Below are 71,001 nucleotides of genomic sequence, written 5' to 3' on the forward strand. Positions count from 1 at the left end.
TCCTCCCTGGTCATTTGTCCAATCTTCCTCTTCTTGTAAGTTTTTTGCGTTTAAGATCAGCAAGGATTTCATTGTTAAGCTAAGCTGGTCACCTGCCATATTTACTATTCTTTCTACACATTGGGATGTTTTTTTCCTGCAACCTCAATAAGGATTCTTTAAAATACAGCCAGCTCTCCTGGACTCCTTTCCCCCCCCATGTTATTCTCCCAGGGGATCCAGCCCATCAGTTCCCTGAAGGAGTCAAAGTCTGCTTTTCTGAAGTCCAGAGTCCGTATTCTGCTGCTCTCCTTTCTTCCTTGTGTCAGGATCCTGAACTTGACCATCTCATGGTCACAGCCTCCCAGGTTCCCATCTACTTTTGCTTACCCACTCTCTGAATGATTATCTCTTCATTCTTTCTGCAAAGCTTCACATTGGATTCTGTAGAGCAGTGTTTCCCAAATTTGGGCCACTGCTTGTGCAGGGAAAGCCCCTGGTGGGCCGGGCCGGTTTGTTTACCAGCCGCGTCCACAGGTTTGGCCGATCGCGGCTCCCACTGGCTGTGGTTCACTGCTCCAGGCCAATGGGAGCTGCTGGAAGCGGCGCGGGCTGAGGGACGTACTGGCCGCCGCTTCCAGCAGCTCCCATTGGCCTGGAGCAGCAAACCATGGCCAGTGGGAGCCACGATCGGCCAAACCTGCGGATGCGGCAGGTAAACAAACCGTCTCGGCCCGCCAGGGGCTTTCCCTACACAAGCAATGGCCCAAATTTGGGAAACGCTGCTCTAGAGCCCAACAGACCAAGAAAAGACAGTGAGATAAATAACCTGCATTTAAATTGCTACATTGCTTTTGTATATCACATCTATGTTTCTGCCATGATAGGTTTACGTCATGTATAAATAAAGTGGATGGGAGCTCCAGGGAGGTTTCCCATCAGCCTGTGCTTGGACATTTGCTCCCACTGCCCACCCAGCCTCTGTTGTGGCAGATATCGCCCCAAGGAGCAAGTCCTGCAGGAAGTGAGAAGCTGTTCCCTTTCAGAGGGGAATAAAGAATACGAACCCCATATTCTCCAGCACGAGACAGGATAGTTACACAATCACAGAAGTCTGGAAAGCTGGTCAAAAAGGCTGGGATGAGATGAAGATTTCTGCCAGCTTAAAATAACACTACCTAACTCACTTCCTGGAACGCAATAGGACAACACTGCCTAAATTACTTACTCATGCCTGAGACTAGATAGGCATAGCTTGTCTGAAGGAAAGTAAACATTGGTCCTTTACTGAAGAGAGTCTGAATAAAAGCATTACCCTCATACCAGCTATTAAATATGCAGCCGCATACACAAGGTTAGAAAATTCCATGGAATTCCCTGAACCACCTTACAGTAATGGGGCTGCTTGTATATGGAGGTGACTGTTTTTAGTGTTTTCTCTTTCTGTGCTTCTGCCTGTGCTTGCTATGGATTTTGGATCAAATCTGTTTTCTTATTCACATTTGTTTCAAGGGGTAGAAGAATGGAAAGTAGAAGAAGTCATTGACTGACTGGCATGAATCACATGGGTTTGGAGTATGTGAGATTGGCTATGGAACCTGAAAGACAGACAGAGGTGGGAACCACATCTGTGCTGATTCCTCCCATTGTTTCTATGGCTGGGTCTACACTACCCGCCTGAATCGGCGAGTAGAAATCGACCTCTCGGGGATCGATTTATCGTGTCCCGTCGGGACGCGACAATTGATCCCCGAATTGACGCTCTTACTCCACCAGCGGAGGTGGGAGTAAGCGCCGTCGACGGGAAGCCGCAGAGGTCGATTTTGCCGCCGTCCTCACAGCGGGGTAAGTCGGCTGCGATACGTCGAATTCAGCTACGCTATTCACGTAGCTGAATTTGCGTATCTTAAATCGACCCCCCCCTGTAGTGTAGATGTAGCCTATGTCACAGTCCCCATTTTATCATGAAATGTCCATGCTACACTTTCTGTCCTAACAGACCCTGGGATTCTTGAATGCATCAAGAAGTAACTCCAGCTACAGATATGGCAGGCCATGCTTCTAGTGGTTAAACACCTCTGACATCTCTCACAAGGTCCATGTGGGAAACAGTGGAGCTTGAACGCACTGGGTATCATGGCATCACCTCCTCTTTCTGCACCTTCTTTCCACTGGAGGGGATTGATCAAGAACCAGCAAATGGGCTGAATGTGCTGTTCTGGGAGTCTCTATATTCCCTCCTTTTTTTTTTTTTTTTCAAGGGGGTATAATGGCAACAGGAGCGTTCATGCTGGTGAGTCAGCTACTCACCAGTGCAAATTCTGCAAACCTACAATGCGGATTGGTGTCTTGGGGAGGAAGGGAACTTTCATTGGGCAGTAGTATCTGTAAAGCACAGTAAAGTTTCCTCTGAGCAGTATTTATATCAGCTTGTGCTAAGGGAAGAATTCTGTTTCTAGGCTGTGTGCTTGTGCCAGCAGCGTTTGAACACAGTGGGGTCTATTGATATTTGTTATTGTTAATTAAGGCTAGAGCTGATAGATTTAGAAATGGAGTCCCAGGTGCGTCAGAACTTCCATGATGAGTGTGAGGCTGCTATTAATCACCTGACGAACCTGGAGCTGTATGCTAGCTATGTCTACCTGTCCATGGTAAATGTTTTTCTTCTTCTTTTTTTTTTTAAACACAAATTCTTGTCTCTTTATGTTCTAAGAGAGATGGGCTTCATTTTCTAAAAGGGTTGTGTGGGGTGTGGGGTTTTTTTTTTTAAGCTTGCTTTCTAAGTCCCTAATTTCTAATTAATTCCAGTTGAGGATAGCATATAGTTTGTGGGGCTACAGAAATCCATTTGTATAAATCTGAGTTGACTATGGAAAGACTAATGTGTTGTCTGCAGAATGATGTCATTTAGAGAGTTTATTCTTACAGGATTGAATGCTGGGAACTTAATATAGCTATCTGAGGGAGACTTGGGAAGTCTGGCTTTGATTCCTAGCTCTAGCCCAAGCTCCCCTGTCATCTCTGGCCTGCCACCTCGTTTCACTCTGTTTCCATTCCCTGTTCACCAAAAGGGATGAATGCTCCTTGGCTGCACAGCCTGAAGCACAGGGAGTGTTTCTTGCCAAGTACAGAGTCTACCAACACAATAGGCTGAAAACCTAGGTTAAGGTCTCTAGGTTGCTATTCTAGTCCAGATAAAATGCCAGAATTTTCTATCTCTCTAGCCCAGGTCAGTAAACATTCATTTGCTATTCTTCAGTCCTACTACTTTGACTGCGATGATGAAGCGCTGAGGCATATGGCTGAGTTCTTGAAAGAGCAGTCCCGTGAGAAGAGGGAGCATGCTGAGAAACTCCTGAAATATCAGAGCAAGCGAGGGGGGGGGGGCTCATTGTCCTGCAGGACATCAAGGTAAGCAACAAAGTAACACTGTCCCCTTAGGAGGGCTCTCACAAACTGGACTTCAGAGAATGGGGTTCGTAGCTGTGCTTGCGGTGTAGTTCTAATTCTCTTCTCTAGGAGTAAGTGATGGGCCTTGTTCAGGCATAGCACTTCTAAGAGTGATCTCTGTAGCAAATTAGGGAGAGCTGCATGGTTCAGGAGCATCTGACTTTGGCCATCTTATGGTAAAGGGTGAGTATGGACATGTGATGATACATGAGCCGGTGTTGGCTAAAAGCACAGAACAGGCTTGCTTACCTGTGACCTGACCATCTACTCCCTCACTTCACAAGCAACTACTTTGTTTTGTATTTATAGAATATGAAAATATAGGGATGCCCAGTGCTGTTAGTGGTGGGGTGGAAAGCTGCCTTGGTTGTGAAATTACACTCTACAGTGAGCATCCTGAGGTGTTTTATTCTCCAACAGAAGCCAGAGTGGGATGAGTGGGGGAACAGCCTGGAGGTCCTGCAGTGTATCCTGCAGCTGGAGAAGACTATAAACCAGGTCCTCCTGGACCTGCACAAGCTGGCTATGGAGAAGAATGACCCTCATGTGAGTATGGTAGTGGAGAGAGTGAAGGCAGTAACTACATGCATTGCTGCTTTGACAGTCTGGGGGGATTTACTTCTCCATCTGAAGCAGCCCTGAAACGGGGGATGTTTGTGGGCAGTAACAATGCATAGATCTAACATCAGACAGTCACAGTATGTTTAATTTCCTACCCTGGGCACAAGGTAGCCAGGCTTTGAACCTATACAAGCTGCCCAGTGCAGAAATGACCCTCACCTGAGTATGGTCAGGAAAACCATGCACACATACCCTCTCCCCCCTCCGTGTTTAAGAAGTCTTCCCTTTATACACAGGACTAACAAGAACAAATCCCTTTTATGCTGCAATATTCAACATGCCACTCACTGTCTTTTACACATTGAGTGGTGAGGGCAGGAGCATATGTTGTATTCCAAGCCAGAGGGTAAGGTGCCTACCTGCCCTTTGTGTGTCTTGAAAACCACTCCTCAAAGGGCCTCTCTCTAGAGCTTCCAAAGCTCAGGGAAAAATGCCAGGTTGATGAGAAGCTGCGCTAGCTTCTGAATTTCTGCCACTACAGGGTTTTCATACCCTGGTCACTGGTGAATGTCCCCACTCTCAAGTGACATGAGCCATTTACTGCACATGAAATTTGAGATAATCTTAATCTCATTGCCAACAGCCCTGTTTCCTAGCTACTTCTATCTGTACAGTGGATTCCACACCATTTACAGTACTAGAGACTCTGAACTGTCCTGTAGTTCATTGTTTCAACACCATTTCTTGGCACAATGCCCAAAATGGGGGTTACTAAATGCCATACTACATACTAGAGAGCAAGAGTGAGTCCATAGACCTAACCATCCTCTGTCTCCTCTTACAGCTGTGTGACTTCCTGGAGTCTGACTACCTGGAGGAGCAGGTGAAAGCCATCAAGCAGCTGGGAGACCACCTCACCAACCTGAAGTGCCTGGGAGTGCCCCAGAGTGGCATGGGAGAGTACCTGTTTGACAAGCTCACCCTGGGGGAGAGCAGCTGAATGGCACAGCAGAGACTCAGAATGCCTTATGCTTCCCTGGAACCTTGTATCCAGGGCAAAGAATAGTTTGACAAATCCTTAAATGCTGAGAATAAAGTTCTCTAATCCCCAGACCTGGACTTGTCTTTGAATAACATAAACCACTTTGTTTCTTATGGGGGAAAAGCTCCCACTATATATGGTGGAGGATCTATTTAATGACTTGTGAAGTGTGATTATACCAAGGGAGTAATTAGGGCTTGATTACATCACCTACTGGCAATCCTGAAACTCTCTGCAATAGAGAAATGGACCAACACAATCTGGCTGTACTACAGTGGTTTTAAAGAGGTGATAGACTTGGTAATGTTGCCATGTGGTGAGAACTGAGCTGCCAGTACCTCCAGGTTGGTGCCAATAACCCAGCAGACCAATTCCATGTGTAGTGTAGGGATTTTTTTTTTCCCCTTTGGAATTACTACCATTCCCCATTACTCTGAATGCTTCACTTAAAACCAGACTGAAGTCTTAAATTCTCTAAGTGGCTTGATTTACCCCATAACAGTGCACTTAAATCTTAGTCTGAATGCTCCTGCATGTGATTACAGAATCAGAAAAGGAAGCTAGGGCTTAAAGGCAACAGAACCTTGACCTTGCACCTGTCTGCTTCCCTTGCTTGTTCTGATATTTCAGGAACTCGCTGCTGGCTCCCTGTCCTTATGAAGGAAACTGCTCCTTCAAGAACTGGGTCCTGTGCCATGTCATCACGATCAAAGTACTAGGACTCTGGGAAAGGACAGGAGATGTGTGAAAACAATGTTCGTTAGCTTGGGCTGCAGAGACAGATTCTTATGTATTAGTTAATTAAAAGAACAAGAGAGGCCTGAACTTAGGTTAGGAGCCCATTATCTTTGACCGTATTTAGCTGTTGCTAGATGATCTCATAATAAGATAAATGTAAGGGAGACGTATCTCTCTACCATCCAAAAATAAATCTTGCTTCTCAGATATGAAGTAGCTTCCATTGTTAACATAATGAGTCAGTCTAGCTTCAGCATGAGAAGGATGCAAGGGGGACTTGTTGGGAATATATCGGAGTAATGCTGAGCACTGGAGACTAATAATGGTAGGGCCTGGCCTGGGGCAAGGCTTAAGTAAACATTGTGGGAAGCAGAGTGGCTGTAAGTATCCTGAACTTTCCAAACAGAGGATGGGGTAGACCTGACTACAGCTGAGACAATGGAATGACTGTTTAAACAATAGAGGCTTACCTAATGATGCTTCAACCTCTTAGCTCATAATGAGCTATCAGCATTAGGTTGTGCCGCAGGCTAATACAGAGGGTGTAGTGGGTCATATCCCACTGTAACAGGAGAAGATTATTGGCTTGAACAGAATGTGTGACCTCAGAGTCGAATGACCAGTACCGCTTCTGGCTAGGCCCTTTGACCTTTTTAACAGATAATCAATATAAGCAGTTTCTCCCTATGCTGTAATCAGTGACCCTACTTAGCTCTTCAGGAATGAAACCAGAATGACTCAACTAATCTGCTCCTGTTCCACAACAAAAATTGGGCAGATGTGTGCTCTTTAAGCAGTTATGTCTGGAGTCTCAAAGCTGCAATGTGGCAGAGGGACTAACGCTGAAGGAAACATCCACAGGTATCTCATACTTTCGATTTGCACAAAGTGACACATCAGACAACCTGATCTAATACTTTCTTGTCCCTATCTTGACAACAAGGTTTACTTACCTGTATAAAGCTGAGATAAGGGTTAGCCCTGGAAATGTTTCATGGCATAATGAGTTTCAGAAGTAAGCCTGCTACCCAAACATCCTCTGGGCAGAGTGATAGAGGGGAGCTAAAAAAAGCTGCAAGAACAACTTTGGCTATCTGGTTCTGCCTGCTCAGGAGTGGGGTAATAAGGAAAATGTGTCCCAGCTCTGGCTGTTGTGGTTCTACTTAAATGAGCATGAGAACTTGTGTAAAGTGCACAGCAGTGTGCAGGATGTGGTGTGTGAATTTCAGAACACTCCAACGTGTTGCGTGCTAACTGCCCTGTGTGGATGCTGCCAGTGTGACCTAAAAGGTACCTACCTGATGTGAATATAGTCCTGTTCGAAAGAGGATGGTTAATGTGAACTAAATACCTTTTATTCACTCCAGTACTGTCCACGTGGGGGCAGTTAGCATGTAACAGTTGGGTGTGCTCTATAATTCACCTTACTCCCCCATAATATGCACTGCTGTGCACTTTAGACAGTGGCACATATTTTCCTTGCTTGTGAACAGACTGTCTGTTCCGACATTAAACCCTAGTGTGAGTGCTGCTGAGGGTAAGATGAAGACATGTCACAGTCTGCACATCTAAATAGTAGTATCCATCTAAACATCAAGAATTAGGAACAAGTCTTCTTGCTGACTGATGGGAGCTTGCTGTGTTAGTTGTGGTGCTTGGAGAGAATAGTGGATTTCAGCTACAGCTCTAGAGTGTAGTTGTTGCATAAGACACTTTGCAAACACAACAAAGGACATTCTCTTTGGCCTGACAAAGGAGTAACGTTGACCTTATAGAACATAGAATTACTCAATTTTTCCACAAATAGGCAGTGGCTACCTTCTCTCTCCTCCTTGTGATAAAGAAAGAAGGCAAGTGGCTTCAGTGGGAGAGCTACATTGGGACCAAGAGGCTGGCTCTCACTGCTGAGTAACACAATGTGGTGCAAAATGTCATTAATCTTATTGCCCACTCTAAATTTTCACGAATCTTTCTTCTACACCACCTGCCCTTCATTTTGTCTGGCTGCTGGGAATTGCGGCACTTGAGTAAGCTGTCCTTCTCCTATGTTTTAGGCAACAGAGGAAGGATGGTTTATGTGTGTCTGGCGTTTGAATAGAACTCAAAAGTTCTGGGTTAATTCCCAGATTTGCCACAGATTTCCATGTGTGAGGGTGTTTAAGATTAAGCACCCAAGTAGTTCTACTGACATCATTGTGTTTGCAGAATGAGGGCCTTAGCACATAAATTCTGAAGACATGGGGCTGGTCTTTCATTTTTCTGTAAGGCAACATGCATTCCTACGGCTGTGGATAAATAAATGCTGCTGTTTCTTGGCCTTGTCACTCAGGCACATAACCATCCATTCTCTCTTTGTTGCTGGACACAGACTTCATCTGCTGTAAGATGCATCACAAAAGCATAAATTACTGGTATTTGGTAGTGAATTCAGGGACTAGTAAGAACCGTACCGGCTCTGCAATAGACATAAGCCATTATTTATTAATAAAACCTAAATGGTATTATGTATCCACTGGTTTCATGACTAAATCCTTGTTTTATCTCCTCTAACAATGAACTGAGTGACCCTAAAGATAGATGTTAGGAAATCACAATGGATTTATTACAGCCAGAGTTTGTCTACACCCCTCAATACAGAACAGAGAGGCTAATACCCTTATCTTTAATTTTCTATGCAAGAAGGCTCCAGAGGGTCTGCTCTCACTTTAATTTCCTATTCTCTTCTATGCAGGAGTGTTCTGGTTCCAGTAACACTCAGGTCCTGAAATGGGAACATAGAGATTATTTCAGTGCCCCAAAAGACCCAGCTCTATCTGTATGTTTTTTCTCTCACCCACACACTTGATTGTAAACTCCATATTTCAGTGTTTCAACGGTCCCCATTTTATTACTTGCAGCAGTGGCATGGGGGGTAAGGCACATCTATTTCCTCATCCCCAGTTAGTTTTCCTGCTTCCCAGTCATTCAACCACTGAGAGATATTTCCTCCTGCTTCCTAGAGATGAAATGAGTAGGGCATGAGAAGTCACAGTGCTGCTTCTGAAAACAAGACCTTGACCAGACAAGTAACAGGATGTCCCTGTGCTGGAACAGACCACATCCAGTACTGGAAAACTGGAAGAGAAAATAGATCTCTGAACTGTGGTTCTGGAAAGTCAGTAAGGTCTAGATAACTGCTGTTCTGCTCGTCAGGCAGGAGTGAGATAGCTGAGGAAGAGATTTCAGATCTTCTTTTATATCTGTACACTTCATTTCATTTGTATCAATATCAATATCTGCTTAAGACAGGGAACAAGAAGGATGAGGTGCAGCCATTTCTTGAACCAATAAATACACTTTAAATAGGCCTTTTTAGTTTGTCAGAGGAATCAGAGAGACTTGAATTTCTTTCTTGCAGAAGATCAATCACAGGCATTTCCACCTCTAATCCTGCTATAGAGCTGATTCAATATAATTTGAGTTGTCAGCCCTACATACCACATATCCACCAGGGAAACCACCAGTAAAAACTTATATTGGGCAGGCTAGGCTGCTCTACTTCTGTCCCTGTCCTGCTGTCTGCTAAACAGTGTGGACCATGTCCTGCCATTACCCTGGTGTTCCTGTCTTTCTCAGTGTTGTGTCTCCTCTACCCACTCCACTGTGATCAAATAGATCTACATGTCCATGCTCCAGTGTCTACAATGATATGCTTTGGGATACAGAAGAATGCTGAGAGATGGGACTCCAAGGCAGCATAACAATCACAGGTATCATGCAAAGCTTCTGGCATTCAAAACTGACAATCAAAAGCAGAATTCATAGAAATCATTAAGCCATGTGCACTGTAGGCACATAGCCGCAGATTCCCCATTCCAGCTGCTTCTCTTCAGAGCAGGGGCTTGTGGGGAAATCACACTTGTTTGCTGCTTTCTCCACAGTAGCTCAAATCTCTTGGTCAATACAAACAAAAACACCAGGGAGGGTGGCATCTGACCATGCTAGTGGAGGAAAACATCCACAAAGCTCAGCAACTCTAACTTGTTTCAGAGCAGCAGATGCCCAGTTGCTGAGTCATGCTGTGGCACTACATTGCTGATTGGTTCCTTGAGGTGGAAGGGATTTCCATTGGATGGCAGAAGCTACCCATCACACCCACACCATGCTCCAGACAGTATTAAAACCAGCTGTGAGGAAAACACTTTCCAGGTCTTCTCTGGGGTGGGTTGTTTCAGCAGTGTGTGTGGATAGAGCTTGGTGAGTGCTCACTATCCTTTCTTCTGTGAAGTGCTGTAATGGAGTCTCAGGTGCGCCAGAACTTCCACCGGGAGTGTGAGGCTGCTATCAACTGTGTTGTGAATTTGGAGCTGCGTGCTAGCTATGTCTTCATGTCTATGGTGAGTCAGAGGTGTTCTTAGGATCTTATTTTCTGTTTTCTACTTCAGCTATTACTCTAAATATTACAACAAACTCCTGTAAAACTTTTTTTGAGGTAGCTAAGGCTTCTTTGTAATAGGAAGAATTATAAATGCTTACTCAAAGATTGTAGTAGCTCATCTGGGTAAATGCTTTTGCAGAGATGGAGTTGTACAAGAGCATTAAGGAACTGTGAGACTGCTTCAGAGGTGGGATTAAAACTCTGTTAACCCTGTAGTACTGCTATTGGATTACACCTATATGTGGCATTTAAGGCCTGTATGGACTGAGTTCTGCACTAGCAAAGATCTTTGACACACCCAGCCAGGCATTGAGATATTAATCTTGTACTTCTTCCCAGTCTTGCTACTTTGAGCGTGATGATGTGGCCCTGAGGCACATGGCCCAGTTCCTGATGGAGCAGTCCCATGAGCACAAGGAGCATGCAGAGAAGTTTCTGCAATACCAGAACAAGCGAGGGGGACGCAGTGTCCTGCAGGACATAGAGGTGAGGGGATGGGGAACACAGTCATTTCAGTGTAGCATCTGATCCATAAGATGCTCTGGGGAGGGACTACTGGAATCAAAGCTGATGTATTGTAAGGAAAGGGTTCAAATTCTGCTTGGCATCATACATTTCTACTTTCTGTAACAACTTCCCATAGATGGACACACACTATCAAGTCAGCTAGGTGATGGGCTCTACCTGCTTACTATGAACAGCGGACTAGGATGCATGTGAACCCTTTTCTATCTAAACATAGGCATGAGCGGCATAGTGAGGGAATAAGCTTGGAGAGCTGTTGCTTAGTACTAACCTGTCCTGGTGGGCTAGATCAATTAGCTGTAATGTCTTGAAATCCCATAAAATGTGTCTCTTCCAGAATTGCAGTATTGGTGTTGGTAGAGACTTCTAGTAGTAAAGGGAATAATGACCTACATTGCAAAGGGGCTGCTGACCAATTGGCCATAACCATATTGGAGAATAGAGGTGAAGAGCAGCAGGACAAATTCCCCACTGGGGCCTAGACATTAACAGAGCTAGAGCAGGTATGGGTTGTGACTAACCTTCTTGGTGGCTATTTCACAGAAGCCAGAGCGGGATGAGTGGGGAAACAGCCTGGAGGTCTTGCAGCATGCTCTGCAGCTGGAGAAGACCTTGAACCAGGCCCTGCTGGACCTGCATAAAGTGGCTACAGAGCAGAATGATCCTCATGTGAGTATAAGTTGGCAGGAAGAATGGAGGTTGTAGTCAGCAAAGTTCAGAATGGGAGTTAATGGAAACTCAGACTTAAAATTCCTGTTTTGGAAAAAACAGGGTGTTGGTAAAGGGACACTCCCCCCGCCCCCTTATCTTTTCAGCTTCTGAACCACTTTATTTCAAACATTTTGTCTTCTCTTCCTTTCTGGCCACACAGTGTGACAAATGAAGTGTTTAAGTTCCTCAGTTTTCTTCCTTCACTTTCCACGCCAACTTCTAAAATGGCTTCCGTCTTTACAGAAGCCATTTTTCCTCTCTCCTTGGAGACCATAGAGGGGCACTAATTGGGGTGGGAATTAATATGGGGTTATACCTGTAGCAGATGGGGGCAGGGGAGGGCTAAAGCCACCCTTTCAAAGTGAGGGCCTAGTTCATGCACCTCTATTTAGCAGTGTTTTCCTCCCTGCTTTACATCAGAGTTCTGAAAGAAGCCCCTTCTGAATTCAGCAGCCAAATATCAATGGCCATAATTCTCATGGATAGGCTCTAGCTACTGTAAATGTTCTCTCACGGTCCCAGTTGTGCCTCATTAGAGTGAAAGGGGCCCAAGGAATTCCTGGACCTAGCAGAACAGGTATAACTGAAGGGGAACCCTCCTGAAAACAAATGGCTAGCTAAATGGAGAGCCCTAAACTGAGGGGGCAACATGTAAAATTAAATGCAGTAGAAAACCAGCAGAAAGGTGAATGTAGAGAACTAAAATGAGAGGTAGCAAAACATCTATTTAGAAATAGAGTAATGTCTGTCCCCATGTCCTTTACAGTGATCTTAACCTACTGCTGTGCAATAAATGAGTGGCATCCACTCTGGGATATCTCTTGCCTACACTGTACAGAATGTTCCTGGTTGAATTCAAAGACTATCACCAGGATGAAATCCTCTCTAATACTTCTCCATTGTATGCATTGTTTAATGATGACTTGGGGTGGATGTAGGGGATCTGATTCCATGTAAACTGCCATTGAGGTTATACTCTTTTATCCTTTAAAATTTAAGGAAGAGCAACCTGTCTTCCTAGTTCCAGGATCTTCCAGTTCACTCATTCTACCTGCTTCTATGTAACATGTACAGTTAGTCTCCCATCTTAACTTACTAACTGTCAAGTAGTCAGCCCTCTCTACTAAGCACATAGGAGCTAGAATAAGTCTTCCTGATTTCTTCTTTCTGCAGCTTTGTGACTTCCTGGAGTCTGACTACTTGGAGGAGCAGGTGAAGGCCATCAAGCAGCTGGGAGACCACCTCACTAACCTGAAGCGCCTAGGAGTACCCCAGAATGGCATGGGAGAGTACCTGTTTGACAAGCTCACCCTGGGGGAGAGCAGCTGAAGTCTGCACTGACAGCTGCAATGTCCAATTGAATATATGAGCCTTTCCATTCCCAAATCAAAAGATGTATAGAGTAATTAAGTGCTGACAATAAAACTTCCTCATCTAGAATCTGTGTGGTATGACTTCAGTGTATGCAATGGGATTTTGGACCACTTGGTGATCACTTGTCCTGGAACAAACCAGAAGAAAAGATAGGATTCATCTAGTAGACTGAACTGGCTATTTTGGATGCTAAGACAAGGAATTAGGTAGAGGCAACATACAGTGATTCCCATGGTCTGTGCACCAGGGAGGGGAAGCCTTTCCTCTGCTAGCAACACATTTCAAACCTTCTACCTGAAACTCTACTTCAGAGGGCCCAAATCTAGACTTCTAAAGGCAATAGTGGTCTGCACCTTTGTGTCTAAGGCTCTATCCTTATTCCTGCCTCTTTCTCTCTTCTCCCTTTTCCCCCCCCTCCCCCAGCTCATGTGACAACCTCTCTTCCAAATAACTTCTTAATTATGTTGAGGGAGGGGCTGACAAATTAGTTATCCTCTAACCACTTAGCTCTCCACCCAGAATTAACTACAGGGGACTCTCCTGTCTGTATCTCCGGTTGCTGAGCTATTTCAACTCTCCTTCTCTTCCTGCAACTAGGGCTGGAGTATGTGGAGGCATTTGAACAAAATCAGTAGTGGGTGACCTCAATATGTATTTCCTGCTCTTAAGCATCTTCAAATCCACAAGAAGGAAAAAGGGGATAGTGATTGTTTCTGCACAGGGATAATGGAAAAGGTGACCCAGTGTCTTCTATTATAGTAGAGAAGAAAATTGTGGGGTCCATAAGTGACTTGCATGGTTATCTGACAGGAGAGGGCTACAATACTAGCTTAAGCTACTGCGGCAGGCAAATCATCACCTGATGATGACCGTGGCTAATATGTAGAAACATCACCCATTTGTTCCTGAAAATATCTTAATTCCTCCTCATAAGCTGTCATATGTCTCTCTCCAGCAATTGGCAGATTCTACAATAGGAAAGAGGTGGAGGGGAAATACACATGCCTAGAGGAACATCAGTGGGGTTGTGGTACTGCAGATCAGTCAATGGGATCTGTGCACAACTGCTATCACTCTGGAGCTATGTTAGTTTATAGTGGCTGAGGTTCTGACCCCAAGTAGCTCCTGCAACTTCTTCACACTTGGTAGTGGAAATTTAACCAATTCTTGGCAGAGATTAAACTTCTCTTGTAAAAGCAATCACTGGAGCTGCCCAGGAAAGGGCATTTCAAAAACCCAAAATTCCACACAGGATGGAAAAGTTCTTTGCTGAATCAGAAGCACAAGCCCCCCTCCCCAACAACAAACAGCACCATTTCTAGCAAAAGGAATGGGTCCTTTGTCCTTGGACACCAGGGCCTGGGGAAGGAGGAGTATGGGGGTGAGGAGCAGGCTGTGGATCACTGTATCTTCAGTGAATGGTGGAGTTGATGCAGACTAAATGTTTGGTGTCTTGATCAACAGTGACTAGACACTAAAGTGGGATGAGTGGGGGGAACAACCTGGAGGCCCTGTAGTGAACCAAAAGCTGGAGAAGATTCTGAACCAGGCCCAGCTGTACCTGCACAAGCTGGCTATAGAGAAGAATGGCCCCCGTGTGAGTATGGTGATAGGGAAATGCAGGGCAGCTTTGAAGAGAATGGTGGGAGTTAGAGTGCACTCTTATGCTCTGTCTCAGGAAAACTCTCCTGTACAGAAACACGGGCAGGAGAAAGGTCTGGAGATATAGCTCTGCTAAAAAGAACTCCTTCCTCTAGGGATGAGTGAAGGATTTTCTTGTGTAGGAGAGAATGTAAAACAACTTAGGATGTGTTTTCTTGTCTTCTACAGTCCACTGGGGGCTTTCCTGCCCTCTTCTTCTGTAGCTGAGAATCAGTTTGGTCTTGCCTTATGCTATTTTGGCTAAACATCTTCCCTCCAGTTGCTTTGCTGCAGCAGAATCATCTCTGGTGTCTGGAGGGGGAATGGGAGATGAGGAACTAAGATGGTGACATGCTTAGGAATAAGCCCCTTCTACTGCACCTGTGTCAGACTTCTTTGGGTATGCAGACAAGTGGCTTACTATCTCCTTGCCTTGGTGAACAACCTTCAAACTAGAGAATGTTGTTCTCAGCTGTGGTTGTGAGAAGGGATGTTCGCTAACAATACTAGTTAGATCAAACATACAAGTGCCAACATGCAACAGTCTGAGGGTTTTCCTTGGAGGACAGAGGGGCAAAGATCCCATAACTCAACATGACACCATAACCTTACAGTGGTGAGCTATGTGTACTGAAATGCAAAGGTGCTATCCTAGATGGAACAAACCCATCTTCTAATCTTTCTTCCCTTTTCTAGCTGCAGCTGTGTGACTACCTGGAGAAGCAGGTGAAGGCCATCAAGCAGCTGGGAGCCCACCTCACCAACCTGAAATGCCTGGGAGTGCCCCAGAATGGCATGGGAGAGTACCTGTTTGACAAGCACACCCTAGGGGGAGAGCAGCTGAACAATGCACATGGGAGGCTCTCCTCCAGTATAGTAAAGCTGGATCAATGGCCATCCAAGTGCTGAGAATAAAATGTATTAACCTGTTGAAATCTCTAAGGTGTCTTTCTTTCTGGGGGTGGGGGATGGGAATCACAGGAAGCATGATAGAGAGTGAGGAGGGCTGCTATTGGAAAGGCTTAGGCTAGATATACATCCCATGTGTGCTCTCCTGGGGGAGGGCCTGGCAGTTGTATTGCCCCTAATGTAATTTCTTTCTGGGTATTGTAGGAAATGGACCAACTACACTTACTCACACTAAGTGTGATATCCTTTATGCCAGGTCTAGGGCTGAAGGCTCTACAATGTCACTTTGTGGGTTGAAGGACAGAACTTCTATCCAGTCCCAGATTCAGTTGTGTAGAAGCTGGGGTAAGAGGAGTGTACAAATAAGTAGTATTGCTATCTGACACAGGGAGGAAGTGTGTGTGTGGGGTAAACAAAGAGCTGGCTTAGAAAAGTGACTGGAGATAGTGAACCCCCTGAAGATGGACCTTGGTTTGCAATTCTTATTGCTCAGCTTCCACTTGGAAGGGAAAATCTGGTGATGTAACTAGAGGGAGTCACAGAACAATGAAGGGATATCTATTAATGCCCTGATTTCAGAACCATTGTGAAGCCACTTTCTGCTCAATTCTGTACCCTCAACACCAGTGCCTTCTAGGACATCAGATGGTGCTAACCAATCGCACCACTTTGGCTTTTTCTGGAACTAGCATGATCCTCCCTAGCAATATAGCCACTAGCACAGAGGTTGCTGATTTTTGTGATGCTGTGTGAAAAAAAAAACAAGTGACTAAGTACGGCTTCTGGAAAAATGTTCAATACACTCAGGCACTGAACCGGGCTGGAGGGGGGAAATGAGGGTCAAAAGATAAGCACTCTGTCCTCATCAAACTATTTTATGCAACTTTTTTTTAGTTTACATTCAAACTAAAGCTTACTAGAGAAGTGAAAAGGATAAAACTGAAACAATGTGTTTTGAACCTTCAGAATGGATTGTTTCAATAATGTCCCATTCAAATATTAAGGAAATTGATATCTTCCCAATAGCTATCTCTTGCTTTTGTCCAATCAGGATTTTCTAACTGAAAAATTGAGTTACAAGAGGTGGGACCTTCTCTAGTTCTAAAGCTAGATTGCTGGGGAAGGAGTAATAGTGCTTTCTGTCTACGTGTGTGTGTAGGCATCCGCAGGGCTGCCGAGAGCGGGTTTGGGCCCCGGTGAAAAAATTTTTTGGGGTCCCCCAGCAAGGGCGGACTGGCTAAACAGGGCCAACGAGGGGAGGGGGGAAGCCGGGGAAGCCAGGCCCTGGGCCCCCTTCTGGACCACCGGGCCCCGGTAATTTGTACCGGCTTTCCCCCCTCTCGTTGGCCTTGGGCATCATGACCATATCAGCCTTGGTTTCTTAGCATTCAGAAGTGGAGGGGAGCTGACCACTGCGGGAGAGGCATCTCTTGCTGCATCCCTACCTCCTATGTCTGACATGTCGGATGTGGCAACAGTCCTGCGCTGCCAAACCATGCCTCCAGCAGCTAAAATGAATGCTCCGAAGGAAAAATTAATCATATTTTCTGTCAGTCTTGTTGCCTCTGCTCTTAAGGTTCCTTGCTGAATTTGCTTTGGGACACTTCCTAGCAGACCCCATAGAGATTTCAGTCCTCTGTGTTGTGACTGTAGGGGCAAAGAAACTCTGGCAGCCCCGTTGGTGATAACTTGGGCACCAGTTTGCACTGGCCAGCAGGCCTGTGTTTTTGTAGAGAAAGAGGTTTTCTGTTGGCGGGGCTCCATAGTTCAGTCTGAAACTGTTCCCTCTCCCAGGGAGATAGAGAGGATGAATTGCACCTTTTTTAGTACCAGGTAAAAATAGCTGTGTTTTTGCAAAAGTCTGGGGAGCTGGGCAAGATGGCTGTGAGGGGGATATTTGTGTTGCCAAAACACCGGAACGTAAGTCACTAATGCATGTTTCGGCAGAATAAGATATTCAAAAGCACTTAAGTGCCATTTTGGAAAGTGATTTAGGAGCTCATGTCCCAGTGCTTTTCAGTGAAACTCACTTTTGAGTGCCTCAGTCACTCTTGGAGGTGGGACTTGGGTGCTTTTGAAAACTGATCCCATAGTGTCTAAGTAAACAGCATGACAGTAAAACGATTAGTTTCCTACATGGTTCTAAACATACAGCTAGTTACCCAAGGTTAGGACATGCTAAGGAAGTGAGCAAATAAAGCTATCAGCTAAGTGACTTGTTCAAGGAGAGTCCATAGCCCCCACCCGCCTCCTACTGTGGCTCTAATGACAACAGGGGATGTCATCTTGATGAGCCAGCCTCTCAGCTGTGAACATTCTCTACAGTCCCACCCACAATGCTGACTGGTGCCTTGCTGAGGAAGGGAATTTCCATTGGTCAGCATCAGCTGCCCATCACAAGCATTCCCTACTCTGAACAGTATTAATGCCACCTGTCTTCAAGTGCAAGTTCTGCTTGCCTTTGAGGGTGTGTTTCTGTGGTGACAGAGCTTAGAAGCTTTCTCATTTTTTCCTGTGCTGTTATCACTATATTTTCTAGGTCTTGAGATGGAGTCTCAGGTGCGTCAGAACTTCCATGCTGAATGTGAGGCTGCTGTGAACCGCCTGGTGAACCTAGACCTCTATGCTAGCTATGTCTATCTGTCTATGGTGAGTCTGTTGGTGCTGTGTGGTGTGGTGGTTCCCCCCCCCCCCTGTTTATTTCTAGCTACTGAGAGTGAAAATATGGAACAAATATGGTGTGTGACCTTGCAGGTTAAATCTGGGTGCTAGTGAGGAAATGGGCAGACTATGAAGTATTTTGGTGGTGTGCTGTGACAAACAGTTGCAGTTGTAATGGGCAGGTGTTGTTGTTGTAGTGAGGGGAAGTTCTTGAAGGGGAATGTCTTGGAATGTGACCCTGGGGAAGGGAAGGGGGAGACTGATTGCACAAAGAGTAATCTCTAGAAGCTTAGACTTCCCTTCTATTGCAGTTAGAGATACTTGCATTGTACCTGGCTAAAGGCAAAGGATGAAGGAGACAAGATGGCTTGTGCCCATATATGGGGGCTTGGTATGTCAATTTTGATATTGACCTGTAGTAAACACCTGATGCGTTGCCTTTGCTGTTCTCTTCTGTCTCTCTAGTCCTACTACTTTGAGCGGGATGATGTGGCCCTGAAGCACATGGCCCAGTTCCTGAAGGTACAGTCTCATGAGCAGAAGGAGCATGCAGAGAAGTTCCTGACCTATCAGAACAAGAGAGGGGGAAGCATTGTCTTGCAGGATATCAAGGTGACCACTAAGGGTGCTTGTTGTTCAGTCTTGCTTTATAGTCTCTGCATCTTGTCAGTCTGGAATGGCTAATGACTGGGAGTGCTGCCTCAGGTCAGACACCCCAACTGGTGGTGTGATCTAGAAGTAGATTTCACCAGCCCAGTACTAAATGTGACTTCCCAGACACTACAGTAGCCTATAATGGAGTCACAGACCATCCAAGTGGATGCTCCAGTTTATCTTGCTATCTAGGCAAGCTGGACTGGTGAATGGTCACTTACACCAATTATCTCAAAACATCCAGTCCTAAGAAACCCATCACTCACTTGGGTTGACTTGTACCCTAGATCTCACACCAGACAATACTAGTAGCCAAGTCTAAAGTTTTTCTAACTTCTTTTCTTGGTTAATCTGCTTTAACCTCTCAACATTTACAGGTGAGTCCCAGTCTAGAATTCCTAATAGTAACCTCTGTTACCATTAGCCAGTTTCCCAAATGTCTCTCAGGGCTACTTAGAATAATTCTGGGGATCTCAGTCCTCTCATTCAGTTATTCTGCTGTTGACTCCAAACAACCCAGAGATGAAGGTGTGTGGGGGTTCTCCCCCTTGTGTCCATACCTGTTGCTGCTAGGGGAAAACCAGCTGACAGCATCATTACCACCACATGGGCTCTTTACCTGGCAGAGAGGGGCATGCAATTGTCACTAATCATCCCACACAATGATCACAAGGGTTAGTACTTGCCTGTGAAAACTCTTCATTTGCATTCCACAAGGATTCTTTCTCATTGGATGGGTTTTTTAGTTACAGGGGTGTATCCATGTGAACGTTTGCTATTCATCTAACATACAGATAAGTGAGAACAAGGCAGATAATGTAATGTTAGTTTTCATGAAGTTTACATTATTAACAATGACTTTGATCTATACAAATGCCCAAATGAACTGGCCTGATTTCCAGCAGTGAGTTTGAGGTCTCTGCTGACAAGGCTTTTGTTAGAGTTGGCACTTGGCTTACTGGCATCCCAGATCTCAAATGCTTATTACTACTGTCTATTAGACAAGGGTAGTGGAATTTTTTTCCAGCACCCACTTCACCTCTTAAATGAAGGAAGCCTACTTTCTTCTTCATGGAGAGTAGACCCTATTCCCTACCTGCAATGGGAGTCAACATGTGAGTGTCTCATGGCTTTGTTTGGGTTTGTATAGAAGCCCGAGCGGGATGAGTGGGGAAACAGCCTGGAGGCTCTGCAATGTGCCCTGCAGCTGGAGAAGACTCTGAACCAGGCCCTGCTGGACCTGCACAAGCTGGCTACAGAGAAGAATGACCCCCATGTGAGTAAGGCAGACAAATACAAAATCATTGGAGTAGATGTTTGGAAGCACTTGTTCCTCTGGGGAAGTCTCTCTCTTGAAGCCTAGAGACTCCCTTCCTCTCCCTTTTTCTGGGGTGGGGGAGATGAAAATGTAAACCAGCTGATGCAGTGTTCAGTTTTCTAATCTGCCCAGAGATGCTCTTCTCTAGCAGGAGAGAGCCCTCTACTCTTTTGCCTCCAGGCTTCTGTCTCTGTGCTAGGGGGCAGGGGGTGTCAAATATTTGGAAGAGGGAATTATGGTTACAATTGTCAACAGTCTCTTACTGGATCTATAGGTTAGATTGCTGGCAATGATGCTTTCATCCTTTTGACTACAGAGCTTCCTTGCTTGGAGGGTGTGAGAAGCAATATTAACAACGGGAGTTGTCCACATAGCGCTGAAAAGTAATGTTTCACACCCTTCTGACATGTGCTGGGGAGAGGTGACTGATTTTCCCCCTAGCTCACTGAGACTCTTACTTGAATCTAAAATTCTGCACTGAAACATAATGGAGTATAGTTGAACTGGAATTAATATGCCTCTTCCTTCCCTTGCTTGGCTGCAGCTATGTGACTTCCTGGAGTCTGAATACCTGGAGGAGCAGGTGAAGGCCATCAAGCAGCTGGGAGACCACCTCACCAACCTGAAGCGCCTGGGAGTGCCCCAGAATGGCATGGGAGAGTACCTGTTTGACAAGCTCACCCTGGGGGAGAGCAGCTGAACTACACACTACCAGCTGAGTGCCATGCAGATCTCTAGGTCTTCATAGACAAGGTGTAGCAACCTAGGGCCAGGTGCTGACAATAAAATGTTCTATGCATCCACTATCCTGTGTCTTTGATTTGGTCAAGATGACTATTCCTCTTCTGCATGCTCTGTGCAGATGGGATGACTATTATGTTGGGGCATGGCAGTAGGGTCCTACTCACCACTTCTTCTGATGGCAAGAGCAGGGTGTGAAATGCTCTCCTGCCTCTCAAATATTTGAGACTACCCAAAGTTTGATGTTCCATGTTGCCATAGAATAGTATCTCTCACAACAACCTACCCCAAAGATGGCACTACCCCAGTAGCTACTGATCTTAGCTGGGATGGGGGGCAGGGAAACCCAGTTAAAATCTCCACTTTGCCTGAGTCAGAGCTGGGCCTCAACTGTGACTTCTCCCACCCTAGGTGCCTGTAGTAACAGTTAGACTACACTGGGGTTAGTCTCCTTTGATGGCTTTCATCAGAATAGGAGAAATCTCTCTTCTTGAAGCTGGTACTACCCTGGACTTTGTGGTCTAAAACCACTGTGACAAGGCCTCCTGCTGGTTGTGTGGCACCACTGCACTCTTCTCCCACTACATCCCCTCCATCCTTTACTAGGTCTCTGAAGTAGCCTCATCCTCTACAAAGGGACCTGCTTAATGACTCATTTTTCCCCCCATGAAGGGTCAGCTAGGTGCCACAGCTCTTAAGCAAGAAGTTCACCTCCCTCTGACTCACGTCTCCTCAGCTACTCCAACTGTCCTTCTCCTCCTGCAGCTTCTGTTAGAGGCACACAGCTGGGCTCAAATGAAATTCAGATCCTACCATCCCCCCCCCCCCCCAGTGTTAGAAAATGTTGGAAACCTGCCCTATGGGGGGAGTAGGGGTAAACAACTGTAGAGTTAGTGTAACCAATGCTCAATGAGGGTCAGCTTAGGGCAGCAGTGAGCCATGTTATTAACCAAATGCCTATGGGAGCCTGCTGTGGGCTTAGTCAAGTTAAGGTGACTTACTTTCATATTACTAAAGAGAGGGAGTCTGGTTCACTTATTTACTCTTGTTTGGATGTGCCCTGTGTCCCACAACTTTGTACCTAGTTATCTCTTGCTATAACTGCCTGGTCCTGCTCTAGTGGCAAGAGGGGGGTGGGGGAAACAAGAAGCAACTACAGGACCCCATGGGGCCTGTGGTACTACAGGTCACAGGCAATGGGAAGTCTTACCTGTAAACAAAGAGCCAGGTATGCAGCAGATGTAATTCAATGCAGCTCTGCTAAAGTTCAGTCCCAAGATAGTTAGGTTTGCACTTTTAATTTTATTCTGGGAGAAGAGAAAATATTAGGCCATTGCCCATTGTTTGATTTGTCCTATTTAGTAGTGCAAGAGCATTAATCTTTAGATAGCCCCATTCGCACAGCAAAACCCCAAAGGTCTTCCCCAAGCTATGAAGAAGTGCTAAGCTGCCACTAACATCCTGCTTACCAGTGAGTGAAAGCCAATAGTTGCCCACCAGCAGCACTAACTGTCAGTTTTGAAGACAGGCTGGAGGCTGTATTATTGTGCCAATGGAAAAAGTAGGGAGAACTTGAGAGGCATGGCATGTAATGATCCAAGCTGAACACAGCCCTGCTCTTCTAACAAGGACTTTTTCCTCTGTCATGACTTCTGCAGAGAAGTACCCCTGGTACCAAGGATAACATCTCTCCTTACTGGCACCTCATGGACAACACTTGAATGGTTTTACTAGCTGTAGTGTGGGGGGGGGGGCACATCTTGTAATCCAATGACACTAAAAGGGACTAAACCAAAGGGAGGGTGGGGTGGAGAAGAAGCAAACTGCCCTAGGAGACATAAGGAGCAAACTGGCCAATCTTTTTTTTCTCAACTTGAGACAATTGCTCAAAAGAATTTATTTATCAACTATTATTTGTATTCTGCAGCAGCCAGAGGCCAAAAGCCAGGACATTCTAGCTGTACCCAGCTCTTTTAGACAGAAGGGAGGTGCCTGAGGGACAGAGTTTGGTTAATATTTTCATTTGGCATCAATTTAAATAAGTCTTCAATAAAAGGCAGAAAAAGAAGGCACTGCTGCCTTTTCTTGGACCCCTACATCTTTTTTTAATGACAGCAGGGGTGTTTGTCACAGAGGTACAGAAGCCAAAATTTCTCTTTCTTTCAGATACTAGATCATAGATGTGACCTCACCTGCTGTTTTTGTTCAGCCCCAAGAGCTGCCCATCTGACCCCCTGCAGATGTGCACACCATGACAATTCCTGGTGGGACCTCGATCCGCAATCGCTTTCCTAATTCTGGTGTCTGCAAAGGCAGTAGTGTGAAATATGTCCTGCCATCAACCTGGTGTTCCTGTCCCAGCAACCTCTCTGTGTCATATGTTCACCACTCTCCCTGTGACTCCCCCATGTCCATACTACAGTGCTGGGCTACACTTGGGATCCAAAAAAGAAGTCTGACTACACAGAGAAGGGACTGTCAGATGCATAACAGTCACATGTATCATGCCAAGCCTCTGACACCTAAGGGCAGAATTCAAAGGAAACATTGACTCATGTGCACAATTAGGGTGACCACACAGCAAGTGTGAAAAATCGGGATGGGTGTGGGGGGAAATAGGCACCTATATAAGAAAAAGCCCCAAATATCAGGACTGTCCCTATGGTCATCCTATGCACAATAGGCATCATTGCCCCAGACTCCTGATGCCACTTTCATCTCTTCAGAGCAGCTCTTGGTGGGGAAATCTGACATATTGGCTGTTTTCTGCACATCACAGCCAATTCCTCAGTTATCAGACATAAAGGAACCATGGAGTGACCTCACTGTAGTCCTCTTGGAGAATATCTACAATCCCCAGCTCCTTTAGCTGGGCTCAGAGCAAGAGAAGAAATGTCACTAAATGAACCTTGCCCTGGTGGAAATGCTGCTATAGCCACACCCACAATGTTAACTAGCCCCTTGCTGGAGAAGGGAATTTCCATTGGCCAACAGCAACTGCCAATCATGCCTACAGCCTTTCTGACCATTATTAAGAGCAGCTGTGCTAGGGAGAGATAGTTTCTCTCTTTTGCTTCAGTGGAGGTTCTGTTTTCACAGAGTTTGTGGAGAACTGTGTGTCATTCTTATCTAGAAGCTTTTGTTGGACTGGCAAAGATGGAGTCTCAGGTGCGTCAGAACTTCCATCGGGACTGTGAGGCTGCTGTCAATCGCATGGTGAACTTGGAGTTGTATGCTAGCTATGTCTACCTGTCCATGGTGAGTGCTTCTATTTCTCCTGCTGCTCTCTATTTGAAGATAATTGTGGCCTAGGGTTGCAAATGGGCATTGCTGGAGCATTTTCTTGCTCAGGTGTGACTTTTCTGCACAACTTGGTTTTCTAGTCTGGCAAGGATCTCCACACAAAACAAATAGTGTAGTAGTGTGGGGGTCTGTCTAAAGACAGATGTGGGAAGTTGCTCTTCCTACAGACTGGTGGTAGTGGGCTTCTCCCAGAGTTGCTCTAATCTTAGGGGATATGTGTGTATTGCACTACTGTAATTCCATGGCTCTGAATCGCCTGCTATTGGGTCTGTTGTAGCCATATTAAAAATATTGTCTTCACTAATGGGTTTGTCCTTCTCCCTAGTCTTGCTACTTTGACCGTGACGATGTGGCCCTGAGGCATATGGCCCAGTTCCTGAAGGAGCAGTCGCATGAGGAGAGGGAGCATGCAGAGAAATTTCTGACCTACCAAAACAAGCGAGGGGGACGCATTGTCCTGCAGGACATCAGGGTGAGAAACTATATAAAACGGGGTTTCTGCCAAAAATTTCTCTCAAACTAATGAGTCCGGGGGGGAGACAACAACTAGAGGCATCAGAGGCTGCAGTTTTCATTTTAGACAATGTTAATTATCTATGTGCCAAGCCTTTCCCCCCCAAAGGTATAACAGACAGCTCTCCTAAATCATCTACTTAATACAGGTGCATGCAGTTCTATAGTCCTGGTATCCTGCTTGGTCCTTTACCTTTTTTGTATATTAACATGTTACTTAAAGCTCTAGTTCCCATTGAGTAGATCAAAAAGATGCTTCCTACAGAAATAACAATTTTTAGCAAAAGAAATGGGTACTTCTCCTTTCCCCATGCCCTGGTGTGCAAGGAAGAAGTGTCAGGGTGAGTAGGCAGTGGCTCACCATGAACCTTCAGTGAGTGGTGAAGTTGGTTCAGACTGACTGTTGCTTGTTGTCTTGGTCAATGCTGAACAGAAGCCCGAGCGGGATGAGTGGGGGAACAGCCTGGAGGCCCTGCAATGTGCCCTGCAGCTGGAGAAGGCTATAAACCAGGCTCTGCTGGACCTGCATAAGCTGGCTACAGAGAAGAATGACCCCCATGTGAGTATAAGGTAGTGGGAAGAAAGGGGATAAGTTGGCAACTGCATGGAAAGAACATCTTGGGGTTATGGGCCTACTGGCCAATCACTTTGTAAAAAGGAAGAAATATTCTGAGGCAATGGAGCTGTAGTGCAAATGTTAACAAACTGTTGTGTGTATAGACCACAGGTCATCTGAGCTTGATGTTCATCCAGGGCCGGCTCCAGGCACCAGCCCACCAAGCATGTGCTTGGGGCGGCACCTGGAGGGGGGCGGCGCGGCGGGGCCCCGGCCGGGCTCGCCGCCCTCCCCCCGGCGCTCCGGCTGGTTGTGGAGAGCGGCCCCGGCCGGGCACTCTGGCCGGTCAGGGAGAGCAGAGAGCCCCGGTCGAGCTCTCCGCCCTCCCCCACCACCCCCCGGCGCTCTGGCCAGTCGGGGAGGGCAGAGAGCCTCAGCCGGGCTCTCCGCCCTCCCCTGCTGTGCTGGGGGGGGGAGGGGGGCGGCGGGTGGCTTTTTTTTTTTTTTTGCCTAGAGCGGCGAAAAAAGCCAGAGCCGGCCCTGTGTTCATCCATTCCCTTCACTGCAATATTTTGAGATTGTACCTGAATCAAGTCTGGAAGCCACTGCTGTATACTACTCACTTTTGTGCCAAGTCAACTTGTCTTTTAAGGAAGCTGCCTCTCATAGCTGGGAACTCTGACCAACAAGTCTCCCTGATGGAAAAACAGGGTGGCTTTTTTTTTTTTTTAACATGGTGTCAAACCTCCTCCCCCCCCCCCCCCCCCACACACACACACCAAAAAAAGCTTGAAAACTTACACATCCACAACTTAAGTGAAAATTTAAAACTATTTTTCTTTTTGCCCACTTGTGATTTTCCCTGTGCACCCCCTCCCCCATTGAAAGCAATAGAATGGATGCTGTCTAGGTGCCCCCCCCCCGCCCCTCTATACTCTAATATCTTCAAAGCTCTTTGTCTCTGAAAAAGGAGTGAGACAAGAAAAGTGGGGGTTGGAGGTGTGTCTGGGTGAAAGGTTGCTGGGGAGTAATTAACTGAGGTATGAACTGATCAGCTAAAGCAACCCCTTCTGAGGGAGGGCCTAGTTCATGCCACTGCTTTATATAGCAGCAGTCTCTGTACTTGGCTCGGCTAAGATGAGCCTCGAAAGGAGGCACTTCTGAACTGGGCAGGGGACTGCTAATGACCAGAAGCTATCATGGGTTAAGTTCCCGCTATTGCCAAATGTTTTCCAGTGGATTAACTGGGGCCATCCAAGAGGATGAGGAAGGGAATGATGGGAAAGGAGCCTGCCTGGAAGAGCGATACTGCTAACTAAATAGAGCAACTTACACTAAGGGGTGAACATGTAAATGTCAGTGCAGTATAAAACTAGCAGAAAGGGCAGTATTGAATTGAGATGAGAGGCAGCAAAACACATGTTCTCAGAGAATGGTGTGTGATGTCTTCTGTATTCCTTGGTCCTGTTAGCAGGCACTTAACCTGCGGTGAATGGCATCTGCTATTGGATATCTAGCCATACAGTATAGAACGATGCTGGATGAAGTAAAAAAACCATCACCAGTATGAAGCTCTTTCCCAGCTAACATTCTCTAGGCTAAAGCCCAAAATGCATGGGGGGTAGCTATAGATTTAAGGGGTGTGTGGGGAATATGGGCTGTAGGTAAATGTTACACTTGAATGACTGCTCCAGCAAAATATCTCCTGGCTAAAACTTGAACACCCGTTCTTTCCAGTCCCAGGACTCTTTCCAGTTAAAGGTAGTGGATTTCAAATACTTGTATTCAGTCCTTTCTGGTCACACATCGTGATGTGTGACCAGAAACAATCTAAGATCTGTTTCTGATCTGAGAGATTGAAACAAAATGTCAATTTATCTTGCAGCTTTGGGACTTCCTGAAGTCTGACTACCTGGAGGAGCAGGTGAAGACCATCAAGCAGCTGGGAGACCACCTCACCAACCTGAAGCTCCTGGGAGTGCCCCAGAATGGCATGGGAGAGTACCTGTTTGACAAGCACACCCTGGGGGAGTACAGCTGAACTACTTACGACCAGGGATTCTTGTCATGCTGGCTGTTATAAATCTGAATAAAACTTGACTTTCAGCTGCAATCTGGTATCTGCTCCATTTGTATGGGGGAGGGGATCAGGCCTCAGCAGAGGGTGCAGGAAGTCAGATGGAAAAGTAAGGATGAGGAATTGTTCCCCTGGCTAGCAATCATGCAGTGTAGATCTAAACTTGGGCGGTCCCTTGAGTAGTTTATACTCAGCAATGGGTAAAGTAGGTGTGGAGAAGAAAAGGCTGGGTCTTGATGTAAGAAGTGGTTAAGAAAACGAATCCTTCCTAGACTTGCACTGGCATGGCTATTGGCAAAAACAGGCCCTCTAAACACCATTCTATGCATTTACTGTATTTTCTGGCGTATAAGACTACCTTGTAACCCAGGAAAATCTTCTCAAAAGTCGGGGGTCGTCTTATACGCCGGGTGTCGTCTTATAGGGCGGGTGCTGAAACTTCCAAGCCGGACTGGAGAATCTGCGGTCACCGCATATGGTGGGGGGAGCTCAAAAACGGCCGCGGCCGCATCCCCGCCGTATGCGGCGACCGTATGAAAGCAGCAAGGGCGGAGCAAGCTGCAGGCGTCCGGGACGCCCGGGGTATGAAAAAAGAGAGAGAGTGGCGCTGTACCCAGAAAAACACGCGGTAGCGCAAACACGCCTCTTTCACCCGTCTGGCCCGCCCTTGTATCCTATTACCTCCTTCTCTGCCTCTCAGATCTCGCTCCTGAGGACTGCAGTGAAGCGGCACAGGCACGCATGTGCGAGATCTGAGAGGCAGAGAAGGAGGTAATAGGATACAAGGGCGGGTCAGACGGGTGAAAGAGGCGTGTTTGCGCTACCGCTCTGATAGTCTTGGAGACAGGGAGGGCTGGGCAGGCAGGGAGAGCTGACCAATCCAAGCAGGCTTTGTATACAGCAACCAGCCAATCGCCGGTAAGGTACATCGCTGTTGTATACTGGGTACCACATACAGTACAGCACCAGTATCTGTACCTGTTCATACAGTATAGCACCAGTACATACAGTACTGTAGACAAATTTCCAACAGTCAAAACCCCATCATGGCTCCACCAGCAAGAAGAAAAAAATATGAAGCCAGTTTCAAACTTAAAGTTGTAAACTTTGCCATGGAACATAATAACTGCGCTGCTGCAAGACAATATGGAGTAACAGAAAAGATGGTTTGGGACTGGAAAGCAAATGAAAAAGCATTAGAGTATGCCAAGGGGTAAGTGTGCATTAAGAAGAGGCACCCCACATTGGCCAGAACTCGAAAAACCTGTAGCAGACATGGTGAATGAGCATCGCCAAAACGGTTATGTAGTGACACGAAATAAAATACGTTTGTTCGCACTTCAGTGGGCCAAATCTAACCCAGATCACAGCAACAGATTTAAGGCCACTGTATCCTGGTGTACTAGATTCATGGGAAGGCATAATATGGTACTGAGGCAAAAGACGAAAATTGCCCAAAAATTACCTGCAGATCTTGATAGCAAAGTAAATTGTTTCCATCGATACGTAATACAACAGCGCACTAAACATGGCTATGCGTTAAGTAGTATTGGAAATATGGATGAAACTCCAATTAATTTTGATATGGTTGGAAATAAAACTGTCCATCAAAAAGGTGAAAAAACAATTTTAATTAAAACAGGACATGAGAAGTCCAGTTTTACAGTGGTACTAGGATGCACAGCTGATGGCGCCAAACTGAGACCAATGATTATTTTTAAAAGAAAAACAATGCCGAAACTCAAGTTCCCTGTTGGTTGTTTTGTACATGTGAATGAAAAAGGCTGGATGGATGAAGAAGGGGTAAAGCTATGGCTTGATAATGTATGGAGCAGGCGATCAGGTGGACTTATTCAAAAATGTAGTCTACGGGTGTGGGATATGTTCAGGGCTCATTTAACTCCCAGCACCAAGCAAAGGCTTGCAAGACTAAACACAGATGTGGCAGTTATTCCTGCAGGATTGACATCGTTGGTACAGCCACTGGATGTGTGCCTAAACACGCCATTTAAAGATCGCATTCGAGAACAGTGGAATGAATGGATGGTTAGCGGCGAAAAGTCATTCACAAAAGGAGGAAACATGCGTGCTCCACAGTTGGATGTTTTGTGCAAGTTTGTCATAAAAGCCTGGAATGATATTGATGCAGAAACAGTAATCAAGTCTTTCAAGAAGTGTGGCATATCAAATTCATTAGATGGTATGGAGGACGACTACTTGTGGCAAGATGAAGAGGAAGCTGAAGCTGAGACCACACCATCTGATACGGAATTCGATCCATACGATGACTGCCTTACAAATGTATCACAAGATGTCATTGATGTACTTATGATATCAGATGACGAACAGGAGGATTTTGAAGGCTTTTAAAGGGAAACTGTCATGCCAGCAAAACCTGTAAAAATACCATAGCTTGCAGTTATGATGGGCGTTGCTAACTCGCCAGGGACTTGCCCGGCACTTGCTCTCTCTCTATTGTTTGTTATCTTCCTCCTATCATCATCAGTTCCAGTTTGGTTGACAGCTTAGAAAACAAACAGCATGGCAGCTCCCATGGGTTTATTGTCTTATCCTTCCTTTCAGCTTTAGAGTGAATTAGGAAAAGTTTAATCCACTTGCACTGTTTTATGTTTACATGTTTGATGACAAACAGCCTTATGTTTATAAGTGACAGTTTTCCTGCTAAGTACCTGCATGTCATAAGCATTTGAATTAAAATTACCATATTGAAATCAAATCTGATGTTTTTTTTTATTTTTATTTGGTGTGCGTTGGAAGAGGGGTAGTCTTATACGGCGAGTATATCCCAAACTCTATATTTTAACTGGAAAAGTTGGGGGTCGTCTTATACGCCGGAAAATACGGTAGTTAAAATTGCAACAGCATTCAAAATAGTTAGGCACTCTTCAAAGACACTTCCTATAAGGCAGAGCCCTAGGCACTACTCCAGTATCTCTAAGCAACAAGAATAACTGACCAAGCAATACTATGCATGCCCTTGAATTTTTTCTCTATCTTCTAGTTAATAACATTGTTCAAGTACCTCCCAGCCTAACCTGCTTTTAGATTGAAATATTGGCATTGTCTCTAATCTATACACCTTTAAAACCCTTGATCCGACCTCTGGTTTGGTGTCCTATACTTGGGAGTAATAAGTGCTTGAATAACAAAGGAGGTGGGGGAGAACCCATGTGGATAGGGTGACATGTCTCAGGGTAGGAATTATGATTCCAAGTCACTTCCCCATGTTACTTAACAATTTTCAAGAGCATATTTTAGGAGCAGAAACTCCTCTTGCTCCTAAGTTATGAGCAGTGACCAGGCTGTCACTCATGTTGCCTCAACAAAATGACTTGAGAGAGATGCTATTCTCTATTTTGGATAAAAACATCCCCAAAATGGCAGGAAATGTGGGCCTCTTTTCCTTCCACCTCTGTACATCAAGTGGCGTATATAGATTTGAGTTTGCTCATGAATACAGGTGCAGCTCAGGACCCTGAAATCAGGCTATAGTTCTGTCTGGCAGCTTGGAAATCTTAGTGGGGATAGTGTTGGCTAATGGGAACTAAAGACAACTTAGTGTCTAAAAATTGTTAATGTAACCTCTTCAATTTTGCATGGAGACAAAACTTCAATTGCTTTCCCCAAATACCTGCTTGAGGTGGCTGTACCTATAACAAGGGGGTCATTTGAATATTCATAACAAAGGGCTAATAGGTGAACAGTGACCTGGGTTTTGAGAAGTATAGTAGGATAATATAGGGATTCTTCCAGGTTTTCCTTCAAAGGGGGGGTGTGTGTTTGTGTGTGTGTGTGTGTGTGTGTGTGTGTGTGTGCTTTTTTATTTATTTTAATTTTTTTTAAAAAAGGGGGCTGAGGGGGAGAGAATAAGACTTCATGAATTTCATAGTAGTCACCCAATTGTTCCAGCTGCTTGCATGAATTTCCCTTTCCCACACATGTCCACTCTTAAAAACTACTTCTGGAGCAGGGCCCTTTCTCGTACCTCCCTAGTCTTCATTTGTATGAATGAGGTAGGCAGCAAATCCAGAGATGTGACATAGTTGTTTTTAATGCAGGTGGGGTAAGACATTTCTGTGAAGACATCATGGGATCTTGAAAGAGATTTAGATTAACCCAAAGAAACCGAGCAGGAGCTGAGCAAAATGTAAGGTAGATTGTGCCCAAACTTCCTGAAAATCAATTTTGTGATGTCATCTGAGCCAATACCATGGACCAAGACAGCAGCATGTGTAAACATGATTTTGTTTTGTATGACAGCTCACGTTGAAGCCCCAGGCTAATTCATTTGTGTATTAGTATAGAGCAAAGTGATTGTTAAATGTTCAAGAGTGTATTTGGTGTTCAAATGTCATGAAAACTAATAGGATGTTACTTGTATTGTATTGTACTTTAACCTGTCTGGTCATTCAATGACAGACCTGCGGGTGGTTATATTACAACAGAAAAACTTCAAAAACAGACTCCAACGAGAGACTGCTGAGCTGGAATTGATATGCAAACTAGACACAATCGACTCAGGTTTGAATAAGGACTGGGAATGGCTGAGCCATTACAAACATTGAATCTATCTCCCCTTGTAAGTATTCTCACACTTCTTATCAAACTGTCTGTACTAGGCTATCTTGATTATCACTTCAAAAGTGTTTTTCTCTTACTTAATTGGCCTTTCAGAGTTGGTAAGACAACTCCCACCTGTTTATGCTCCCTGTATGTGTGTGTGTATATATATATCTCCTCAATATTTATTCCACTCTGTATGCATCTGAAGAAGTGGGCTGTAGTCCATGAAAGCTTATGCTCTAATAAATTTGTTAGTCTCTAAGGTGCCACAAGTACTCCTGTTCTTTTTACTTGTATTGTTTTCACTTATCTATATCTTGTTGCACTGTAGTAGCAAACATTTACATTTTGTGTATCCCTGTAAATAAATAACCCATTCAGCAAGAAAGAAGCCTTGTGAAATGCAAATGAAGAACTTTAATAGAAAATTGCTAACTTCAAAGCAAGTGGTCCTTGTGTGTGATGAGCGAAGGTCAAAGACTCAAATTGCATTCCTCGCTCTCCATCGAAGGAAAAGCCCATGAGGGTAGTGACCCTGTCAGCTTGTTTTCTTTGAGAAGAAGCTATAATTATAGATTCAAGGAAGGATCCTGCATCTCTGGATAGTTTGGACTCTGACAGGAAAGTGAACCAGATGCAAAGTGGAAATCCCCAGAGACAATCTGGGTACCCTGAAAAGACTTTTGGGAAACTGGGTTTGTTACATCACTGCTACCATTTAGAATTGTAGGCTGTGATTCACCTGTACATATAGGTTACCTGCTTTAACCTCTGCCATTTCCTTTTCTTAGCTAATAAAATTTGTTAATTCTGGCAGCCAATTCTACAGTAAACTATCTTTGGTGTAAGATCTAGAGTGCCAATTGATCTGGGGTAAGTGACTGATATCTTGGGACTGGAGGTAACCTAACTGATGTGATTTTTTTGGTGTAAGTAACCATTTTTTCATAAAGTCCAGTTTGTCTGGGGGGCAAGATAGACTGGAGGATCTTAGGGGATTGTCTGTGATTCTATGGAAATACTGTTCTAGTGAGCCCGGAATTCACATTCATTACTGGCTTGGTGAAATCTAATTACAGAACACGCCCCAGCTTGGGGTGTCTGCCCTGTTTTCTGACAGTCTGCCCGGAGGTAGGCACTCACAGTTGTGAAAAGAACAGGAGTACTTGTGGCACCTTAGAGACTAACAAATTTATTAGAGCATAAGCTTTCATGCTCTAATAAATTTGTTAGTCTCTAAGGTGCCACAAGTACTCCTGTTCTTTTTGCGGATACAGACTAACACGGCTGCTGTTCTGAAACCTGTCATAGTTGTGAGCCACTCCCGACTGTGATATCCACCGCATAATCTGAAGGTAATGTCTACTGAAGTAATGCATTTGCCCTGCTTTACTCCTTCTGTTTCCAGTTCTGGCCTTTCTCTAGTCCCAGACACTGGCAAAAATCATAGTGTTTTACCTTTTGCAAAACCTTGTCAGTCCAGGTTTGGAATTGGGACACATTTGATCTTGGCTCCAGTGTGAGGTTACAATTTTCTGGTATTAACCCAAGTGTAAGTTACAGTAACAAATGGTGAATGTCCTATACCAAAATCCATCCGTCTCCCCCACAGTATAAAGAGGGACAATATCCATATTAGCTCTCATTAGAAAAATTCTGACAAAACATTTTTGTCTGAATTTGCTGATTTGTCTAATTGGAAACGTTTTGTGGAGATGGTTCAGTTTCAGTGAAGCTCTGATGTAACCTAGACAGTGGTACAACATAACCCAGCCCACTTCCTTGGCAGCTCAGTGGCCTGCCAAGCTGGCTCAAAGTCATGGATGCCCCCCAAGGTTTCTGGGGTCCCTGGCTCTAGGGCAGTCCACTAAGGGGACTGCTCCAGAGCTGGGACTGTGATTTGCTTTTACTTCATAACAGATGACAAAGTCATACCACAATTGATGTAATACTTATAACCTCACATGCTCAAAGCATAGCATGCTCAACGCATTTTACCTATCCTTGAAGGACCCTTGGTGGAGTTCAGTCCATTTTATCCCCATTTTATAGATGAAAAGCTGTGGAGTGCTTTGCGCAAGGCCACACTTCTACAGACACTCCTGTGTTTGACCTTGTACACATGAGCTGTCCAACCGACGTCAATAGAAATATTTAAGTGTCTCGAGTTAAGCATGAGCCTGAGTGTTTGCAAGATTGAGGATGTAGTCAATTAGGCCCCGATCCTGCAATGAACTCCCTATTATTATTTTTATTTAATTGCATTGGTGCCCATAACATGCTAGGACATTTGCACAGTCCCTGTGCCGAGGCGCTCACGGTCTAGTCTAAGGGATTTTCTGTTTTAGAATGAGCCAGAGTTGGAACCCAGGAGTTCATGACTCCCCTTGCAAGGTTCATTCTGGTAAGCCACACCCGCACGGTAACATTTTAGCACTAAATGTACACACAGCTTAGCAAATGCAGAGCAAAAGCCAATAAAGGAAGATATTGTTTCCTAAATATTTAAATTGCAATGATTATAAGGATGTCATAGCTTGTTCTTTCCAGTTTCCCCCATAGTGAAGGGGGAAGGTCACCCCTTATCCTGTCTTGGCTATGAGTCAGCTCAGAGTGCTGAAATAATATTGAGTATTTACATGGCATTTTCCAACTTCAAAGCTAATTAAATCAGTCAGTTCCCTTTTGAACCAGGCAAATAGCATGATTCTTCTTCTTTTGCAGACGGGAAAAATAAGGCAGAGAGGTGAAATAATTTGCCTAGAGCTGCAGAGGTAGTCAGTGTAACATGTAGGATTAGAACACAGGAATGGTTGGTTTCTAATGTCACACTCCGAGTACTAGACTACAGAGCAGAGATTGCTGTATGTTGTAATAGGCATATGCCTCAGGCAAGATGTGGTCTTCTAATAGACCATAGAGATGGTTGCTGGTGCCATTCAATATGAACTGATAAACTGTGTACACTTTAGGCGCACCACTACTGGAACTACTAGAAGTGACTGTGAGGTACCAACAGCTCAATATTACAGTGATTGGTGACATAGAGGCACATTAGAAGTTGATTGATAGAATCTGTATATCTTTACTCAATTTTCTCCTCATTATTGTATCATACTCTTCACAGTCAATCAAAGGGAAGGAGCCAAAAGGTGCCTACCTGGGCTGTTCAAAGAAAGTGTGTCCATTATTCATGGAAACTGCTGGGGGCAGGGCCTCATTGCTGAATACTGCGGTCACCTGTGGAAAGTCTGCCAGACACTGTCCAGGAGGCTAATTGGGATGGAAGAAGAAGTCTATTGGATAGAAGCAGCTGCTATACCCTTGTCCAAGCAGTATTAATAGCAACTATGTGAGGCAAGATTTTTACATTTGCTCTGGGTTGTGTTTGTGCTTCAGTAGCTTTTGCTTATAACTTCACTAGGGTCTAAACTATTACAGATACTGTAGTGCTACATCTCCCAAATGGACTCCCAGGTGTGCCAGAACTTTTATGCTGAATGTGAGGCTGCTGTGAATTGCAGGGTAAACATGGAGCTGTATGCTAGCTATGTATATCAGGCTATGCTGAGTGTGTGTGTTTCTTAGCCTCTTTTTAGAGGTCCAAGGCTTAATTTAGAAATGCTTCTGAACTTTTTTTTGCGGAGGGTGTGTGTGTGTGTGTGTGTGTGTGTGGTCCTTTTTTTTTCTTCCTGAGGGGGAGGGGAGAAGAACTACTAGCTGGTGTCTTATCCAGAGACTGTAGTAACGCATTAAATTGGAGGTACAAAGACTACTATGAAAATAATGGGGAGTTATTCAGGGTGCTGTGGCTCCAGAACAGCTTTGGGTAAAGGCCAGCAAAGACAGAAACTTGAGGATTTTGGAGCACTGCTGCAGAAGCAGTAGGAAGGAAGGTGTTCTTGTAGGTGTTAAGAGCTACTTACTTTGTAGGCTATATGTAAGAGGTGACCTTAACTATTGATGGCTCCTTAACCAACCCCAGGTGTGATGTATAATCTCACTACACTCATTTCTTGTATTTCCACAGTTGTGCTACTTTGACTGTGCTGATGTAGCTCTGAGGCATGTGACTCAGTTCCTGAAGTCCTATGAGGCAAAGGATCATGCAGAGAGGTTTCTGTCACCAGAACAAGGGGGGGGGGAGGAAGAAGGTGCATTGTCCTACAGAACATCAAGGTATAAAACAAATCCATTCATTTATCCAGGAAAGGGATAATTGAAACCATATGAGATTCAGTGCTTTCAGATAAGCTATAATGTGAGGTTATTGTTGTATAGGGTGACCAGACAGCAAATGTGAAAAATTGGAACAGGGGGTGGGGGGTAATAGGAGCCTATTTAAGAAAAAGACCCAAAAATCAGGACTGTCCCTATAAAATTGGAACATCTGGTCACCCTATTGCTGTATTACTGCTTTATATTCCTGTACAAATGAGCAGTTTCAATAATATTAGTGGATCTCCTTTTCTCTCAGTGGAGAAAAATCTCTGTAGAGAGTCGTTACATGACCCATCTGTTAATACATATTCTGTAACTTGGCCCTGGAACACTAAGGGGTGCTGTGGATCTGTATTTAAAAACTGTGTGGGAAGCCTGTATGTCTCTTTCATACAATACGCTTAGCTGTAGCCGGTGCTATTGCTCCTTCCTCTACAATAGTATTGACAAAAACAAATCGAGTTAATTCTGTTCTAAAGGCTTCTGTGTACTCAGGGCTGCCTGAAGAAAGTCTGCTAGCAGTAAAGTGGACAACTTCACCAAATACTGGTGGGCTGAGGGACCTTATGGCAGATTCAGTAGGCAGAGCTGTTCAGCTGAGCCTCAAAAGACAAATTCAGTCTGCCTGATGTATCTTAAATCATTATGTTCATGCCATACCACTACTCCCCCTTTCCTGGAGGAGGTGGCAGCCTGCTCCTTTGTATTACTTCTGCCGTCTGCCTTGTGTGGCAGGGAAAGGGAGAAGCAGTCTAGACCACTAGGTGAGTGGAATGCTTCAAAGGAGCTCTCAGTGCCATTCCCTACTCCTGGTTGAAGTAATAGGATATGCTGCAATGAAGGTGTCAGATTAGTCCTTTTGTCCTCAAAGTGCCCCTTGTTACTTTCCTTGGAGTCTACCTATTTCTCCTGCAGAGTACCCTATATATGTGGTCCCACAATCCTCATGAAGGTGAGGTCTACTAGCCTATCTTTTTGTTTGTTTGTTCCCTCCTGCAGAAGCCAGAGCAGGATGAGTGGGGGAACAGCCTGGAGGCCGTGCAGTATGCCCTGCAACTGTAGAAAATTGTGAACTAGTCCCTGTTGGACCTGCACAAGCTGGCTAGGGAGAAGAGTGATCCCCCATGTGAGTAATCATGCAGCTGCCCTCAAATCCAGCTTGTGGAGATGTTAAGGCATTTGTGAACACACACTTTAATGGCCATATTGGCCTGACTCTCTGAGTGGACACAAGGGGAAAAAACATTCATCAATGATGAGCCATAGCAGTGGCTTAATTTCTTCTAAGCTAGGCATATGGTGCCTCTAACTTATCCAGTCCCTAATAGCTCTCGTGATTGCTAGCAACTGAACTGACAGTCTGAGCTTTGCTAGATTCCCAAGCTACCTGTTATGGATTGATTGGGACCTACAATAAGCTATTGCTGGGTCTTGCATAGATTGCAGAGGCTAGTCTAGCTACTGCCCTTTTACCATATCAAACCAGTGAAGTAACTTCCTTCTTGATTCAGGGACTGTTGTGTAGAAGCCAATCACTGAAGCTAATAAACAAGCTTCTGGAGAATGTGGTTGAACTGAACTTATCCCTGGTGTCACTCCACTAAAAAAATAAACTAACCAGGGACCATTCAGGACCACTATATAAACCGGAGAACAAACATTTCCCTGCCTAAAATGTGTGGCATGTTTACAGAGCAATGGAAAAATGCTGCTTTCTGAAAAAACAAAATTAGATGCTGACTGTCAACTGCCGATAACAAATGGAGAATACTAGTCCTCTGCAAACTTCTCCTAAATCCGTACAAAAACTACTTTAACTCTTACATAATGATTAGGGCCTTACCAAATTCATGGTCCATTTTGGTCAATTTCACAGTCCTAGGATTTTAAAAACCATACATTGCATGATTTTTAGCTATTTAAAGCTGAAATTTCAGTGTTGTAATTGTAGGGGTTCTGACCCCAAAAAAGTATGTCCACGTCCGTGTCTGCCCAGCGGCGCAGAAGTAAAGGGTGGTATGGTATTGTCCTCCTTATGTCTGCACTGCTGCTGGCGGAGAACTGTTTTCAGAGCTGGGCGCTTGACCAACAGCTGCTGCTCTCCAGCTGCCTGATTTTGAAGGCAGTGCAGAAGCAAGGGTGCTATACTGTGAGCCCCCTAAAATAACCTTGACCCCCCCGCAGCTCCCTTTTGGTTCAGGACCCCCAATTTGAACCATGGTCTCCCCCATGAAATCTGGATAGTATTAGTTAAAGCACATGACCAGATTTCACAGGGGGAGACTAGATTTCATGGCCCATGATGTGTTTTTCATGGCCATGAATTTGGTAGGGCCCTAGTAATATGTCCCCTTGCTTGCACTGAAGCAAATGGGACTCACCTGTCTGTGTGGCAAATAAAGAAGGCTCTAAACTTTGTGCTGTGAACACATCACTGGTCTCAGACTTGACCATAAGAATGGCCTTAGTGGATTAGGCCAATAGTCCATCTACCCCCAGCATTCTCTCTGACAGCACAGAGTCTCAGATGATTGAGAGGGAATGAACAAAACTGTGTGTGTCTGTCCCCAGGGGAGCAGGTAAAGGTCTCCCAGGTGCTTGATGGCCACCTCACCAACCTGAAGCGCCTGGGAGTGCCCCAGAACGGCATGGAAGCATGCCTGTCTGACAAGCCCACCTTGGGGGAGAGCAGCTGAACTCTTCACTACTTTTGTCCTTCATTAAGAATCCTGGACCTCTCTTTTAGGAGACCGCAGAAGATCCATTGCCTAACACCTCAGTATGGTGAATAAAGTTTAGCTTCAAGCTATTTTTAGCTACTTGGTTTCCTCATTGTTAAATTTAATAGACCATGAAAAGTCTAATCAGCTGTTAGAATAGCTAAAACACTGTCATTGACTCTTCCTCCAGCACTTCCCACATGCAAAATTCCAGTTGTGACAAATACACTCTAAAGCATATGGCCACTGTTAGAGGCAACATGATGAGCAAAGACATTTTGGGTCTGCTCTGCTACAACACCATTTCTGGTCCTGTTCAGCATAGCAGGAGTTGCCTAGTACAAAAGCAAAGAGGCTTGGTGTGGTGTCTGCTAGGCAGTAGGAAAATGAGTAGTGTGTTTTGTCAGAGGGTGGAGATGGATGGCAGGAGAGAGATCGCTTGATCGTTACCTGTTGGGTTCACTCTCTCTGGGGCACCAGGCATTGGCCACTGTCTGCTGACAGGATACTGGGTTGGATGGACCTTTGGTCTGACCCAGCATGGCTGTTCTTATGTTCCTCAAATAGAAGGCATGGGAGAGGGGGATGCTTTAGGGAATACTCAGTTAGATTGGCTGGGCTGCCAGCATCTGTCTCTTCTCTCAGCAGCTAGTGCTGCTAAGACTCTGACTACATGGCCATGCTGAATGGCTTAGTTTAGGTAACAAGGGATACTTCAGAAAAGGTTTGACACTAATAGAATGAAAAGCTTCTGTGGATGTAAATGAACAGCAGGACTCCTCTGCATATGGATGCATGGTGGGCAAAGAAGCCTGAAGTAAAACAGAAGGCTTGAACAACTTTCCCAAATTTAGGCCCTATTTTGAGTGGAAGGAGGGAAGTTTTAATGAATAATGGGATTCTTTTATGAGAGAGGGGGAATCAAAGTACCAAGTATAATTAGATTAACTGGATGTGCTGGTCAGGATTGTTTTTTAGATGGAAATTACCTTTTCACATTTAATCCAGGTTTAATTTTCTGACCACTTGAAATGGTGATGGGGAGGGGGTTGGAGGAGGAGAACCAGTTTACTTTAGAGCCACTTTCATTCCTGGGGAAGTGGGTGGTTTTCTTCCCCCTCCTCCCCATGCAAAAAAACCACCTTGAAATGAAACAAATGCACTTACACAATACCCTGTAAAATGGTTTGTGTTTGTGTTTTTTTTATTTTTAAAGGGTGATGGGGAATCAAGTTTCCTAGGAGTTACTCATAAGCTCTAAAGTCTAAAAAGACTGACATCTGATACAGTGCATGTCATGACTGCATAATGCAGTCCTGGCTAAAACTTTATGGTAGCTTGAGTGCTAATCCCTTTAACTCCAGCCAAAGAACAGCACTTCTCTGGCTTTCTTGCCCTCCGTTCTGAAGTTGACAATGGAACTCTTGCTCACCCTGTCTCCTGGGGACTCAGTATATTGAGCAGAAAATACTGGATGCATCAAACTTGTCCTGTCCACATAGTAGACACAGATTGGACACTCTTGCCAAAATAACTAAATTCTTGACCACCTCCACTCTGACTGCAGGAGCATATCTCCATAGTAGCTTTGGCCTGAACCCTGCTCTCTGTGGAGTGTCACTATGGCAACAGGCCTTCCATCTCCCAGATATAGCTGCATGCACAGCCGGAGAGGAAAGGCACAAATGGTGTCACTATCTGGGCTGCGGAGAAACGGAGATGCTTAATAGCTATAATCTTGCAGCTCAATGTCCTAAATGTGGGCCACTTAATCCCCACTTCTCCCGCCCGATCTCTTGCTTTAGTCCTGCTGGTTTTAGGACCATGTTTGTCTAGTCTGACTAGTGTTTGCTATAGCTATGCTTCCATTCAGGTGCCTTCCTATAAAACTCAAATACTTCCTGGTGAAACAATATAACTGTTCCAGCTGCTGGTGGGGAGTAGTTGACAAGCAGCATAGTGTGGGCACTTTCATAGATGGTGGAAACTATGCTGTTGTGTACTATGTAAGTAGCTAGCAAATGGAGTTTATTTACTTGCAGTGAGAGTAAAGAGTTGTTCTGACTGTCTCACTTTTATCGTGTTGGCTCTTTTCTCTATGCACAAACCATTCCCATCCACCACCCAACCATGCAGCACTAACTAATCCGGACAAAGGAATTTCCATAGACTGGCCTGACTAGCTGTTATTGCCCATAGCTGCTCCTACGGAACCCAGGTTCCAGAGTTTTCTCGCTGACCTCTGGAGCTACTGACAATGGCAGATGAGATTTTCATCTGTTCCATAGTGGGTGGTTCTTTTTCCTACTCTCCAGGCTTTGTAATGAAAGCCCCGCAACAGTTATTCTTTCAGTTTATATCCATTGGGGTCAGAATTACAAACATTTGAGTAAATGTAACAATGTCACTTGTGTAAAACTTGATAGCATATTGTAAACACTAAACTTGTGGACTCTGAGGAAGAACCATTCCCATAGGCTTGAATGTCAAAAATCCTGGGGTTGTGGCACAAATCTTGCTGGAGTATAGGAATGACAGGAAATTGGTTAGGAAGGCTGGAGACTTACATTATTTATGGTATAAATGAATATGCTTCCCTAAGTATTTTTGTTCCTCTGTTATAGGTCTAGCTCAGGGGTTCTCAGACTTTTGTGCTGGTGGCCCCTTTCACACAGCAAGCCTCTGAGTGTGACCCCCCCCCCACATTAAAACACTTTTAAATATATTTAACACCATTATAAATGCTGGAGGCAAAGCAGGGTTTGGGGTGGAGACTGACAGCTTGTGACACCCCCCCCATGTAATAACCTTACAACCCACTGAGGGGTCCCAACACCCAGTTTGAGAACCTCTGGTATAGCTGCTACCTAGATCCTTATCTTCTAAATGGGATAGTCTCCTAAAAGTAAGACTTCTTCATAGTCTCCTGTACTTTTTTTTCCCCCTAGTTCTGCTACTTTGACTGTGATGATGTGGCCTGAGGCACATGGCCAAGCTCCTGAAGGAACAGTTGTGTGAGGAGAGGGAGCATGCAGAGATGTTCCTGAAATACCAGAACAAAGCAGGAGAGGGGTGCATTGTTCTGTAGGACATCAAGGTGAGCAAGTTCTGCAGGCATATGAGTAACTTTTTGTTCCTCTTATTAATTTGGCAATAACTGTTCTTGGGATCTAAATCTATTACCTCTGAGATTTTTACTACCTTGAAAGGCAGAGATATTGGTATCTCCACTCTTCTAATAAGACTTTCATCATCTTGCTAAAGTCTCATGAAAATAGGTGTTCTTGACTGTGGTTCTGAGCTGGGGCTAATAATTAAGTGTGTGTGTGCGCCCATCCGTCCCTTTATGGCCATTCCCTATAATTTAAAAATAAAACGACATAGTCTTTGGGTTACTTGACCAGGCCTTAATGTACAAAACCATTTTAGAGCTCACGTGGAATAGAAGCTGTGGTAAACAATCATAAAAATGGTTGGAAAGGGGCAGAAAAATCAAATGCATCTATATTTCTTATAGTATATTGACTCTAGTTAGCAGATGGATATAGTTAGAGGTCTTCTCAAGCTGACCATTGAACAGAGGCCATTGACTGGCTCAGGATTATTGAACTATTTTCTATATCTAGCTTTGTTCATATACATTTTCTCTCTAAATAACAGATAAATTTAAATAAACGGTTAATCTTATTTAAGGTCCTGACCTAAGAACTAGCTGTAATATAGATTCTGACTCCAGTCCGTGTTGACAATTTTAACGCCATCACTTTCTTGTTTGTTTGAATAGCTTCTAAAGCATGGATCTCAAAGACCAGTAGTGACATTGATACCATGCCAGCTTTGTGGCTTATTGAAGAGCCTGGTGCACTGAAATTGCTTAATTACACAATCTTCTCAGGGGGAGAAAATCTAAGATAGAAAAATGTACACAGTTTTGTTCCTTCTTCCAGAAACTGTAAATATTTATTGAAATGAAGAAAAGAGAACCAAAGAGCAGTGCCAAACACAACAGATAATTGTTTTCTGTTCAAATGCAGCCTCTGTCTCTAAATAGGAGTAGCTGGCATACTACCTGCCTGCTAATTAATAGCTACTCCCACCAAGTATTGTGGCTATGAATACAAGCAGCACTTGGCTTCCTGTTATTTGTTAGATATATTTTTGGCTTTGTGGCATTGTAGTTATTACAATTCTTTTTAATATAGTTTTGCAAGAAGGTGATTGGTTCACTGTCCTGTAAACTGGTCTTTTGTTCGGTATTGCATGTGCAGTTGGAGTGCAAGTTCCCCTATCTGGTGCTGGCACTGTGGTTCACCCCTGACCTGATGCAACAATGTCAGTGGGGGAGAAGGTAGTTCAATCTGTGCCTACACAGTCCAGGGCATTTCTTTTGAGCCTGGCGACAAGGTTGCCAGTTGTGGCACTCATTATGATACAGACACTCTTCTACCGTGGACTGTATTAACACCTCTGTCTCTCCTCATGCAGAGGACATCAGAAGGTAACAGCTATTGACTACTGTTGACCTGGATTGAGATTTGTCACTCTGTTCCATTATCTATCCCCTAAACAACCAAATCCCCTATCATATCTATCTAAAGATATTTAGGGATGTATTCTGATGGGTACATGGGGAATATGTGTCAGTTGGCCAACAGTATTTTTCCTTTAGCAAGGAAATTTGAAAACAAAGTGTTTCCAACCACGGTAGTTAAACTGCATCAGAATGCAATATGTGAAAAGGAACAGATGTAAGTGATTAAAAGAAAGACATGACAGATCTTGTGGTTTGAAATCTGCTCTGTGTTAGAACTTGCTTGAAAATATAGAGCATAGGAATTGCCACATGAATCAGGTTGGTGGGTCATCCAGTCCAGTGAGAACCTGCATTTTGGACATTTAGACTAGCTAGACCATCGGAAGAGTTCTACCCTAACCCCTAGGGCATTGGCTTCAGTTGTGAAGCATGAGGACTTCTGTCCCCCCCCCCCCTTTTTTTTTTTTGCCTCCTCTAACATAATTAGAGATTTTTTTTCCTTATCCATATAAATGCCTAACCTTTATTTTTGGTCCCAGCTTCCATTTAAGCTATACAATCACTTCACCCACTACCAAAGGGCAACTGCCTTTGGGGTGAAATGTGGCAGTAGTTGAACAGCTAGGCTGCACTACAACTGGACACGGGGGGAGGGAAAAGAATACCATGTAGAATTGTAGTTAGGCAGAATGTAGCAAAGCAAACTGAAGTTTAACTAGGAAACTACAACAGTGGAAAAAACCTGACTTAATTGAAACATGATTTGTTTAATAAACTAAAAATTGAGTTAACCAGACTCTCTTCATTGTCCATAATCTTCATTTAATTGAAAACCCCATATTCCATCAAAACTTTGACCAAGTTTTTGACCAGCCCTAAAAGAGACATACCTTTAGGTAGTTGCCTTAAATTAAAAACATTTGAATGATGGTATTCAACTAAGATTATCTCCGTGTGGAGTATGTTGATGTGGAGACACAGATGACCCTTAGGTGGTGAGCTTGTGAGGATAGCAGACTTCTCAATGTAGGAGAGAGAAAGAGGAGGTAAGACAGGTTGGGAGGACAGATGCGAAGTTTAGCCTTTGCCACATGTAGTGTGAGGAAGTGGCAGGACATCTAGGAGGAGAGACTGGGATGGCAGGTAGAGATGCCACCGTGGATGAAGCTTTAGAGTGCAGAGTCATGAACAAAAAGTTGGTGGCTGAAATCCATAGGCACTGTTAAATTCCCAGAGGAACACACACATTATTTCTTATATAATGGACCAAGTGTGTTACAGACACACAAAAATAGGTCCCATCCTGTAGAGTGTAGAGGGTGAAAAGGAAAAGGTTTTTTAATGAAACTTTATAATGATTTGCCAGGCCTCATTGAGGCAATTGGCTTTGGTATAATTGATCTCTACATTCCCTCCAAACTTTAATGAAGTTTGAAACATTTCTTGCAACTTTCCCTTTTCCATTATTTTTCATGTCAATGTTCATCTCCTTTTCTGGGTTCTGACTTTGCCTAGAAGCCCAAAGGACTAACACACACTGTAAGAGAGACTGTTTCAGTTTCCAGTCACCTGGAAGTATCAAATTTCATGAAGGCATCTGCTCTCCTGAGATTTGAAGTCCCAGCTCAGATAAGCAGTCAAAGTTTAAATGCTTACACTAACTGTTCCTCCAGACCTTTTGAAGTTCACCTATTGCAAATTGAAAGCTGTCTGACTTTACCATCAAAAATTCCACTTTTTTTTTTATAGTAGTAGTGGATGTTTGAAGTTACCAAATCCTATTCTATGCTGCATTACACACTATTTACCATGCTCCCAATGTATCATTTAAAACTGTTTCTATTAGAGGAAAATGTATATAATAATTCATAATGTGGTTGAATATCTTGAGTCTTTCCTATTCTCTTCTAATTCACAGTCACAGTAACACCTAATTTGCTAAATTAACAATAGATTGATAGTCTCTGGAAACGTTCCTGAACTCTGAATGGTACTGATGGAGGTGTCTGAGAGAGAAAATCCTGTAAAATTTGAGAATGCCTTGGAGGCATGTTACTGGTTAAAGCTATTAGTTGCTGTCTATTTCTGTCTATTTTTTTTAAGTAAAAATACATGGATTTGAGTTTGTTTGAAACAATCTGAGTGAAATAAAACTCTGATTTATATCAAAACATCAGGTTGAGGCAGGGGACCTGCAGCAGTGTTTTAGCCCCATGAAGATTTAGGTTTTTGATTCCAAGCAGTGAAACATCAAGATTTAATATGAAACTCCTCACCCCTCTCTCTGATACATGTGGACTTTTCAAGCAGGAGAGGGTGACAGCTGCTTTGCTCTAGGTACAGCAGTTCTCAAACTTTAGCAGCCTGAGGACCCCTGTTTTTGATTTAAAAAGTTTTCATGGACCCGCAAGCCACCTGATGGCTTTTTTTTTTTTACATTTGAAGGAAAAAAAAAATTCCATCCCCTGCCACTCCTCTTCCTGCCCCCTCCCCTGAGCACGTCCCATCCTTGCTTCTCCTGTACTCCACTGAACAGCTGTTCTGTTATGTCCAGGAGGGAGGGGGAGGATTTGATCAGCGGGGCTGGTGGCCCTAGACATGACTTGTGGCCCCCCCCCCCAGTTTGAGGAACACTGTGCATCAGGCATCTCCTAGAGCAATGTCAAATCTTTCTGATAGCATTTAGAGAAATTTAACTCTCTTCTCTTTCTGGGCAGAGGCAAGATGCTGCATTGAATTAGGCCTGCAAGCAAGATGGGGATGGGGGGTCAAACTTCTAGTGCTGCAGGAAAAGAGACCTAATGGATCCAGAGCAGGGTGGGAAATAGGAGCAATGAGAACATTCTGCCCAGCAGTCTGATCCTTGCCCCACCTTCAATAGAGCAACCCCTGAAAAGTAAAAGCGCTAGGTGTTCTGTGTATGTTTGCTCATTATTAGTGCTACTCCTTTCCTTTGCCATTTACAGTAGAACCTCAGAGTTATGAACACCTCAGGAATGGAAGTTGTTCGTAACTCTGAACAAAATGTTATGATCTTTTGAAAGAAAGTTTACACCTGAACACTGACTTAATATAGCTTTGAAACTGCACTATGCAGAAGAAAAATGCTTTTAACCATCTTAATTTAAACGAAATAAGCACAGGAACAGTTTCCTTACCTTGTCAAATCTTTTTTTTCTCCCCCCCCCAGTAACTTACATTTAACGCCACACTGTACTGTATTTGCTTTTTTTTCTTTTTGGCTCTGCCTGATTGTACATCCAATTCCAAATGAGAGGTTTGGCTTACTGGTCAGGTTGTAACTCTGGTGTTTGTAGCTCTGAGGTTCTACTGTAAATGTTACTGGTTAAAAATAATCTGCAAATATCAAAATAAGAATGAAATACTCTTGCTGTTGCCTTACAATAAATAATTTCTGTTTTAATGAAATCATTTGAGGAGTGCTGTCCACAATGTAGAGAAGTTCTGCCCAACACAAACATACTTGTATTTAGTCCCAGACTACATGTAATTTTTAGGGTTTCTAGGGATATACAGAGAGGCAGGAAAACTGGGTGAGGAAGGGGGGAGTCATGCACCTTTAGGAGGTCAGGATATTGAATGTGGTATCACCTCAGGCCTCTTCATCCAACCCTACATCCCAAAGGAAGAATAAGAACTTGGGCTCTGTACAAGGTATCTCAATAGCAAGTGCAGTCCTAGGCTCTGCTGTAGGAGATATTGTTGTGAGGACAATGATAAACAGATCACTGCCACTATTAAAACAGAAAATATGTATATCCTACACACCCACTCTGTAGCATGTGGAGATATGCAAGGCCAGTGCCTGTAATAATCAAATCCTATCCCTTTCTTGTCTGTTGGTGGCACCCTAGAGCTGTGCAATCTCTCCAGAAGTATCCAGTGCATAGTTCCCCAGCTTTGTAAAAGCAAGGCTGTGGAAGTTTTCAAGGTGTGTCTTAAAAAGTGCAAACTAAAGAACTCGAGATTGCAGGAAATATACATGGCAGAATTATCGCAATTCTCTACATTAAGCAGCAAGTTCTGGGTGTTGTGGTGATGTCTGATACGCTGCAGTTAGTGACAAAGTGGCCAAATGCATCTTGAATTTCACAGAAGCCTTTTGTAATGATTTGCATTTCATTTGAATATCTCATGTCCTGTTTTTATGCCATCTGCAAGAGGGTCCTTTAAGGCCAGGAGAGAGAAATGGAAGTGGGAGGCCAATTACCCCATTAAGGGGTCCAGGGAAAGAAGATGAAGTCTGGAAAAATAAGTGAAGCAGTCCTGGGGAGAGGGGAAGATGGTCCTGGGGAACAGTTAGCATCTAGGAGAGAGAAGGTTGTAGGGCCATCTCATACCACTATTCCTTTAAGAGCTGGGACCTTGTAGAGCAGGTGAGACAAGGATCTTCTCTCATCCAGCCTGCACAGATGGGGTTATTAGACCCACCTGTGGAGGATCAAGGGATTGACTCAAAAGGAGGCACCAAGCCCAGTCCAGGAGGAGCTGCTAAGAGGAAGAACTCAGCAAGCTCATAGCCCCAGAAAGGAGGGCTGTGCAAGCCTTGAACCTGAGGGGAGAGTCTACAGGGGGCAGAGCTAGAAGCACCCAGCCCCAAGAGGGAGGGCTGTGAAGCTCTGGATCTAAAAAGGGGAGTTCTTTTGGGGAGCTGATTAATCTGATTTCCCCAAGTGAAGGGAAATATTGTTTTAAAGACTCTGGGTGTAAGTGGATTTTTTTGGGAATTTGGAAGGTAACTGAGGTAGGGTGCCTGCAGGCCACAATGGGTCCCTGTGGGGATGGCACCTCTCTATGCCATCAAATGCACTGTGGTTGTTACATAAGCTTAGAAAGGTAATGTGGTGAAGAGTGCCTGGCACTGGACTCGGAGTCATGAGACACAAGCTTTGTCTTCACTGCAGATTTAACTCTGGTTCAGTTGCAAGCTTTCCCCTGAACATGTTCTACCTTCACATGCCTCATGACGAAGCAGACACCATGCCCTGAGTTATTAGGCAGACATCAAGTTAGTTTATTGCACAAATTGCTAACCTGAGGAAATGGCAATAGAAACATTCCCACACGCCCCCTGGGCACCTAGTCCTATGTACTGTCTTCCCATCTACCTGTGGTCTGACCCCGGACCAGATGTGGCCTACCTTCATATGCTTTTGTTCGGTGTCCTCGATCCCACATTGCTTGCAGTTTCTCCAGCTTTGGTCATTTCCAGTGTTTTGATACAGCAGAATGCCTGGTAAGAATGAGCATGTAGCCATCTGGCCAGAGACTGCCACCAAAATCTTGTGCATCTTTGGGCTGAAGCAAACTAAAACCGCAACTTTGGCTCCTCCAAAAGGAGCCTTCTCTGTACAATGATGTACCTTGGCAGACACTGGCTGACCATGGGATGCAGGAGACTGGACAGCAGTGCATGGAGAAAGTAAAGATGCTCAAGCAGAAGTACTGGAAGGCCAAAGATAACAAGTCTAGGTCTAATGTTGCTCTGACGAGTTCCTATTTTGCAACAAGCAGGACCATGAGCTATGCCCCCAAGCCTGGAACCCCGTTTCAGCATGGATTTATCTGGGGAGCTGGAATGGCTGTGGTTTTGGAACTTGAACAGGAAGCAACCTCCCTAACCCCTGGACGGACCGCATCTCCCCCACCCCCAGTGAGGGAGAGGACCTTGGCCCTGAGTCTTAAGATCTTTTCCTTGAGCTAGGTTAGGAAGTGCACAGTGGGTTGACCAGGTCCCACACAGAAGAATGAGGGGAGGATGCAGTATCTCAGCTGGGTAAGATGTGCTCCGCCATCTTTGTTATAATGAAGGATATTATGAAATATTTGGGTGGGTTTTAGCCTATAATCCCAACTTCTGCTTCAGTTGTAGGGGCTGCAGCGGCATTACACTTATACCCCATCACCCCTCCTCCTCCTTCTCTCTCTAGCCACGCTGCTCAAAATGACAGACAAGTGGAGAGAGAGAGAAACTGCAAAGGGGTAGCTTATACCAGCTGCATGCAGTTACATTTTATTAATGGGAAAGCATTAATGCATTTAACAGTTAACAGCGTTGTGGCCATAGCCTGGGTAAAATATAACTTGCCATAACACAATCCTTACAGGTTTTTATTCCTGGCTTTGCCACTGAACAGCTGTGACCACGAGCAAGTCACTTCCGCTCTCTGTGTATCCTTTCCCTGGCCTCTTATTTGTCTTGCTTATTTAAATTGTAAGTTCCTCAGGGCAGGCGTTGTTTCTATGTGCCCCAAAGTGCCTAGCACAGCTGGGGTCCTGATGTCAGTGGGGCCTCTACGCACTACTGTAATAAACGCAATAAGCTACATGCAGGGCTGGTGCAACCCATTAAGCGACCTAGGCGGTTGCCTAGGACGCTAGCATTTGGGGGGCAGCATTTTGGGTCCTTTGGCGGCCATTGCGGATCTTCGACCACCCTGGTTGTCGTCGGCATTTAGGTGGAGGGAGCTGTGGTAGGGGTGTGTGGGGAGGGCTGCCTGCAGCAAGTAAAGGGGGGGGGGGCACGCAGGGGACCCTCTCCCTGCCCCAGCTCACCTCTGCTCCGCCTCCTACCTTGAGCACGCCGCCCCGCTCTGCTTCTCTCCCTCCCAGGCTTGCGGTGCCAAACAGCTGATTGTCACAAGCCTGGGAGGCGGGAGAAGTGGAGCAGCGATGGCGTGCTCGGGGAGGAGGCGGAGCAGAGGTGAGCTGGGGTGGGGAGCTGCCGCACGGCGGCCAGGAGGACCTGCTGCGGGGGGTGGGAGGGCAGCTGCCACAGGGTTCGGGGGGGGGGGGAAGGGGCGGCAAGGTGGAAGTTTTGCCTAGGGCGTGAAACATCCTTGTATCCGCCCTGGCTACATGTAAATTGGTGGCATGTGCCAGCTGGGACTCAGTGATAGGGAGCATAAGTGGAGGCCATTTACAGTTGCATTCCATTGTCACAGTAACGTGTGGAAGAAATTTAGTAGGCCTGATAACTTTGGCCTAAAATTCTGGCTAAGCTACAGCTAGCTGTGTGTACAACCAAAGGGCAAAGGGTGGTATAAATTTTTTTTTTTGTAGAATTATTCTCAATAGCCAGTCTTATGATACCTAGCCTTAACCACGCGTTGTGTTTGGACCAGAACAGCCTGAGGCTCTTTATTTCCCGAACATGCTTGGGGTCACCATCAAAGATAGTGCCCCCCGATGTACGGACAGACAGAGGCTTATAAAGCTTAAAACCACAATTAGTCAAGCACATTTCTTCATTAGCAAAGCTCCCCAAAAGAGAAAAACAACCCCTTATTTGGAATACAGAAGTACCCTAAATCAGAAAAACAACCCCTTATAAGGTATACCGAATGCAAGCTTTTCCTGTAGATTAAGGATCTGTTTGTTTGCCGTTAACTGCTTTCCCAATGCTTGCAGTTAAGGCTAGGTATTCATCTTGATGAATTATCCAATCCCACATGCACCCTCCTCATAGGCCTGGTAGGATTCGGTGGGCGGGAGCCCAGGCTCCTCTAATCGGTCCATATGCTTGGAAGGAGCACTGTGAAAGCCCGCACTTCCACCTGGAAAATCTCCAAGCAAGTCTCCAGGACCACAAATCAGGTGGTACTCCTGAAGTGTCTGTAAGGGTAGTGGGCCAGGCCTGATGCTCAAGATCATTCCGAATGCTCATCAGCTGGTCATTCAGGAAGTCTTGGACCGCTGCACATGCCAGATCCCACTGCAATGCCTTCCCAGCTCCAGTGATATTTGGTACCACTGTTGTCAACAATTTTTGAGTCATCGAACTAAGGGCAGATATAACCTGTAATTCACCAACTCCAGCCTGCACCTGAGTTAGCTGTGCTCCAGTAATAAGACCTGTGGCCTTTTCCAATTGCCCCAATCTTTATTCGTGTTGTTGGCCTTTGTAAATGTTCCAAACAGCAGCCGCATTGTTGGCACCATCCCATAGGTATTCGGCCAAGTCTCTCTTATTCCTAGGGGAAGCCCAGACCCTCTACTGTGCTAGCCTAATAGCGGCTCCCTTTGAGCAGTTTGGGTATCTAGAGGTAACCTGAAAGCCAGATAAGGGCAGTGTGAACCTTATATTTCCTACAGTAGTATTAACTGTGGTCCATCGAAATCCTAACACATCCTCCCTTCAGGAAGGATTGTACCACAGTTGTTGGCTGAACAATTGTACATCCTCCTGGGAGGCACTAGCATCAAATGCATAGGAAGGAACATGTTGCAATAAGGTGCAAGTTAAGTTATTAACTACAGGGCATGTTCCACTACAGACATACATTCCTGTGGTGGAGCAAGCCCTTTGGGTTTATGTTTGATTATTCACTAATTGGGTGATCAGATAACAGTAAGGGCCTTTTTCACCTGTTACACTGCAGAGTCCAGGGGCGGCCACCATATCTACCCGGTCATGGAACCTCATGGACCCCATACAGTCATGCATCACGGGGTGCATTTGGGGAGATAGCTCTGGTGTTATTATTGCCGTTCCATTTGTTTCCCAGTCGATCACCCACCAATATGAAACATTTTGGATCTTAAAATATATGTAGTCTGAACAATAATTTAGTAGGTTACTAAGATGTGAAGGTCTTGGCCATTGGGTTTCATCTGAGTATGCTCACACTCTAGGGTCAGCAACAGGGATAGGGGCAGAGGTGGATGGGATGGTAGGAGGAATAATTGTGGTGGGAAGGCATTTCTGGTGTCCCCCATCATTATCGGGAAGCCAGTTAGGGAGAGCAGTACATCCTGATGGTACTTGCCTGAAAACACGGGGCGCAGCTTGTGGAATAAACCCCAAAATCCAATCAATACCACAATCCCAAGAATGGCTTCCCCAATTCCCTCCCTGCCACTTTACAATACTTCGTTTCTTCCACCAGGGCCAATTTTTAATGTCCTCCGTTGTTAAGAATTCCTGAACTTTGGGAGTCACAGCAGCATGAGCGTTCCTTCTTCTTCCTTGGAACAGCCATGGTTTAGCATTGTACCGGGAAGAGGTCACTGGCACATAACCCAGATCCAGGTCCAGTGACCTTAAGGGATCTTCACCTTTGGGTTTCATTGTAGAATCAGTGGTGGTCTTGGGCATCCAAAAAAACATAAAGCTGTCATGGAGGTTTAACAGTAGTAATAAAAGCATAGTCACACACACGAACTGGATTCACTTTCGCACCATGGCTGATTCTTTTATTTTGGAAGCAGGATTGGTCATAGCAACTGGGGTGCCAGTGGGTGCTAGGCTCACCACGGGGCTTTTAAAGGCAGTATTCTGGCCTTTTATCTTCTTATTTCTTCTGTCAGCGAGCCAAAGCTCCAGCTGACTAGCAGGGGGGTGGGGGTGCAGTGACCCCGACTGCCGCTGACTGATGGGTCCAGGCGCTGGGGTCTACCTCCATTTCCTGAGGTTATATCTGGGTTCCTTCTCAGGGCTTTGAGCGAGGTCACCGTTGCTGTCACTCGGGTTGCTTCCTAGAGCAGGGTCCACCGGATGGAATTCTTTAGCGTCCGGGTCCAAGGGCGGTGTTGTCTGTTTACAGTGGGAGGCGTGGATCCAGCAGGTGAGTCCCTTGCACTTGACTGCTCTGTGGGTGGTCAACAGGACCTGGTAGGGGCCCTTCCAGCGAGGCTCCAGGGAAGACTTTCTCTGTACCTTGATGTAGACCCAATCTCCAGGCTGTAATGGGTGGCACGGTGGATCAGCTGGTTCAGGTAGGGCACTTTGGACCTGTGAATGAATAGACCTAACGCACCGCATTAAAGTCTTGCAATAGATCATAACAGTATCATCATTCAGTTGCAAATCCAGTTGGTGAGGGGGTGGGGGAGGGGATACTGGCATCCTCATAGGGATTTCATGTGGGGATAGGCCATGTTTTCGCCTAGGCGTGCCCCTCATGTACATGAGGTCAAGGGGCAGGGCATCAGGCCATTTTAGGCTAGTCTCATCACAGATTTTACCGATTTTATTCTTTAATTCCACGTTTTTTCGTTCGACTGCCCCGGCACTTTGGGGGTGGTGAGCACAATGCAGACGTTGCGTGACGTTAAGGGCCTTGCAAATTTGCAGCATGATTTGGCCTGTTAAATGGGTGCCTCGGTCACTATTGATAAAGACTGGTAGACCGAACCAGGGAATAAAATCCTTTAACAATCTTTTTGCTACGGTGAGTGAATTGACCTTAACACAGGGATAGCCCTCGATCCATCCAGAGTACGTACAAACACAGACAAGAATATATTCATAAGAACAACATTTCGGCATATTGATAAAATCAATCTGGATATTTACGAAAGGTCCCCATGGTACTGGGTGAGCAGCTGATTTGACCCACACCGGTCTGCCACTATTGTGGGCCAGGCAGATAGGGCAGGAATTACAATAATGTTGCACCATGATGGAAAAGTTTGGGACATACCAATGTTGCAGTACTGATGCAATCATAAACCCCACAACACGTGGATTGGTGCTGGGCACTGTTTTGAGATAACCATGCTCCCTCCTGCTCTCCATAGAAGCAAAGCATATTGTGAATGTGAGTAGGACTGGAATTCACCATAACATATTGAAAAAGAGGTACTTGCACTAAAGATGGATTATTTTTTTTACATGTACAGTTAGGGGAGTGTGCAAGGTTGTCCTCACTCTGACTTCAGTTACAGTAACGAAAGTAAGATTTATACCTCAGAATTGACTTGAATTAAACAAAAGGAAATACTTTTATTTAGAACATAATTATCCCATGGAATTCAGTACCACAAGATATCCTACAGGCCAAAAGCTGAGTAGGCTTAAATAAAGTCTGGATATTTATCTGGATAATGAGAAGGTCTCAATCAGATTAGACAGGGGAAAAACACGATATGAATCCTTTTATTTCTGGGCACAAGCCAGTTGCTAAATTGTGATGGTTAGTGAGAAAGATGATGATCCATAATTACCCATTATGGGCTTTTCTTTGATTCCACTCATGGTCCGACTGTTGGAGTATATTAAACTAGATGGAATGCTCGCCTGATCTGCTATGGAAATTTCTTTGTTATATGAACATCTCTCTATTAGAAACTTCTCAGGCTTTTGTGTGACTCTGTATTCTCCTACTTCGCTAGAAACTGTCCTGGGCATTCTTTCAGCATTTCACTTGGCGGCGCTATTCCTTTCTGTAGGAATCAATCCGGGTTACAGCTTTAGCATTCTCCTTTCCCTGCACTCTCTCTTTGGGTGATATCAGTGTGGTCTATTGGCAAGTTAATGAATTATCTAATCTTGATGATGCTTCAGTTGAGAAGTAATTCAAATTCTTTCTAAATCTCTTATTGAAAAATGTTACTTTATGAAACAGAAGCCTTTTTTTTATATAGTCTTGTTTTCTGATTGTATGATTTGAAATACAGCATTTGGACCTGCTACTTGCTTCAAATGAAGAACATTCCCTAACAAATGAGGCAGTTACTTCCTCCCAGCAGGGCTATATTTTATCTATTTAGAAAAACGGAATAGGCTCAAACATTTATATCTTTCAAGTTGCTGATGGATTTAGGCTTCAGAATGAACTACAGCTGGTATGGAAAATTTCAAGAAAATGTGTGAAAGGATGAGTGAAAAATGTCACGGGTAACATTTGTTTAATGTGATTTCATTCACATTTTTTCCATCTCCAGAAATGGGTATGGAGTCCATCTGGGAGCTGTGCCGCTGAGTCATGTTAGTCTTTTATTTTTTTTCTCATTTACTCCATTTTGCTTATGCTTCCCACCCCTTCATTTTATTCCTGCTCTCCCTCCTTCCGCCCCCTTAGCCTTTCTCTTTTTCTGTACTGGTTTGTTCTTTCTTGGCTTAACTTTTAATTAATTAAACATGAATGGCCTTTGACACAGCAAGGATTATGAAAGCAGTGGGACACTTGTTACTGACTTGAAAGAGTTTGGCAAATATTTTTTTGCCTTTACACTCTTTTCTCTGTTAACTTTTTCAGTATTGCCAACTTCAAAAGAGAAAAAATCAGGAATCAAACTCCCAAAAATCATGAGCTTGCCCCCCAAATCATGACATTTAAAAAAAGTTTATAGTGTGTTCAAAAATCAAGAGATTGACTGACTTAAAAAACACCCCTCTCCCCAGGGTGTGTGCATGTGACAATTAACGTCCACTCTTCGGTGTGTACTGGATAAGGTAATTTTTGGCCCCTGATACAGAAGCTCTCATCCCCACATGTGCCCATCTCCTGCAAAGCAATTAATCCTGTTCCTCAGTCCCCCATCAGTTCTCTCTCCACCCAACCCTCCCTCAATTCAGCCCTCCCTCAGTTCGGTCCCCCAGCCCTCATGTTCAGCCCCTCTACCCCATTGCCCCCCCACCCTCAGTTTATCCTCCCAGCACTCACTCCATCTGCTCAGAACCCACCATCACTACAGCCCCCCAACCCCAATCAGCCCCGCCCTCCTCACTTCAGCCACTCTGCAGCCCGCAGTCTCACCTCTGCTCCTTAGGTTTCTTCACCCTCCCCAAACCTGCAGGGACTGCAGTGGGGTCCCCTCTCCCACTTCTCAGGGAGTCTGACAGGATTTCTGAGTAAAATTAACCCTCACTTTTAGAACTCTTAAATGTCAGGATTTTTTTCCCAGTTGATTCAACTGCTTATTTGAGGATTGGCCAGCCCTCACTTCTCTCTCAGATGAAGTTTCTGTTCCCGGCTAGGGTGTAGCCATGCTATCTCTTGTGAGCTTGATAGCTTTGCTTCTCTAATATATAAATGAAGTCTCATTGTCTTTCACAGTATTTTGGAAGTATCTACCCTGTGGAGAGACCATATTCCTTTGTTTAGGGTGGGGATAACTCCTGTTTGACTGCAAACACATTTGTGCTGCAGCTGCGCAAACCCCCCACCCCAAAACCCCAAAGGGGTCCTAACATTTGAGAGTTCACTTGCGAGATCAGGAATTAGGCTTAATTTTACTTAGAAATTGCGACTCTCGCAATCAGTTTGCGAGAGTTGGCATGTCTGCTTTTTTCCTGGAGGCTCTTGGGATCGTGTTGTCAGTCAGAGAAGTCAAGGAGCCATTTGAAAGTAACAAGAGACTTTATGTAGCTATGATGTAGCTGTGGGTGTGTGTACAGTGGGCTTCCATCTTGAATGGTCCCTTGCAAGTCGTCTTCCTTTGGCAAGGGTCAGTATAGGAGGGTTCTGCAGTTTTTCACAGCTCTTCCAGCCAACAGGCAAAACTATAGATGCATACTAAAGGACAGTCACTGTACCAAAGAGCTTACAACAGAAATAGATGAGATAGAGAAGGCGTGGGAGAGATGTAGTAGTAGTCCCATTTTACAGAGGCAGAATTGAAACACAGATGTAGGGCCAGATTTTCAAAGGCTATCAGCACCCAAAGGGTTTAAGCTCTTTTGAAGCTTTGGCCATGTGTTTTGGTGTTTAAATGGGAGCTGTGTGGTAGAGCTTGGAAATGAATCCAGTCCCCAGTTCAGTGCTAGCCTTACAGGATTATCCTTCTTTACCTGCACAGTTCCATCACAGAGGACCAATGTTTCCTATTTTTTTCCATCCATGTGCGGAATAAATTTTCTGTGCACCGAGGCATGTGCGGATGTGTGCCACCAGTAGAAACAAAAAAACCTAGATATATTATATATTTTTAAAAAGTTACCATAGGGATAATTACTCCAGCCAGGACAGGTTAGGCATTTTAGAACTCACTACTCAAAGAATTAAATTTAAGAGTAAGAGAAATAATAATTATGAAATGCATAGAGCAGTCCAAACACTAAAATAACACACTTTGAAAGAATAAAATTACAGAGAATATATGTGCAGGAAGTACCAAGAAGTAACAACAACAGTAATAATGTGTTGGGAGGTGAGTGTGTGTGTGTGAGAGAGAGGGAGAGACATATACACACAGAGACTGTTTGTGTGCTGGCTTTTGGGGAAGTTTCTGAGAGATGCCGTGTGCTGTCTCTTTAAGGCACTCACTGAAAGCTCCTACTCTGTCCTGAGCCTGTCTCCCCTCTCCTGCTCCATGGAGATGGGGTACATGGGCAGGGGGGAGGGGGAGAGAGAGAGAGAGAGTGTGTGTGTGTGTGTGTCTGTCTGTGTGTGAGAGAGAGACCGACAGAGACTGTGTGAGCTGGCTACTGGGGAAGTCTCAGAAACCATGCACTGTCTCTTTAAGAAAGGCACTCACCCACTGTTCAGACCTCACACCACAGCAGCTCTGAGTCCTGAGCCAGGCTGTCCCCTCTCCCCTGCTCTGCAGAGATGGGGTACAGGGGCAGGGGAACACCCTGACATCAGCACCTCCCTCCCCTCCTGCTCTGCACAGCCAGCAGGAGGGTCCCGGGAGCAGCTGCAGGACAGAGCAACATGGCTGCTAATCAACGGGGCAGCTCTTGAATCTCTCCTGGATGGCCGACCAACCCCGCAGCTTAGAGGGAACACAGTTGAGGACATTACTGTTTTGTACAAGAGGAGATCATTAGAAACACATCTAGTCTCTGTTTGAGGTTTTTTGCTGATTTAGCTAAGCTGAAGTCTTAAAGGCAAGTCATAGAAGATAGAGATGACAATGACATATTAGATCACAGAGTTAATCCTCCTGCAAATGTATGATACAACCTCCCATCTGAAGACATGTAGGAGATTTAAGTTTTTCCACACTTGATTTAAGCCAAAAGGCGGGAATTGCAGTTACGTGCTGTATGTTCTTATACATAAACTTAAGTGTTGGCTCTGCTCTGATGCCAGCTGGAACATGTATTATTTTTGTTTTTGTTTTTTAATTAATCAGGAACTATTGGGTCCTAGGGCCTTTCCTAGCAATTAGTCATCAAATGGCAAAAGATGAATAGACCCTACTGCCATTATTGACTTAGGCAATGCCTTATACGAGTTCCTGATTGCCAACAGGTGGAAATTAAGTGCCATGTGAACCTCTGCATATGGAGCTGTGTAACCAGACCTGATGGTTTGAATTTGCTGAAACCATGGGAGCCAAAATCTTTTTTTTTTAACTCTGCTCTAGCTGCAGGTCCCCCTCAGCAATGAAGCAGGGGGTAAGTGACTGCTCAAACTCATTTAACTTTCTGTAGTGAAGGCAAATAGACAAGTTGTTCTGACCACCTGCCTCCTATTTTGAGAGAGGCCTTTGTTTCGACAGAAATATTGAGCGTTGAGCTGTGGCTGAGTTCTGCTCTGTGCCACTGTGGGGAGTGACAAAGGTGGCTTTATGCTTCCTTTCTGGGCTTGCTAAGGACCAGTCTGGTCAGCAGGGCAACTTAGAGCGACCTCAGGGGTTCAGTTAATGAATCCGGCTATAACAGCCTCGAAAGGATTTCAAGGAGCCGCATTTCACCAGAATAGAGCATTGCTGTAGCCATGCCCTTGATGCACCCCCTGTCCTGGGTCGATGAAGGGAGGGTGGCATAGGGCCAGAGAAATCCACAGGAAGCTGGTAAAAGCCGCTGTCCTTTGCTATTGCACAACACAAAGGGAGACGCATGGTAGCCAAGCCCTGATACCACATCAGCACTTTCCAGAGTGATTTGAAAAGCATGGGCCTGATTTTCAAAAGACCAGGCACATGCCATGTGCATCTAAATAAATAAATAATTTAAAGACTCTGCATTAACAGTCCAAGTCTGTGTGTGTGATTACCTTGAAAGCATGTACACAGCCTATGCGGGACTATATAATTGGCCAGCTGCTTATATGTGGCCATTGGTCGATGCAAATCCTTGATTTCTACAGGTGGTCGCGTAATCATACATGTGAATTACATGGATTTGTGCATTTTCTCTTTTTACAAATCAGGGCTTGGTTTGCATTTCTATTTTTGGGAAGACCCTGAAGAGCAAGTGATATAGGAGTTTTTCAAACCTGCAAAACCGACAGACTGTAGCAGCTGAGTGGAGTGTGCCACTAAAACTTAGGCGAAATATTAATGATAAAACACCCAGTAATGTGGATGAAACTGGGTCCCATTGAAGTCAATAGGAGTTTTGCCATTAATTTCAGTGCAGTCAAGACTTCATCCTAAATGCTCACGTTTAGCCATGGGACAGTTTTTATGACCATGTTATAAACCCCCTGGAAAACAGGGCTGATAATGGAAGTATTGGCCCAACAGTAACTAAGCCAGTCCAAACAGCTTTGCTGTCTCAATAACAGAATTCTTAGAAAATGCCAACCTTTAAGCTGCTGAAAGACTTGTGGAATGCACACTTTGAGGATTACTCCGAGCAGAGGGCGCAACTGAGACTGGAGGAAAGCTGGTTGACGGGAATTACTATATATCCCCTTTTTTGAGGGCATGGATTAGTGTAATTACTGCCATGTCATATTGTTACTCCTCAAGCTATGCCATGTTATTTGTGAGTGAGAGCAAAGAAGACCATGACCACTCTTAAAACAGGGAAAAAAGAAAACTAGAAATAGGCTTGAGCTGCAAAGTTTGGATCCAAACTTTCCCCAAAGTTCAGATTGCTCCTCTTAGCTGAGGGGGTTGGTCCCTTAGGTAGACACCGTAAAGTCTTTTGCACTGGAAATATTGTTAAAACAAAACAAACTTGTTCCCACAAAAGGTTGGACAAACTGATTCAGAGAAAAGATGCTGCCCTATAACCCCCTGCCACTCCACTACCTTCATGTGCTTCTCCAAACTGGATCCCAACATTTTCTGGGGCTCTGAAATGTTCAGGTGAAAATTTATTAATTTCTAGTTTCCAGGTAGGACCAGAAGTGAAGTGCAAAATGATTTTATCAAGGAGATGGGAGAGGCTAGGCTGGGCACTGTTGTTTAGTCTAAGAGGTTAAAAATATTGCTGTTTTTCTTTTGTAACATCTAGAGTTCACGTATTGTCCTATTTGGGGGACCCCTTGTCATTAGATGTGTTGGATGTGAAAATTCTGTAATGCTCTTAGAGGTAAACTAAGTGCAGTGGGTGCATTTACATTCTTAACTATTTATATTACAGTAACAGCTAGGATTCCTTGTGGTAGGTGTTGTACAAAAATGTGGTCAGAGTCAATCCCTGCCCTCGATCTGTGCCATTGATAATACACAGCAGGTGGATGAAACAACTGCATGGCTAGAGGTGGGGGAAAGGAAGGACGAGGTACATGGTGATATGAGTACACTTTCCTGTAGTCCAGCTGTGTGCACATTTGAGAAAAACATAGAAAGAGGAAACGGGCTAAAAATAGCAAAGGAATTGGAGGACAGAAATGAAGAATGTGGACTCTGTTCGTTATCACGTATATTGCTTCTTTTGAACTCCGTTTTAAAACTGAGGTTTTCTGATGGTTGAGTTGTATTGTAATAAGCAGTGAGTTAACATGGAGATGATGAAGGATACTTGGATCCAAATGAGTGATGTAGAACAGTGAGGTACTTGGAAGTGAGAGGCATAACTGTGGACAGCCATTGTTGGCAGTAGTATAGTGAGGCTAGTGTGCTTCTGAATTTGTACTTCATTCACCCTATAACCAATCACTCGGTGACTATGTTACAGGCATATATTAGGGGGCAAATCCTGTCTGATTAACCCCAATGGCTCTATTTTGAACCTGTTTTTCTTCCATATAAAGGGAAAAAAGAAGAAAACTATTTATGCATTTTCCAAGTTCATCTGATCCATGATCCCCAAACCTGCATCTCCTTGACTTTGATAATCAAACAATTCAGGCAGACATGACATAAATATTTTTAAACTATCCATTCTGACATTATTTGATGTCCATTCAGCTGCCTTGAGAAAGTTGTGTATTCTGTACCTAAAATGTAATCCATCTTAATTGACCCCCTCACTGGTTTTAAAATAGCATACATTTCCCTATTTGTCTCCAGCATAGTTTTGCAAATGACATCAGTAAAATAAAAATGGCTATATAATAGTCTGTTTACTGTTTTTAAAAAAGTATTCACCTAAGGGCACTACAAAGGTTCTTTGGAATGGTTTAAGTGTCTCTCTCTCTCTCTCTCTCTGTGTGTGTGTGTGTGTGTGTGTGTGTGTGTGTGTATATATATATATAAAATATGTGTGGGTGTGTATATATATATACACACACATATACACAGACACACTTAAATATCATTTTGACTTTATATAAATACTTTCATATAAATAACATTTTGACTTTTTGGTTTAAATCTAGTCTGACTACTGTTTAAAAAATGCATTGTTATGTGTCTCATAAAAGTATCAAGGTAATATTAACCATGTCAACTGCAAAACATTCCTAAAACATGTACTTTCTTCTTTATGAGCTGAGCTGTTACTGAAATATTCTTCACTAAACCAGCCACACAAACTCAATTGACCTTGATACAAATGTATGTAGCAAAAGTAAATATATGGTTTAGAGTTGATGGGAAAATGGTAACAAAATTTTATGTATTGGGTTTCATCAATAACCAGAGCATTCTCTTTTCTATAAAAAATTATTTGATACCTTTTGATCAGCTCTCACGAGGTTTATACGAAGACAAACAAGCCAAAAGGCAAAAATGAAAAAAAAAAAGTATGTGAATGCAAACCTGATGCTCCCAGCCACTCCTTCCCCCTTCTCCCAAAATGTAAGATATGATGAATGGTCTGAGACACAACCAGAAAAAGCAAAGACATTTGGAAGGTATTATTGTACGTAATTTTTGTCGCTACCTATGTATTTCACTGGAGTGTTGTCATGCTTAATTACTGCTTTGAGATCCTTGGATAAAGGCCATACAGTATTTCAGATAATGTTTTACTATATTAATTATCGGGGAAAGCTTATAAGAACACTCGGTTTCTGTGTGCAGGGAGAGAGATCTGTTAAGCTTCAGTGGATGGGAGGGAAATACTGTCTATAATGCTTACTTACGACTTTACCTTGTCTCAACACCTCAAAACCAACACATTACTTCTGAGAATGATTGTAAGCCATTAATTGCTCAGCATAGTCTAACAGCACTAGTCATTCCTGGAAGAACCATATACCAAGAGGTTAATTACAATGTAGAAATGAGGAGAACTAAGAAAAGACAGTGTCTGATCCAGATGGTTAATGTAAGGGTATGTCTACACTACGAAATTAGGTCGAACTTATAGAAGCCGGTTTTATAGAAATCGTTTTTATACAGTCGATTGTGTGTGTCCCCACATAAAATGCTCTAAGTGCATTAAGTCGGCGGACCGCGTCCACAGTACCGAGGCTAGCGTCGACTTCCGGAGCGTTGCACTGTGGGTAGCTATCCCACAGTTCCCGCAGTCTCCGCCGCCCATTGGAATTCTGGGTTGAGATCCCAATGCCTGATGATGCAAAAACAGTGTCACAGGGTGTTCTGGCTACGTGTTGTCAGGCCCCTCCCCCTCCGTCAGAGCAACGGCAGACAATCGATTTGTGCCTTTTTACCTGGGTTACCTGTGCAGACGACGTACCATAGCAAGCATGGAGCTCGCTCAGCTCAGCTCACCATCACCATATGTCATCTGGGTGCCGGCAGACGTGGTACTGCATTGCTACACAGAAGTAGCTAATTGCCTTTTGGCAGTAGACGGTGCAGTATGACTGGTAGCCGTCATCGGCTATCTGGGTGCTGGCAGACGTGGGGCTGCATTGCTATGCAGCAGCAGCTCCTTGCCTTTTGGCAGTAGATGGTGTATTACGACTGGTATCCATCATCGTCGTACTCCTCAGTGAGTTCAGTCCGAGGCACCTGGGCAGACATGTTTTGTCTCCTGGAGACTCAGTCCTGCCGGCAGTCCTACTGAACCGTCTTGACGATGATGGCTAGCAGTCATAATGCAGCATCTTCTGCCAAGCACCCAGAAGATGCTGATGGCTATCAGTCATGCTGCACCATCTGCTGCCAGCCTAAGATGTAAAAGATAGATGGACCAGATTTGTTCTGTATTCATTTGCTTCCCCCTCCCTCCATGAAATCAATGGCCTGCTAAACCCAGGGTTTTGAGTTCAATCTTTGGGGGCGCCATTCTGTGTGACAGTTGTTTGTGTTTCTCCCTGATGCACAGCCACCTTTGTTGATTTTAATTCTCTGTAAGCCATGTCGGCACTCGCCCCTCCCTCCCTCCGTCAGACAATAGTTTTGTGCCTTTTTTCAGCCCAGACGCCATAGCACTGGGATCATGGAGCCCACACAGATCACCGCGGCAATTATGAGCACTATGAACACCATGCGCATTGTCCTGGAGTATATGCAGAGCCAGAACATGCCAAAGCAAAACCAGGTGAGGAGGTGATTGCAGTGCGGCGACGAGAGTGATGAAGAAATTGACATGGACATAGACCTCTCACTAAGTATGGGCCCCAGCAATGTGCAAATCATGGTGTTACTGGGGCAGGTTCATGCCGTGGAACGCCGATTCTGGGTCCGGGAAACAAGCACAGACTGGTGGGACTGCATCGTGTTGCAGGTGTGGGATGATTCCCAGTGGCTGCGAAACTTTCGCATGCGTAAGGGCACTTTCACGGAACTTTGTGACTTGCTTTCCCCTGCCCTGAAGCGCCAGAATACCAGGATGAGAGCAGCCCTCACAGTTGAGAAGCGAGTGGCGATAGCCCTGTGGAAGCTTGCAACACCAGACAGCTACCGGTCAGTCAGGAATCAATTTGGAGTGGGCAAATCTACTGTGGGGGCTGCTGTGATCCAAGTAGCCAACGCAATCAAAGACCTGCTGATATCAAGGGTAGTGACTATGGGAAATGTGCAGGTCATAGTGGATGGCTTTGCTGCAATGGGATTCCCAAACTGTGGTGGGGCGATAGACGGAACCCATATCTCTATCTTGTCACCGGAGCACCAAGCCACCGAGTACATAAACTGCAAGGGGTGCTTTTCAATGCTGCTGCAAGCCCTGATGGATCACAAGGGATGTTTCACTAACATCAACGTGGGATGGCCGGGAAAGGTACATGATGCTCGCATCTTCAGGAACTCCGGTCTGTTTCAAAAGCTGGAGGAAGGGACTTTCTTCCCGGACCAGAAAATAACCGTTGGGGATGTTGAAATGCCTATAGTTATCCTTGGGGACCCAGCCTACCCCTTAATGCCATAGCTCATGAAGCCGTACACAGGCAGCCTGGACAGTAGTCAGGACCTGTTCAACTATAGGCTGAGCAAGTGCAGAATGGTGGTAGAATGTGCATTTGGACGTTTGAAAGTGCGCTGGTGCAGTTTACTGACGTGGATAGACCTCAGCGAAACCAATGTTCCAGTTGTTATTACTGCTTGCTGTGCGCTCCACAATATCTGTGAGAGTAAGGGGGAGACATTTATGGCGGGGTGGGAGGTTAAGGCAAATCGCCTGGCCGCTGATTACGCGCAGCCAGACACCAGGGCGGTTAGAAGAGTACAGCAGGGCGCGGTGCGCATCAGAGAAGCTTTGAAAAGCAGTTTTGTGACTGGCCAGACTATGGTATGAAACTTCTGTTTGTTTCTCCTTGATGAACCCTCCTCCCCCCACCGGTTCACTCTACTTCCCTGTAAGCTAAGCACCCTCCCCTCCCCCCTTCGAGCACTGCTTGCAGAGGCAATAAAGTCATTGTTACTTCACATTCATACATTCTTTATTAATTCATCACACAACTAGGGGGATAACTGCCAAGGTAGCCCTGGTGGGGTGGGGGAGGAGGGAAGGACAAGGACACACTACAGTTTAAAACTTTAAAACTTTAACTATTATTGAAGGACAGCCTTCTGATACTTGGGCAATCATCTGGGGTGGAGTGGTGGGTGGCCGGAGGCCCCCCCACCGCGTTCTTGGGCGTCTGGGTGAGGAAGCAATGGAACTTGGGGAGGAGGGCTGTTAGTTACGCAGGGGCTGTAGCGGCGGTCTCTGCTCCTGCTGCCTTTCTTGCAGCTCAACCATACGCTGGAGCATATCAGTTTGATGCTCCAGCATCTGGAGCATCGACTCTTGCCTTCTGTCTGCAAGCTGACGCCACCTATTCTCTTCAGCCCACCACTTGCTCTCTTCAGCCCGCGATTCAGCCTGCCACCTCTCCTCTCGTTCATATTGTGCTTTTTGCACTCTGACATTGACTGCCTCCACGCATTCTGCTGTGGTCTGTCAGCGTGGGAGGACATCTGGAGCTCCGAGAACATATCATCCCGAGTCCGCCGTTTTCTCCTTCTAATCTTCACTAGCCTCTGTGAAGGAGAAACATTTGCAGCCGGTGGAGGAGAAGGGAGAGGTGGTTAAAAAAGACACATTTTAGAGAACAATGGGTACACTCTTTCACATTAAATTTTGCTGTTCACATTACACAGCACATGTACTTTCGTTACAAGGTCACATTTTTCCTCTTATATTGAGGGCCTGCCGGTTTGGTGTGAGAGATCACTCAAGCAGTGCCAGGCAACAGAATTTGGCTTGCAGGCAGCCATGGTAAGCCACAGTCTTTTGGCTTTTTTAACCTTCATAACATGCGGGAATGGTTTCAAACTGCAGCGCCCTCATTTCCCATACCAAGCACCCATTGGGTTGGCCATTTAAAATGGGTTTGCAATGTAAAAGGAGGGGCTGCGGTTTCCGAGTTAACATGCAGCACAAACCCAACTACCCCCCCGCGCGCACACACACCCAATTCTCTGGGATGATCACTTCACTTCTCCCTCCCACCGCGGGGTTAACAGCGGGGAACATTTCTGTTCAGCCGAGCAGGAACAGGCACCTCTGAATGTCCCCTTAATAAAATCACCCCATTTCAACCAGGTGACCGTGAATGATATCACTCTCCTGAGGATAATAAAGAGAGATAAGGAATGGATGTTATCTGCATGCCTGCAAACACTGGGACCATACGCTGCCATGCTTTATGCAATGATTCCAGACTACGTGCTACTGGCCTGGCGTGGTAAAGTGTCCTACCATGGCAGATGGGATAAGGCAGCCCTCTCCAGAAACCTTTTGCAAAGGCTTTGGGAGTACATCAAGGAGAGCTTTCTGGAGGTGTCCCTGGAGGATTTCTGCTCCATCCCCATACACGTTAACAGACTTTTCCAGTAGCTGTACTGGCCACAATTGCCAAGGCAAATTAATCATTAAACATGCTTGCTTTTAAATCATGTGTAATATTTACAAAGGTACACTCACCAGAGGTCCCTTGTATGCCCTCAGGGTCTGGGAGCACGCCTTGGGTGAGTTCGGGGGTTACTGGTTCCAGGTCCAGGATGATAAACATATCCTGGTTGTTGGGGAAACTGGTTTCTCCGCTTCCTTGCTGTGAACTATCTTCATTGTCTTCATCATCATCTTCCTCGTACCCCGAACCTGCTTCCCTGTTGCGTGATTCTCCATTGATGGAGTCAAAGCACAGGTTTGGGGTAGTGGTGGCTGCACCCCCTAGCCTGGCATGCAGTTCCGCGTAGAAGCGGCATGTCTGCGGCTTTGCCCCAGACCTTCCATTTGCCTCTCTGGCTTTGTGGTAGGCTTGCCTTAGCTCCTTAATTTTCACGCGGCCCTGCTGTGCGTCCCTGTTATGGCCTCTGTCCTTCATGGCCTTTGAGACTTTTTTTAATATTTTGCCATTTTGTTTACTGCAACAGAGTTCAGCTTGCACTGATTCATCTCCCCATATGGCGAGCAGATCCCGTACCTCCCGTTCGGTCCATGCTGGAGCTCTTTTGCGATCCTGGGACTCCATCATGGTTACCTGTGCTGATGAGCTCTGCATGGTCACCTGTGCTCTCCATGCTGGGCAAACAGGAAATGAAATTCAAAAGTTCGCAGGGCTTTTCCTGTCTATCTGGTCAGTGCATCTGAGTTGAGAGTGCTGTCCATAGTGGTTACAATGAAGCACTGTGGGATAGCTCCCGGAGGCCAATAACGTTGAATTCCATCCACACTACCCCAAATCCGACCCGGAAAGGCTGATTTCAGCGCTAATCCCCTTGTCGGAGGTGGAGTAAAGAAACCGGTTTAAAGGGCCCTTTAAGTCGAAAAAAAGGGCTTCGTCGTGTGGACGTGTCCAGGTTTAATTCGATTTAACGCTGCTAAATTTGACCTAAACTCGTAGTGTAGACCAGGCCTAAGATAGGGAAAATTCTCAAATGTTTCTCTTTGGGACAACTTACTCTAGAGGCAAACCTGCTGGCGTTATCAGACTGCATATTCCGATTCTTGTTCCCAGTAACTTTTATTTTCAGATGTTAACCTTTTTTTCTTTCTTGGAGATAAAAAAGACCCCAATTCTGCAAATTGTTCCAGGTGGGTGGACTTTTTTCTTGGCAGGGAGACCCATGGTCTTTAATGGGATATATTCAAGACCAGCAGTCCACTCAAACAGATCAGCTTTCAGGACTGAATCTCAAATCAAACTAGAGGTTGGCTTGCTTATAACATCTTCCCAGCTGTGAGTCCACATTTTACAAAGCGATGCATTAAAGGCGCAGGGTGGGATTTTCAAAAGTGAGCAATAATGGTTTAACTGTGCTCTCACTGACATCAACAGGGATGGAATAGGAGTGGAGTTTAGAAAGAGTGCCTGAGAAAAGCTTAAGAGTGCAGTGACTTAAGGCAGAAACCATTATGCACTCAACAATGAGACACACACAATTGTCTTGTGCATGGTAAATGCTTTTATTTAGAGAAGTGTAGGTAAGGGCACTGGAGTCACCAAATGGGCTTTATGTTGCTTCCATATAGCTGCCACAGAAGGGCAGGAGAAATAACCTTGGTGTAGGATGTGTTGGGGGATGAGAGTTGCACCGGCTACCTGCTTGTGCTAGCTAATGAACGCCCGCCTGCACCCCCCTCCTCCCCAAATAAGAAGATTTTAAAGTAATGGGCAGTGCCTTTTAAATGACAAAGAACTTTCTGCTATAATGTTCCGATATAAGACATACAATGGTCGACATTTAAAAAGTCAATAATTGTCAGCATTTACCACAGAGTTTTGACATTTTAATAGTGACCACTGGAGTTTTCATTTGCTTTAAATGCTCCACTTACAAATTCTTCTAGCAAATTATTGGCAGTTTTTTCTTCTTTTAAAGTGGTGGCCTCTTCTGGGACTTCAGTCTTGGGGAGTTAGAAAGAGCTCTTAATTTGATGGTTACAGTCACTGAAATAAGGTCAGTCACATAAAGTTGGGACACTTATTTCCTACTGGTGGCATTTGCATTTAGCTCATGGCAGGAGGAAAAGCACAGCATGAGGACAAACGTTTGCTCTCTGGAAATGTGCTGTTTCGTAAACCCCTTTATTTGGGAGGCAGTGTGGCCTAGTGGACTGTAACGTGAAAGACCCGGGTTCTATTCCTTGCTCTGCCATTAGCCTGCTGGATGACTTTGGGCAAGTCTCTTCCCCTCTCTGGGTGTGCCTACACTGAAAAAAAAATTCATGTCACTGAGTCTCCGAGCTCAGCAACTGACTCAGGCTTGTAGGGTTCATGCTATAGGGCTACAAACAGCAGTGCAGACGTGTGGGCGTGGGCTGGAGCCTGAGCTCTGAAACCCAGCGCGAGGGGAGGTCTCGGAGCTTGGGCTCCAGCCTGAGTGAGAATGTCTACACCGCTATTCTTAGGCCCATAGCATGAGCCCTGTGAACCCAAGTCAGTTGACCCAGGCTCTGAGACTCACTGCCACTTGTTTTATTTTTTTTGCAGTGTAGACATCCCTTCGGTGTCTGTTTCCATATCTGTAAGATGGGGGGGATAGTCCTACTGAACTTCTTTGTTAAAGTGCTGCAATATCTGCTGAAGAAAAGTGCAATTTAAGAGCTATGTGTTATTATTGGTTATGGGAGTTGTACAGAGTTTATCTGAAATTATTTTAACTGAGACTCCAATCCTGGTGCACAAGTTTCCCTGCACAGAGCTCATTGCAGGCTCTGGGGCTCACTATGATTTGGAACCAAAACTGAAGGACTTAAAAATGTGCAGAAATGACATCAGTCCTAAATTAATATTTCTGTCAGACAAGTATCGGCAGAAACAACCTGGCCAAACAAACTGAGTGCATTCTGGGAAATCTGTACTCCCCTGGCTCACTCTATTAGCTCTGTTAGTGTTCCACATTTACTTCTAATATAGTTATTGCTGTATATTTCTATAAAGGTAGTCCCTATAGGCCCTATTTTAGCCAGGCACTATATAAATAAATAGGAAAAGAGTCCCTGCCCAAAAGAATTCATATCTGACTAGATGCAGGGTGAGGAGAAAGGAAGTATCAACCGCATTTTACAGATAGGGAACTGAAGCAAAGATTACGTGACTTGCCCTCTGACCCAATAAAGATGGAATGGAAAAATATTCACCTCGGTTACTGATATGTACTGTAGCTTGCTGAAATACAAATATGCTACAAGAAACATCTCAAATTTGGGGTTGCATCTCTATCTTTAGAATGATGTACTTAGGAGTTTTAATGAACATTCAGTTTTTTGGATTTTGGTTGTCTGTCTTCTTGGCTTTCACCATAAATGAAACACTTTAACTATAATAACTATTTGCAATCATTTGTTGTGGGTCAGCACCACGGTGTCATTCAAGAGTAAAAACAGACCGCCTGTTGATCTTTTAATCCAAAAAATTAGTGTGGCAGCTAACTACTAAGGTAAAGCTAACACAATGTCACTTGAAAGTTCTTTAAGTATGCAACAATATTGATTTCCTGTGGAATGTTCTAACTCTAAATCTTTAGTTTGATCCATTTCCCGACATTCTTTATTCATTTCCACGTCCTCCTTTTGTTTCTTATGTGTATCAATTTTGACACGGTGCAAACAGATGTTATCTGTTCTGTTTGAATTTAGAGTTTGATTCAGAGCCCATTGAAGCCAATGGGAGTCTTTCCCTGCATCACACCACAAGCTGAACTGACTTTTTCACATGAAAAATCTGTGCGATGGGGATCTTTAGCTACCCCCTGCAGTAAAGGAACTGCTTGTTCCTCCAGCCACATGATCAGTTGGTATTGGTTCTCATTGTTTTTCAGTCTTCTCAAAAAGAAGGGCTAGAAACTCCTATAAAATGAAAGTTGTAATTATCCTGCAGGTGGCTTTAAGGGCAGCGCTGTTAATAAAAAGCCAGTGTGAGCCACCTCCAGCTCAGTCAGTTAAAGGGGCCTACAGAAGTGCGCAGTCCATGAGGTTTGTTTGTGCCTAAGATTTATATTGGACCAGAAACCCCCCAAAAAGATGTGTGACAGAGTCTTTGCTGCCCCATTGCGAGCATAACATTTCCATTTCACGGCATCAGTGCTGTCAATACACTGAAAGAAACCATTGAAATAGCAGAGATCGCTGCTTCCTTTTTCAAATCCCGCAGAAGAAATTTAAAACTCCTGACAGCAGAGAGGGGATCGATCCTGTGCCATGAGGGAATGCGCTGTGTGTAGCGACTCCAAAATGTTACCTTTTGAAAACTGTACAGTTTGTAACTCACTGGTCCTGCATGCACGTGACCTGTTGCAATTTAAGGCTGTGGCCTCCCATTGGTGTACGGCACTGCATCTGCGCCACTGTAGCAGTTTAAGTGTAGACATAATTTGATACAGATGTTCCCCACACTGTCACAAAGGTGTCTTAATAAAACATTTGGGTAAACCAGATGACATAGCATGAAGACAAAGAAACAAGTTCTGTTCTGCATAGGGAATCAGATGACAAGAGGGAAAGCACCGAGGAAGGATCCAGGAGGGGCTTTCTGCACAAGCCATGTATAGTGGGAATACCTGAAGTGATAGAAGCTTTACTGGCGAGAGGCTTTAGGACAGGCCAGGCACCAGGTCC

General features: G+C 44.8%; 3 protein-coding genes across 4 annotated transcripts; all 3 read left to right on the forward strand.

Moving 5' to 3' along the window:
- Positions 1-9,932: 9,932 nt before the first annotated feature.
- LOC101939527 (ferritin heavy chain A-like) lies at positions 9,933-13,363 on the forward strand. Its single transcript, XM_005289773.2, has 4 exons — positions 9,933-10,146; positions 10,527-10,673; positions 11,256-11,381; positions 12,597-13,363. Exons 1-4 carry the CDS (start codon positions 10,045-10,047, stop codon positions 12,750-12,752), a joined length of 531 nt encoding a protein of 176 aa, XP_005289830.2. The 5' UTR covers positions 9,933-10,044; the 3' UTR covers positions 12,753-13,363.
- Positions 13,364-17,788: 4,425 nt separating this feature from the next.
- Positions 17,789-21,014, forward strand: LOC101939802 (ferritin heavy chain A-like). The gene is made up of 4 exons (XM_008166932.2): positions 17,789-17,996; positions 18,474-18,620; positions 19,813-19,938; positions 20,525-21,014. The coding sequence occupies exons 1-4, from the start codon at positions 17,895-17,897 to the stop codon at positions 20,678-20,680; spliced, it is 531 nt and encodes a 176-aa protein (XP_008165154.2). The 5' UTR covers positions 17,789-17,894; the 3' UTR covers positions 20,681-21,014.
- A 2,752-nt stretch (positions 21,015-23,766) lies between these two features.
- Positions 23,767-27,206, forward strand: LOC101937990 (ferritin heavy chain A-like). Of its 2 annotated transcripts, none has more exons than XM_005289951.4 (4): positions 23,767-23,979; positions 24,350-24,496; positions 24,971-25,096; positions 26,979-27,206. In XM_005289951.4, the coding sequence occupies exons 1-4, from the start codon at positions 23,878-23,880 to the stop codon at positions 27,132-27,134; spliced, it is 531 nt and encodes a 176-aa protein (XP_005290008.2). In that variant the 5' UTR covers positions 23,767-23,877; the 3' UTR covers positions 27,135-27,206. The 2 variants fall into 2 exon arrangements, with proteins under 2 accessions (XP_005290008.2, XP_065423075.1); XM_065567003.1 differs by having other exon boundaries at positions 23,780-23,889.
- The last annotated feature ends 43,795 nt before the right edge of the window (positions 27,207-71,001 follow it).

The sequence above is a fragment of the Chrysemys picta genome, chromosome 14, assembly GCF_011386835.1.
Source record: "Chrysemys picta bellii isolate R12L10 chromosome 14, ASM1138683v2, whole genome shotgun sequence".
NCBI classification, from domain to species: domain Eukaryota; kingdom Metazoa; phylum Chordata; order Testudines; family Emydidae; genus Chrysemys; species Chrysemys picta.

Bases quoted from the DNA above. Each gene is read 5' to 3' on its own strand.
- LOC101939527 (XM_005289773.2), top strand. From the start codon at position 10,045: ATGGAGTCTCAGGTGCGCCAGAACTTCCACCGGGAGTGTGAGGCTGCT. The intron at 10,147-10,526 runs GTGAGTCAGAGG...ACTTCTTCCCAG, and splicing joins GCTATGTCTTCATGTCTATG to TCTTGCTACTTTGAGCGTGA. The intron at 10,674-11,255 runs GTGAGGGGATGG...GCTATTTCACAG, and splicing joins GTGTCCTGCAGGACATAGAG to AAGCCAGAGCGGGATGAGTG.
- LOC101939802 (XM_008166932.2), top strand. From the start codon at position 17,895: ATGGAGTCTCAGGTGCGTCAGAACTTCCATGCTGAATGTGAGGCTGCT. The intron at 17,997-18,473 runs GTGAGTCTGTTG...CTGTCTCTCTAG, and splicing joins GCTATGTCTATCTGTCTATG to TCCTACTACTTTGAGCGGGA. The intron at 19,939-20,524 runs GTGAGTAAGGCA...GCTTGGCTGCAG, and splicing joins CAGAGAAGAATGACCCCCAT to CTATGTGACTTCCTGGAGTC.
- LOC101937990 (XM_005289951.4), top strand. From the start codon at position 23,878: ATGGAGTCTCAGGTGCGTCAGAACTTCCATCGGGACTGTGAGGCTGCT. The intron at 23,980-24,349 runs GTGAGTGCTTCT...CCTTCTCCCTAG, and splicing joins GCTATGTCTACCTGTCCATG to TCTTGCTACTTTGACCGTGA. The intron at 25,097-26,978 runs GTGAGTATAAGG...TTTATCTTGCAG, and splicing joins CAGAGAAGAATGACCCCCAT to CTTTGGGACTTCCTGAAGTC.